Source organism: Chenopodium quinoa, unplaced genomic scaffold, assembly GCF_001683475.1.
Source record: "Chenopodium quinoa cultivar QQ74 unplaced genomic scaffold, ASM168347v1, whole genome shotgun sequence".
Lineage (NCBI taxonomy): Eukaryota > Viridiplantae > Streptophyta > Magnoliopsida > Caryophyllales > Amaranthaceae > Chenopodium > Chenopodium quinoa.
This window is the reverse complement of record NW_018742681.1, coordinates 2,638,847-2,710,935: the sequence shown is the minus strand read 5'-3', so window position 1 is coordinate 2,710,935 and position 72,089 is coordinate 2,638,847. Positions and strand designations below refer to the sequence as shown.

The 72,089-nt window shown below is 33.6% G+C and overlaps 1 protein-coding gene and 1 long non-coding RNA gene across 2 annotated transcripts; one reads left to right on the top strand and one right to left on the bottom strand.

Annotated features, from left to right (window-relative positions):
- The first annotated feature begins 28,579 nt into the window (after window positions 1-28,579).
- On the top strand, window positions 28,580-46,552 carry LOC110722483. Its single transcript, XM_021901751.1, has 5 exons — window positions 28,580-28,771; window positions 30,023-30,073; window positions 37,313-37,443; window positions 37,771-37,887; window positions 46,504-46,552. Exons 1-5 carry the CDS (start codon window positions 28,580-28,582, stop codon window positions 46,550-46,552), a joined length of 540 nt encoding a protein of 179 aa, XP_021757443.1.
- Window positions 46,553-63,589: 17,037 nt separating this feature from the next.
- On the bottom strand, window positions 63,590-64,864 carry LOC110722417. Its single transcript, XR_002511600.1, has 2 exons — window positions 64,242-64,864; window positions 63,590-64,152 (listed from the first exon to the last, which is right to left on the bottom strand). It is a non-coding gene; the product is annotated as an uncharacterized LOC110722417 (long non-coding RNA).
- Between the last annotated feature and the right edge of the window lie 7,225 nt (window positions 64,865-72,089).

The following is a 72,089-nucleotide window of genomic DNA, read 5'->3' as shown; positions in this document are numbered from 1 at the left end:
GATTCCAATTCTTTTCAATTTCCCAACAACGTTTCACCAATTATAAATATTTAGTACAAATGGAGTTTTATGTAGAGTTTATAAATAAAGAATACATGGCATATGATTTGGTTTTTGTACGCAATTGAAATTTGCGTACAAATGTGTCAACTTAGAGTTTAAGAAAAGAAAGGTAGGGTTTCATAATAATGCTGAAACTTATGTTTTGCTATACATTGTAGGAATCTTTTTATATATACATTATACACCAATGGAGATTGAGGAAGAAGTTGAGTTAGCGATTGAAAAATACAAAAGATTCTGTCAAATACATAAACGTATTTTGGAGGTTTTGAAATTAAACGCTATGGAAATGCAGAAAGAAGTTCTACGTAGACAGGATGAAGTTGATAGGATATTGAAGGACGCTGGTGAAGGTTCACAAAATGCAATTAGCGAAGCACCAACCGTGGTAGTCAATTTTATTACATTTCTAAATCAGTTAAAGTCTATTACAGCCGATGGTATAGCACAAATTAATAGGCTCAAAGAGGATAAGCAGAAGGAAAGGGAGAAACTCGAATCGGTGGAGTTGAAATATAATAGACAAATAATTTATAAGCACCCATAAAATATTTTTATTGTAAATTTTATTAAATTGCATTGGATAAAATTGTATAATTATAATAAAATTTAAAATATATATCTAGATCGTTTTCTTTCTGTTTTAATTTATGTTTACGTCGTATTATTGTAATTAAAGATGGTTTTTTTTTTGCTTTTTTATTTATATTTACATCTCCTCATTCCAAAGCACAACTTCTTATACGACCTTATACCATTCGATAATATAACGTTACTTTCGGCCAACACATACGTCTTGAAACCCGCGCTTCAATTAAATCACTTAGTACACCTGAACATCGACGACATCAATTTCGGATATGAAGTTCAATGCTTTGACGTTGGCAAATCTGATTTACTTTCAAATGGAATTAAAAAATCAAACCTCAAAACTTCTTGCAATTATTTTAAAATATATATGACTATATATCTTCCAACAATTAAAATTGACCAATTGGATCGACCAATCGATGATAATAAGAGATTTCGACCTAAGAAAGGAGGAAAAAGGACAAAATTGGCAATTGATTTCGCTGAAGCAATTGTTGTACAGTTCACAATGCTAATGTTCAAAATTGGCACTGTTCAAAATTGAAAATTGCACAATACTCTACTATCCATAATTGGCAATTGGTTCCGGTGCTGTCCATAATTCGCAATTGATTTCGTTGTTGTTCACAAGGAGTGTAGTGATTAACTTCTCTCTTAACTCCTACAAAGAGAGGAGTTCACTGGTAGACTCATTATTGACAGTATTGAACAATGCCAATTTGGAACGTTAGTAATCTGAACAGTACAACATTTGCTTCAGCATTTGTTTTTCGGATTTGTCCTTGTCTCTTACATTCGGCCTTTTGTCGAAACAATCTCTTTCGAGATGGCCAAGAAGAAGAGAGGGAAAGGAAGGATAGAAGAAATAGGAAAAAAAGTTCAACTGGGTGCCGAAGGAAGGAAGATAAGGACAATGAAAAGGGAAAAAGCACAATACTAAGTTGTTCATAATTGGCAATTGAACTCTTCAATACTGTCAATAATGAGTCTACCGTTGAGACAACCGCTGGAATCCTCTCTTTTTAAGAGTTAAGAGAGAAGTTCACCGGTACTCCCATTATGATCAGCATCGAAATCAATTGCCAATTATGAACAGCAGCGAAATCAATAGCCAATTATGAACAGTAGTGTCTTGTGCCATTTCCCTTTACTTTGTCGTTATACTCCTTTCTTCGGCACCCAGCCGAACTCTTCACAACCCATTACTAAGTCTAAGGTTTGGAGTTAACAGAATAATGACCATTTTAAATAAACAAACAACAACCCTAAATATTGTGACCATGCAAGAAAAGGTTGTAAATAGAGGAGAATAACGTGCCACAATAATATTTCATTTATAAAGTCCAAATATAGAATTACATGAATTTATATATCCTCATCTCTTTGAAGAGGTTCAATAGTAGCAAATCTTTCAACCATAGTCGAAGAAAACACCCTGACATAAAATGTTATATTACCAGCATAATAAATAATCATTAATTCACCATCAACCAAGTGATTTTCATTAACAAAATTTTCCCACCCAATATCAAAACACATATTGCTTCTGGTATCTTCAACAACCTTCACTAACTCCAAAGGCCATATACGACTGTTAGGGCCTCGAAGAACTTCCACAGGACTATGGATTCCGGCTAACAAGGCAGTCCAAACCTCCAAAAATACCTACAAGATCCGTACAATTATTTATAAACAGAAAAAACCACATTATAAAAAATATATAAAATATAAAACCAAAAAAAAACTACCAACTTATTTCTATATGCATCTCCGAAAATAACAACATGACTTGGTAAGTTACTATACATCTTTATGATACAGAAAATATATTGAATATATTATGACTAAGAAAAAACTGTATTTATATACAATCAAATTCCACTAAGAAAAACCATATACTATATTGTAAAAGTATTTTAATTATATATACATGTGGCTGACCAATCGTTAGACTAAATATGAATAGAACTAAAGTTTCATAATATTCTTCAACCTATGTTGACTATAACGGTTAAATCCTAAATAAATCCTCGAAAAATTATAAATGAAATAAATTTATTCTATTTGATTAATAACAACAATTAACTAATTTTAATACTCAAATTAAAATACAATTAATACTCGAGTATAATTTTCAACGTCATTTATCTTGACATGAATTTAAATAATAACTTTTAATCTATATTAAAACTGAAAGCAATGCAAGAACTCCGGAAAAAAAAGACAGAAAAAAACCTTATTACCAACACTCTTACTATTTAATATGTTACGGAAACGGTGCACCAGTATATTATTTCGGCTACATATCACACAGAATCAACATGTTAAACGAAACTATTAGCGGTCTACAAATTCAGCTATAACTCAACAACAACCCCATATGCACCGAGATGAAAGATTAGTAAATTTATTTAAAATAATAATTTACTTAGGATATATCGCAGAAAACTTATCTCACTTTGTACAGTCTACACAAACTTAATTGCCATAAAACCAAAAAAACCAGAACAACAACTGTCTAAGCATATTCACCACCATTGGGGTGCGCGCGCGCGCGGAACAACAACTAGTTGAACAACAAATAAAAGAGAAGAAAATCTTTGACTTTGCATCTTCTCTTTCTTAACCGTGAAGGAGAAGGAGAAATAAGGAGCTGGTGTTTGTCCTTAACAAGGGAATTTTGGTCATTTCACTATCTCGGGTAAAAATACAGCTTTTGGTGCAAATATTTAAATATTTGACATGATATAAAAATATTACTTAACCCGAAATACATTTTAAAGTTAATTAATTTCCTTTGTAAAATTAGCTTTCGAAAATAGTACTTGTAGTAAGACTTAAACATTCGTACTTGTTAAAATAGAGATTGAAAATTTAACTAAGCTAATAATAATTATAATTAGAGTATAATAAATCCTAATTACAATATAATAAATCGAGTTTAAAATATCAAGTATTGACGAAACTGGATACCTCATAACTTACGATCACTATAACCAATAATATTATGATCATTAATAGCTCAAAAATTAATTTACTTCTTTGCTGAATAACCCTCTGTACTTAATACCTAAAAATCCAAAATGATACTTAAAACCTCAAATCAATTCATATCCTAAAGATCAGTTTCTATGTCTCAAAGATCATTTTCGATCTCCCAAAGATCATACTCTGGCGGTGCAAGTCTACGACCCGTACTTTCGGCAGAACTCCGCTCTGATACCAAGCTGTAATGCCCCGACTTTTCGTAACCTTAGTTAGCGTTACTGGACCATACTTAACTCATCATTAGCAGCGGAATTAGTTATAGATAATCTCATAACCTGTGGGTTATGGCCCCACAAATAAACATACTCTGTAACGAGAACATTCAATAAATAATAGTACTAGGGGTGAGCAAGAATTGTGGGTACCCGGATCCGGAATTGGAACCGGTTAGGACCTAATGGTTCCAAACCCGAAACCAGTTCAACTTGGTCCGGGTCTAATTCCTAAAATTAGGACTCGTTATGATGCGGTTCTAATTCCAAGTCTTGAATTTTCGGACCCGGTACCCACTGGGTATCCGATTTCATTGGTTCCATACTAGTTTTTATTGAGGAGCTTAAGAACTTTGCAGCCCGTGTTAACTAAGGCCCAATAATCGAATAACCTCTCTTACTCATTAGTCCAAATCTAACAACCTTATGTAAAAAGTAAAAGCCCGAAAAAAAAAACAACCACTCAGCCGCACACTCTCATTTCTTTCCCTTAATCAAACTGCTCTCTTTCCATTACTTTCCTTCTTTCTTTCACTTTCATCTTCATTCTTTTCAATTGTCCCATATTAAAGTTAGCATTTTATTTTTTTGGTCTTATTTTAAATCAAATTCTATATGTGCTGTTACTCTTTAACTTTAATTCAATCTTGTTTAACAGGTTGTTTCGTAGATAAATTTTGTGTTTTTTTTAGCATGATTTTATTTAAAAGAAGTAGATTTGTGGAGTATCACTCTATGAAATTGTATAAATTGTGGGTATTCTATTTAATGTATTCGAATTTACTCCAATTTTTAGCCAAGTTATTATCATTACTTTTGTTAATCAGATGAATCGTATCTAATTTAGTTTTAGAAAATTTTAAAAGTAAAAAAGAAAAAAAAAACAAAAGATTAAAAGTATGAAGAAACCGAGTACCCGAATCTGGAATTGGTTCCCACCAGTTCCAGGACCAATTCCCCAATTTTTGGACCCGGTAAGAACCAATTCCAATACTAGCTCCGATTTCTTGGACCCAGTTCTAATCAGTTACATCCTTTTATACTGAGTACCTGGTTTTGTTTGTTGGGTTTTACGGTGCGCGAGCACTAAAACCCGCCCCGGACCACACGCATAATTAGTACAACTAACTAATAAACAAGCAATTAATAAAGCAATAAACACATAAGAGAGAGAGAGAGAGAGAGAGAGAGAGAGAGAAGGGAAAAGACCATCTTACCCTCGCATCGTGCTTCACCTGAACACGAGCATGACCCTCGGAAAGCCCAAGACACGCACGCGCGAATCCTCGTACTTCACACACCCACGCGCCCGAACAAGGTTCCTATCTTGTAGCTTAGACGAGACCGAACCAAAAGGGAGTTTTACAAACTTAAAGGTTTTCTCACGCTTATGGGAGATGCCTTATTGAATTCTACTCAAAGTGTTTAAATTTCCAACTCCCAAGGTTGGTATTTATAGACAAAGCATTCCCATTTCCCACAATAATCTTTCTATATGGGAGAAATGGTAAAGTGAGAAAAGTAAGCTTTTAATTTAATTCTAAATCAAATTAATTGAGATAAGAAATAGTTAAACAACAAGTGTCAACATGAGGGAGGGAGTAGGAGAGGGCCACAAGGGGAGACCACAACTCCCCTTGCTCCCCAAGCAAGCCCAACTCCCACAAACCGGCCCTATGGGATCACGCCAGCTGGCGCCCAACCATGGGAACCAAGGCGCGCCTTGCTGGCAGCCTGGTGCTCGGCAAGGCAGCAGCCCCCACTGACAGCCTAAAGTCGTATCACCTTATCAAAAGTAAAGCACTAACTAAAATAGATAAGGAAGTAGGGTCAAATCCACAGGGAAACAATGTTCTTTTATTCCTAATTAATTAATTATTATAAATCTAAATTATTAGGGAACGAATATTTTTGTGAGAATTATACTAAGGCAATAATTAAATCTAGGGGAATAATCAATAATAAGAGGCTTAGGGTCATAGGTTCACCAATAAATAATACTCCGAGATGAAGGATAACAATCAATTATCAATGCATATATTAATCAGATTATAAAGGGTTTTCGCTACGGATTACAATCACAGAATTAATCTAGCGGTATTAAATCGCATCTCTCAAATTTTGACTTAACCATTTATATATTAACCTGCTTATTGAAGCTAAGCCTAAACATCAATTCTCATCTATCGAATCTCGAATCAGTATTGTATAACTCATACAATTAAACCTGGCCAAATCTAATTGCATAGCAGTAAAACAATCAATAAGAAATTAATCTATAACATTAACAATCAACAATAAAAAATCATCCCTTCATATTATTTACCGATCCCCAAGAACCCTAGAAATAAACTGCTCACACATAATTAAATCTAAAATAATCAAAACAATTAAAGAAAAAACAATATTACTATTATGAAAACAAAGAAATATTAGTAAAACTAAATAAAACAAAGTAATAATAATAAAACTTGACAAGAAAAAGAAAAGAAAAGAAAATCTATTAACTATTACTAAAATAAAACATTGCTCACATCATCTCTCTTCAAAACTGTATACGTGTCGCTTTCTTATGAATTTTTTTCTCGCCTAAAACCATTGATGATGTCAGTTTTTGTGATACCTTTTTTTTAAAAAAAAAGTTTATTTATTTTTATTTTTTATATATAATTTTTTTTTTTTTGTGTGATACTTTGTAAACAAGCTAAGTAAATTCTTTCAACAACTTTAATCTAGAAAATTGCAGTATAGTAAATTGGATAGCAATAGTATTCCTTTCTTTTGATTTAACGATCTATCATTCCCTCTCCTCAATTCCTTAATACTAATATTTAAACGTCTAAAAATTTTCTGAAATATTAAAACTGTATTCCTTTCAAGAAACCTCCTTCCAATGAATTTATAACAAAATTAAAATGATTCATTGTATATACGAGTTCTGCACTATAATTAATTTTTTTTTTAAATCTAGTAATAATAATAAATAAAAACTTAATATGAAAAGTCTAAAAGAAAACAAAAACTAAGCTAAGAACTACCTAACCTCTACGTACTACTACTACTACTCCCTTCATAAGAAAGTAAAAGGAATTTTATTCCAACTCAACTTCTAACCCCACTAAAAACTATCCCATTAGCTAAAAACAAATCCTTGAAAGCGTGTAAACAAGGCTTAATATCAGCCAATTAACCGCCTCACAAACTAAAGCTATTGGGCTTCTTGTGCAACATGGTCTAACCGAAATAAAGCAGTAGCAACACTCACCCAATCGGACAATGGGCTGCCTGATCGGGGCCGTCATTCTGGAAATAAGCTTTGGCTTTTTCTGGGCCGTCATTTCTCCTTTTCTTGACTTGGGCTCAAATACCTCAGCGCAATTTCTTTCCTTGCTTCACATGGTCCATGGTAATGATTTGGTCCGTGATAATAAATTAAAACCTTTGACCTCTTCATTTAATCGAGCCCTTAATCACCGAACCAAATTCCTTTAACTCGGTCTTGGGCTTAAATATTTGGTCATCACATACGATCTAACTCTAATACTTTGTAGTGGTTCAATAAGATCCCGAATCGTCGTAAATCTGCAAATTCCTACAAAATAATATCAACTCTACAAAAACACTAGAAAACGTATATTAGTAATAAAAATAGCTTTGCAGAGCTTAAATAAGCACAAATATGACCGTGGGACGGGATATATATATATATATATATATATATATATATATATATATATATATATATATATATATATATATATATATATAATAGATTCATCAAACTCCCCCAAGATAAACCTTTGCTTGTCCCTAAGAAAAGGAATAAATAAATAAATCAATACTTCACCCCAAGTACAATGTCAATTAATAAATACGATTCAAGGTAAATTCGACAAATATGTATCAAAGTCGATCAATCAAATTCATCCAACTACCAATCTTCTCTAACAATTTTCAAATAGAGAAAATCACAAGAGCATATAGAATTCAAGACTAGTGTTCACACACTCAACTCTCATTTATGTGGCAAGTAAAAGATGTACTCGATCGCTCTTCAACCACCCCTATATGTGTGAACAATGCCCTCCCAAACTCACAACACTCGTGTGTTTAAAAAGACAAGCACTCAACCTAACAGTCGACTCGGAATATGTCAATTTATTCTTTGCATTGATAAACAACTACTTTCGCATTAATATAACTCTATGCACAAAGGTCGGAAGATTTTCAAAGCTTGTAATGTAAGGCTTAGGTAAAGGGTAGGAAATAATTAGGAAAATGTGAGAGTAAAGTTGTGCTTAAGGGAGCCAAATCCTAATAAAACCAAGGTCAAAAATAAATTATGACCATCAAACTCCAACCGAACTTAACTCTACAAAAATTCACCAAACAATCAATCTAATATTTCACAAATTTTCAAACACTTACAACTTCACTCATACAAATATGATATTATAGAACTTGAGTGAAACAAACAAACTTTGAACTCTTTCTTTTTTTTCTTTTGAACTTGATTTTTTAATTTTGAATTCATTTTTTTTTTCCTTGAGCAACCTTCAATTAGAATACTTGAACATTGAAGCAATTTTTTTTTTTTGCTCTTTTTTTTTTTCCTTTTTTTTTATCTCACATTGTAATTTATTTCAACTTTTGAACATCTTTTCAATTTTCTTTTTTCCAGTTCACATACAAGAACAAATAAATTCCCAAATCCACCCAGATTGTGTAAATTATGTATACACTACAACTCCCTTACCTCACTCACTATTAGCTCCCTCAAGCTACGCTTGGGACTAGTAACCAATGGGGCTTAAATAGGCTTGTAATGTGACTAAATATACAATAAAAGGGCACGAGCAACAACATGGGTAGCAAGAAGGGAACAAATATATCTAATATCGTCTGAGGCCACCTAAAAGAATAAATGCCTTCATCCTCCTCAATGTGCATAATAATGAGTCATACAACATTACTCAAAGTTATAAACCAATACTCAACTTCATTGACATACCAGGAACTAACACACATTCCTCATCAAATCAACTAGTCAAGCACTATATTTACAAGTAGTTGGAAAAAATTGATGCATGTTAAGGTTTCAAGGCAACCAAACATCAAATTATGACCAACTAATCCATAAAATCCATCATCATATACCAAGAATCAAAATAATTTTGAAAAATTTTCATCAAGGGACACAGGGAAGCATGATTTATAAGTCATTGGAACGTATTTTTGGATTTTTTTTTTGTAAGCAATAAATTAAATCTAACCTAAGAAAGCAACAGAAAAAAAAAAAAAAAAACTAGTCTAATCATACCAAAAGAAAAAATAAAAAATAAAATAAAAAGAGAGAGAGAGTGAAAGATATACCATGCATACACAAGAACCTCCCCGGCTCTCCCCAAGCTAAATTAGACAATGTCCTCATTGTCTTAAAGGGAAGCTAGTAGTCAAGGTGACTACTCCTCACCATCACCGCATCAATGTCACCAAAGCCTCGAGGATCGCGATGCATCACTTTGGAACAAATTTGGGCAAGAATGAAACAAAGTGTTAGTGGAAAAAAGATCAAAATCGAGTCGGATGCACTATTTTGATCATAACTTTGATGTATAAATGATGATGCACTGATTCTATCTAGGTTGGAAATTAGACTTGGAGAGCTTTCCAATGATAGGTCACACGCAAAAATCCGATAAGTAACAAGAAAGTTATGGCGTGTCGAAGTTGAGCAGTTTTGCTGATAAGTACGCGCGCCCGATCGGCCCGAGCTCTGCCCGGTCGTACCCGATTGCATTTCAGCTTCATCTCCTTTTAAATCAGCCTTTTAGATCAAAATATGCACAAAAACAAACTCCCACGAGTATAAGATACACTCTCCCACAAGATACATTCCCACAAGTATAAGATACACTCTCCTTACCTCTCTAAGAACCAAAAAACCGAAAACACACCAAAATAAGAAAAGACTAAACTAAAATGCAATAAAGTACGGGTTGCCTCCCACAAGGGCTAGTGTATCAAGGTCACGCTCGACCGTACTCCTTTTTTATTGGAAGAATTCAACGCCTTAAGTAATTTATCAAACGCACCTACAAGCATTTCATTAAGCACTAAATAAGGCTTAAATACAAGCACACTAATCTTTACACTAAAAAATTAGGAGCACATAAAGAAAACTCAAGGTAAAAAGAAAAATCAAAAGAAAGAGAAGAAAATATACCACAACCTTCTACTTCCTCCGCTAAAAATTTAGAATTCATAGACTGAACATGGCGCCAGTCTTGGTCTTTATCATCCAATAATGACTTGAATATTTTAACCTCATGAATAAGCACATCAACAAAGGGATCTTCAACCATTGTTTCTACAACTATTGATTTTTCAATCACCGATTCGTCAACTGTAGACACTTGATTGTGTCTCCCCAAAAACCAAAACCAGTGATGAGTACCTTTTATGAAATCGAGTTAGGTGAAGAGTTGAAGAGTCTTGTTAATTTTCCTTTAGCCTTGACCATTTCTAGCCTTTCCTTAAATGTTTTAAACCAAAATCATTCATTTCGTGCCTTTGAAAATCATTAATTTTGTGTCCTCTTTATAAAACGTCCAAACCAGTCTATTTCGGTCAATTATTCTGGCCCAATTATTTTGTAGTTGGATGGGTCTTGAAAAGATCTTTCCAACGATATATTATAAGCCCAAATCCAACTTATAACGAAGAAGTTATGGCCAAAATACTAAGCCGAGCCCAAACCAAGCCTTACCTGCTACCCAATGATCATGTGGAGGGTCCATTAACTTTAACTTCATTCCCAAACCAATTAGGATTTATTACAAGCTTCTAGAATCTTCAATAAGGTTGTTTTCAATCCTAAATCCATTAGGATTTATTGTGAGCTTCTAGAATCCTCTAGAAGGTTTTAATTTATCCTATTTTCGAAAAGATAAAGATTTAAGAATTTTACATTGCATTAACATCTGTTTTTCAATCATCCTAATCCTAGTCAAAATAGAATACATAAATCGGATTTCGTACGAATTCTATCTTTCCAAAACCATCACTGAGCGACAGCATCATCGCGTCGCAACAAGTCTGTCGCACCGCGATGGACTTGTCCTGCCGCGACAAGCGATGGAACCTGTTTTACTTTGATTTGATTTCTGACTCTTTTCTGATCCTTCGACCCTTTTTTTTCCTTTATAAATAGAGGTCGTTTCACCCCGATTTCGATCATCAACAAGCTTGATCAACACCAACAATCATCATCTAATCCCCTCTCTAATACTTTCTCTCTCTCTCTCTTGATTCTTTTCTTAGCCTAGCCTAAACACTACCTAATACACATCCTTGATACTTTTCCTATTCAAACACCATACCTCCTTCACGAGCTTCGAATACTCCTAGCCAATCTCGAAGTTGCCTTCGACCTCGACGTGAAAGGTTGATAGTTTTAAGGGTTGGTCCCAAATCTATATTTTAATTTTTATTTGATTTATTTGATTTAATATTTCTTGAATTTTTCTAACGTTTTTATTGTTTTGATGGAAAGAGATACGAGGCATCAAAGTAAGTAATTCGATTACTTAATTATTCTTTTGATATAGAAATCATGTTAGGAACTTATGTTAATTCCTAGTATCATGTTATGATGTTGATTTTGATTCCTAGTATCATGTTTAGGGTGTTAACTAATATTTCTAATATCATGTTGATTTCTAGTATCATGTTTGGAATAATGCTTTGATTATGATTTTTAGTGACATGCTAGGATTTGTTATTAATCCTTTTAGTATCATGCCTAGGATCTTGCTATTTATCATGTTTTGATGATGTTTTGATTATGATGATGGTTGTTGTGTCAATTATTATATGATTTTAACTCAAGTGATCACCAATAATAAATTTAATTGTGCATTAATATTCAACTAACGTAGATTAAATATGCTTAGGGCTAACTTGATGTATGTATGTTGATCGAAAAGCGCACATGAATATCTTAAGAATTAAGTAGAGGATTATTCAGTACGGGTTCAATATCTTTTAGGTTGGATTCGTACCATCATCCTCGAATATCTAGTCATGGTTCCAGACCACTATGGAGTTAGCGATCTCCGTGATCGTGAATGGGGTGTAACCTTCACACCTGTGAACGGTTTACAAGTTCCTAAAACTTGTTGGTGACTCTTTTATCTCTAGCTTTCTTCCCTTTGGAAGTCACCGTGCCTAAAAGCTAGAGCACAGTGGAGCTCAAAGTTGAGTTTAAAAAATTCCCTACAGTTTTTTGCGACTCCACTAGGGATGATTTCTAATTTTGATTCCTAATTTTTTTTTTTGGCAATTGATTTAGAATGAGTGGATAAGACTTGAAAGATTCTAGATACTCATGTGCGTATTTTTTATTAACATTGTGGCATAAGCATAAAAAGGTTCGCATTGGAAAGACCATCCGTAATGCGCCAAAAACATAGAATTTTTACACGTAGGAAATGCTGGAAATATCTTCCACAACTAAAATTGAATAAACATTGCGAAAAATCGGAAAAAACGTCAAATTCCAGAATTGCCGCGACGCGCTGGAACTATCGCAAGACAACAGCGCCTATCACTAAACAACAGCTTTATCGCGGCGCATCGACAGCTCTGTTTTCTCGCGCCATGTCCTCGCGACATTGCGCCAGTTTTCTGCTTTTGTGTTTTAACCGATTCTAGTATTGTTTTGACGATTTTACTTCCTGATTGAGTTTTTCCTACTTTTCTGAACCCATATGTATTCTACATATGGTCTAAGCCCCTGGGAATTCACGCTCCATCCACCATAATGAACGCTCTGTGCAACAATGGGTGCACCCGAGTTTGTGAATTCACCAAACCATGGAAGTAAGTTTAACTTGCAGGGTCCCATCCATCGTGCCAACCCTCTAAGGTAAGGCTTCCGCACGATGCATCCGGACTCATAACTGTGGACCCTTTTGGACACCATAATCCTTGACCTTAGAGAACTAGCTTAGAGCCATGGTTAGGTTGCAAACTCATTGCGTCATGTTGTGACTACTTGTGCATTCCTTATACTTGTGCATTCTTACTTGTGATTAAACAAACCTTTTATGTTGAGTTATTTTTGTAAATAAAGTCTTAACAAACTAACCAAGGACTAAAAAGGACTTTTCTTAATTAATTGGTTAATTAATTCAAACCTATAAAGTCAAAAACATACTCGACCTAGTAGTCCATAGGCTTAAACCATCGAAAGCATCACTGAAAACAAACTAGATTGACGTTCCAATATTGGTGTGAAAATTTGGTCTGTGCCGCAGAACACCAGGTCCATCGCGCCACGGTAGTCTTGTTGTGCCGCGATGGAACCACCGTTCCGCGACAGTTCGCCACGCGATGGTTCGGTTTTTTTCTTTTCCGAGTCTTCGTGTCGAGTCTAATTTCCATAATTAACCAATTTAATGTATTAATGAGGTCTTAACTTAGTCTTTGCTTGAGTCTAATCACATACTTAGTCCCATGGTCATCACACGAGTCTTGCACATATCACTTTCACTCATGAGCCATCGCACACACTTTGTACATACTTTTTTCACACCATGACCATGTCTTAGGTTTATGCATGAGTCGTCCTTTCCGTCATTTGAGTTGAGGGTCCATTATATTCCTGGTTTTTTTCCATATCATTCCACAAATAAATCCTTTCCCTTTACATCACATTCCATACATTACATACCTCACACTTTCCACATTCACATACTTTCCTCTTACATGCTTCCCCCATACATATCATTCCCCTCATACACTATGATCTTTCCCCATCTATGCATGTTGAATTGAGTTTGAGTCATGTGATTGACAAGAAGTGTCCATAGACAAGTGATGATAAGCATAAAGCACGAGGCAGACTTCAACGACAAGATTTCATGATTCTTTTTCTTATTCTTGATTTCCCTTTCCCTCAATAATGTCTAGCATAGGAACCCTCCATTATTTCTTAGGTTTACTTCGTGTGTTTGTTTTTTCCTTCTCCATTTTCAATAAAATGAGCATTTTAGTTCTTTGCATATGATCGTTGCATTGCATTTCAAAATAAAAAAAAAAAATGCCGAGTTAAGCATAAGGTATACCAATAATTTAATACACCCTTTGTAGCCACATCATATCACCTTTACCCCTTTCGAATATCGATCCTTTCTTGATAAAAACACTTTGAGCCTCGTCTAACGATTGACCTTTCTTTTTTCAACCCACATCTACCTAACCTTGGGATGCGATGGTGTGCACCTTATGCAATTTTCAAAGCCAAGTACAAAAGCTTGAGTGATTTTACCAAAGAAAATTTCAAAAAGTTTAGAAAGATGAAAGTGTGCAAAAGGGAAAGTGTCCCAATGTCTTTGATATGAGCATGTCTTGGATTGCGTCTCTTATCGAGTCCTCGGTACTGTGCCTGAGAAACATGAATGCCAAGTGAGTGATAGACCACATGATCGGGATCGCCCACACTTATCCAAAGAAAATTAAAATACAAATTTCAAATACAAAAACAAATAAAAGAGAGTTCAAAAGTGAGAAAACCTTAAGCATACAAATACCAAGATACAAATGCAAGGTAGCACACCTTGGGGGATTATTTTAGGTCTTAAGCCTTTATCCCTTCTTCTTCAAACCTTTAGCCTAACCCATTACAACCCTTAAAAGACCTCCTTGAGGTGTACAACACTTGTGCGAGGTTTGGCTAGAGGTACGTTCGGCCTAATTCCTAACAGATACGTAGGCAACCTCCCATTAAGGTGCGACCATAATAAAAATGCATTCACTCATATTCACATTCATGCGTGATCATATCTAGGGATTTCCAATGCTCATCCCTATCCATTTAAAGCTAGACTTGGGGGCTTGATCCCTACTTCATTAGCCTACCCAGCCTAAGGGTCACCATCATTTGACTCTTCTCAAAATATTTTTCCACACCCTTAGCCTTTGCAGCCTGACTTTAGTGTCACTTTCACACACATCACATATACATAGACAAATAATCTTTCCCTTAGGAACCCTTTGTCATGAAATCTTGATACAACCCTAAAGCATGCCTTGTCATCTTAGATCACTCATTATCATAATCATATATCATCGAATCACACAGTATGAAGTACTTAGCCTCGCGCCTAAGTTACCCAAATACTTTCATTATCGAGTCAACAGGGATAGTCTGGGATGCTACAATCCTTGCACCATGAGATACAACATCAACGTATACACTTGATTAAGCTCACTCAACATGCACCATCGCTTGCTTGATTCATCTTGAGGAAGTTCGAAAATTTCACCCCTTTTGATTTTCACTTATCTTCTACCTTATTTCCTTTTCACGTCCTTCTTATTCGGGTGAAAGTCGGTACCCTCCACAAAAATGGCGGATTTTTTTTTTTTTTTTTTTTTTTTTTGCATTTTCAAGTTGCACGACCACAATCACACGAGTCAACACAATACACACACGAGTCATGTCGTGTCATCACATCGAGTAAAGTCTGCACCTTGAGTCATGTCGAGTCACATCACATCGAGTTGAGTCATGCACATTAGGTTGTCATCACGTTGAGTTGAGTTTGCACACATCAAGTCATAACCTATTGAGTCAAGTTGACTATATTGAGTCACACAATGAGTTAAGAACGCCAAGCCTTGAGTCAACCTTGAGCCAATCTACCACAATGAGTTGAGTACACCAAGCCTTGGGTTAACCTTAAGAAATCTATAAATACTGGCAAAGTCCTATAGTCCAAAATATAGATGCAGGTACACAAGTCCCTGACGGACGAGTAACCTTTATAAGAGATTTGAGGCGATTTGATTGAGCAAAAAGGCACAAGCAACAACAACGAAGCCGAACGGGCAGAATGAGTTAAAAAAAAACCTCTAACTTTGATTCCAGCGCAGCATGACAAAAACAACGCGACGCGATACACACTAATGCGGTGCGACAACACTGTCGTCGCGCGACGAAACCTGACATGGCACGTTGGACTTGAATTCCTGCAGATCGATTTGCTGGACAACAATTATCTACTCAAGCCTCGTGATGAGCAATCGATTCTTTCCAAAGTAGATGATTATGCATTTGAGCCACTTGATGAGAATTTGAGCCTTTTAAGCATCATGATGAGCAATAAATGATTTGATTAGTAATCGACCCGATTTCAATTTTAATTTACGATCATCTTATTGATTGATTGAGTGTGCCTAAGCATTAGCTGAATACATTTGAGTATTGATTGAGAATGCCTAAGCATTGGAAAAGCATATTTAAGAACGCCTAAGCATTGGCTAAGCACATTTGAGTAACACCTAAGCATTGGTTGAGCACATTTTCAATACACCTAAGCATTGGTTGAGTCCGCCTAAGCATTGGTAAAGTACATTGATTGAGTAGTGATAGAGCATAATCACAAAGAATTCCTAAGATGGAAGATTTCTACGGAAATCAATTTGAAGCTCGGTAGGACCTTGAGATATGAGGTTTTTACGGTAGATTTTCCAAAGATGGAGGAGATACCACTTCCAAGAGTGAAGGCGAGAAGATTTGAAGATGGCTAAGCATTGCGATCTTCGACAACATTCCCTAAGATGTGGAGGTTGTCCCCCTTTGATCTGAAGATGGCTAAGCATTGCGATCTTCGACAACATTCCTTAAGATGTGGAGGTTGTCCCACTTTGATCTGAAGATGGCTAAGCATTACAATCTTCGACAACATTCCCTAAGATGTGGAGGTTGTCTTTCTTTGACTTGAAGATGGCTAAGCACTGCGATCTTCGACAACATTCCCTACGATGTGGAGGTTGTCACTTTGATTTGAAGATGGTTAAGCACTACAATCTTCGACGACATTCCCCAAGATTGCGTAGGTTATCACCCTACTTTTGAGAAGACGACTCGAGATGAGGTGGTCTTCGGCAGCATTTTCTAAGATTGAGAAGGTTGTCACCTAATTTGAGAAGACTGCTCGAGATGAGGTGGCCTTCGACAGCATTCCCTAAGGCTGAGAAGGTTGTCACCTGATTGTAGAAGATGACACGAGATATGGCAATTTTCGACAGCGCTCCCTAAGATTGAGGAGGTTGTCACTTGATTTGAGAAGATGGCACGAGATCTGGCGATATCGATAATTTTCCCTAAGATTGTGGAGGTTTTTTAACAAAACAAATTTGATCCGACGAGATGTCACCCAGAGGCATGTACCCGACAGTGCAAGATACGCGTTTCATTTTCTTAACTCCTTTATTTGTAAAACTAACGTTTTCTGCAGGTATCGGCGTTAGAAAGAATGATTCAAGATCGCAGAACGTTCGGAATCATTCTCCATCCTTATCAATCTACTTTGACTTTTGTTTACGAAACTTACGTTTCTCCAAACTCGGCCAAAGTGGGGGATTCTGTAGACACCTGATTGTGTCTCCCCAAAAACCAAACATAGTGATGAGTACCTTTCGTGTCTTTGATTATTGAGTTATGTGAAGAGTTGAAGAGTCTCGTGAATTTCCCTTTAGCCTTGACCATTTCTAACCTTTCCTTAAATGTTTTAAACCAAAATCATTCATTTTGCGTCTTTGAAAATCATTAATTTTGTGTCCTCTTTATAAAACGTCCAATACAGTCTATTTTGGTCCATGATTTTGGCCCAATTATTATGTATTTGGATGGGTCTTGAAAAGATCTTTCCAACGATATATTATAACCCCAAATCCTACTTACAACGAAGAAGTTATGGCCAAAATACTAAGTCGAGCCCGAACCAAGCCTTACCTGCGACCCAATGATCATGTGGAGGGTCCATTAACTTTAACTTTAATCTTCAATAAGGTTTTTTTCAATCCTAAATCCATTAGGATTTATTGTGAGCTTCTAGAATCCTCTAGAATGTTCTAATTTATCCTATTTTTGAATAGATAAAGGTTTAAGAATTTTACATCGCATTAAACATCTGTTTTTCAATGATTCTAATCCCGGTCAAAATAGAATACGTACGGAAAATTGGTTAACCCAATCCGAATGGAAATCGGATTCCGTATGAATTCTATCTTTCTTAAACCATCGCTGAGCGACAGCATCATCGTGTCGCGACAAGTCAGTCGCGCCGCGATGGACCTGTCGCGATGTGATGGAACATGTTTTACTTTGATTTGACTTCTGACTTTTTTTTTATCCTTCGACCCTCTTTTTTCCTTTATAAATAGAGGTCATTTCACCCTGTTTTCAATCATAGACAAGCTTGATCAACCAACAATCATCATCTAATCCCCTCTCTAATATTTTCTCTCTCTCTCTTGATTCTTTTCTTAGCCTAGCCTAAACACGTCCCAACACACATCCTTGATACTTTTCCTAATAAAACACCATACCTCCTTCACAAGCTTCAAATTCTCCTAGCCAATCTCGAAGTTGCCTTCGACCTTGACGTGAAAGGTTGATAGTTCTGAGGGTTTGGTCCCAAATCTATATTTCAATTTTTATTTGATTTAATCTTTCTTTAAGTTTACTAACATGTGTATTGTTTTGATAGAAAGAGATACGAGGCATCAAAGTAAGTAATTCGATTACTTGATTATTCTTTTGATATAGAAATGATGTTAGGATCTTATGTTAATTCCTAGTATCATGTTAGGATGTTGATTTTGATTCCTAGTATCATGTTTAGGCTGTTAACTAATATTTCTAATGTCATGTTGATTTCTAGTATCATGTTTGAAATAATGCTTTGATTATGATTTTTAGTGACATGATAGGATTTGTTATTAATCCGTTTAGTATCATGCCTAGGATCTTCCTATTTATCATGTTTCCACTAGTACATAATTGAGTTTATGTAACACCATTTTTGGTAACACTTTTTGAAATGAAAAATTATAGATTTATAAGTAACACTTTGGTAACACTTTTATATAAAGTAACACTTTTAACGTAGGTAACATTACAAAGTAACACTTTTAAAATAAGTAACATTTAATGGTGACGCTAATTTATTTACTACCTCCATTAACAGTTATTTGCAACAAAGGGGGTCTGCGTGGACTCCTAGGCAAATGTTTTAAAGCATGATTATTGAAAATTAAGGGCATGTGGTTAAGTATTAATCCTACAAAAAACAAAACATTAAAAAAAACCCATACCACCGAAACCCAGAACCACCAAACCCACCGAAACCCAGAACTCAAAACCACCACCAAAACCACCGAAACCCAACCACGAACCCAACAAAACCACCGACTAATCACCTTAACCTTCAACAAACCACCAAAACCCGATTAGAAGAACCAAAACCACCCCCACGAACCACCAAAATCACCGACGAACCACCTAAACCCTTCTACTAACACTAAAACCACCCCCACGAACCACCACAGCACCGACGAACCTCCAAATCCCACACACCACCAATACCCCCGAACCACTTGATGAACAAACCCACCCACGAACCACCCCCACAAACCTGCAAATCCACCCACAAGCCACCAAATCCAACCAAGAATCAAGTAAACTACCCACGAATAACTAGATCTAAAACCCACTAGTAAGATGGATTGGAATTTGAAGAGAGATGAGAGATGAAGAAGATGAAATGAGAGATGAAGGAGGAGAGAAAAAGCTAAAATGAGAGATGAAGGAGGTGACTTTGGTGGTTCGTGTGTTGGTACCTCAAGTGAGAGAAAGATAATTAATTTATATTAAGGTTATAATGTTGTGTAATTATGTGTAATATTATATGCTAATAATTTTTAAATGAGGGTATTTTAGTCATTTTGATAGAAAAAAGTTACTAAAATAGGAAAGAAATAAGTTTGTTGCAAATAATAGTTAGCACCTTTTATTGGTAAATGTTGCAAATAACTGTTAACGGAGGTAGTATTTATTTATTTACTCAATTTCTCCACGGTTTTCTTGGAATTAACCCGGTTTTCATTCACTCTTAAAAAAAACAAAAAAGACTACAACCTCTTTTTTCATTCACTCTTCTTCTTCTTTCTCCTCTGTCAAGCTGATGGTTCAAACTTTGAAGGTAGATAATCAAGGGAATCTACAACTTAACAATGGTGGTCGAACTACCTTTCCTCTCCTTTTTTTCTCTCTTTTATCGAACTCTTCAATTTCTAGGGTTCTTCATTTTGAATGCTAATTCTATCCCCAGTTTTTCTCTTTGACAGTTTAGGGTTCCTCGCAGTTTGGAAAGTCTACTCCGATCTACCGACGCAACGCTGCACCACTGAATCGCCGCAACTATGAACGTTGTGCCTCTAAATGTCGCGCCACCACTGCACTGTCCAGGTAGGCTTTCGAATTTTTCTTCTCCTGCAATAATTTGGATCGAATTAATCTATTTAATAGCTGCTTTTGTTAATCAATTTATTTAATTAAATTGTACTCATTAGTAATAATTCAATCGTATTTTTCGAATTGCAGTAATTTGATTCGAATTTTAGGTGGATTAAAAAAAACTTCAAAGTTCTAATTGTAGGGAAATGATTCAATCAAATTTTTTTTGAATGCAAATAGTATAGTTCATCAAATTACAGTATGTAATTTCAATCAAGTTACACTAAGCTGTGAGTTTTCTTTGATTTTGATTTCCCATTGTCAATATTTTCAATCTAGGGTTTATTTTTGGTGCTGATTCAAGCCATTGGGTAACATTTTAGGGTTTCTAAAAATTAAATAATTTTGATTCTATCAATAGTGCAACCGTGGTGAGGTTTAGAGAATTAGGCAGAGCCAAGAAATCGTTGTTGGCCAGACTACTTATACAGGTCGTTAATTCTTGCAGGTATTTCCCCCAATTTCTACTTTTTTATTTCTTCCATTTCATAAATTAGTGTTTTTTTCACCACAATGCTCGATTTGATGATCGCTGCACAATTAATTATGTATTCAGTAAATTTTGTTTGGGAAGTGCAAAATTGATTTAGAATAATGGCGGCTTTGAAATTGCGCTGCATCGGTTAGTGACTTATGGTTGAGGAAAGAGGTACCAATAGCCATAATGTGTAATATACTTATGATGATTATTAAATCTCTTAAATTATTCTCATAGGTCGATCCGGTACATATAGTTCTAAACTTATTATAGGACTTTAGGTACTCTAAGCGGTTTCATGAATCATATTCATACGCACCTAAAACAGGATCACATGCATGACACACAAGAATCACATAATTACACCTTTGAAGCGTGATCTCCACGTAGCAAAATGATTGACAAATCAGGGAGAGAATAGAGCCCTAAGTGTGACTCCTCTACTTAGTCCACGGGATTCGATCAAGCATCCACCAATGCTTGATTGGTCGAGTGAAAGGGAAAACCGTGATCACTACCTTTAATGGACAACCGGCACCACCACGATCACCACCAACACCATGCACACCACCGGCGCCGAGGAGGGGAGAGAGTCATGAGAGATAGGGGGAAGTTTGGGAGGTTCGGTCTCGTGTTTGCTAATTAGGGTCTCAACTTAACAGTAAAAATTTTCTTAATGAAAACCCTAGGCACCTAGTCTAATTATAATCCTATTAAAATTAGACTAGGAACAAAGCCCAAAACCCTCCTTACTCCTTATCATGGCCGGCCACCTCGGAGAGAAGGCCTATCATGGGCCTTTTCCTCTTATTCTTGATCTAGGCCCTTTGTGTGACTTTATAGGATCCGTCCAATTGGGATTTGGGCAATTTTACTAGCCTAAAATCGTTAGTTTCTCTAGCTATGATATAACGACGACCCAAATGGATGAACTTAATTATCTCCATAATTTGATCCATTATATATCTAGTAATTGCACTTGACGAAGGCATAAATCCTTCAATCTCCCACTTGTCTGAGGCAAGTGTGCAATATTCAAATTCCTTAAGTCAATATGTGTCGATTTGATAATATGATTGCATCTCATGTCGAGATCATATTAATCTACAAATCATTTCTTGAAATTTGAGTTAGTTATACAAAACCAAATGATTACTGAGTAATACATTTGAACGTGACCACTTATTTTCTGAATTCTCCCTCTTCAAGCGGTCATGACACATTTCCTAATTAAATAGGTAGACTCAATCCAATCTTGTGGCAACCAAAGCTCCCACTCAATTTTTTAACCAAGAAACATCTTTTATAGTCCCCTTTTACGGAATGACGTTTGAATGTACTACAATTAAATCAATCATTGAATGAAATCAGTGTTCCACTCATGTCAAAGGAATCCACTAATATACCGGAAGTTCTATTTTGAACTTCAAAGTAGGTCAATAGTTAGATCATGCATCATTCATGCATATCCATGTGATTGACCGAGCATCTCTATGCCCTATAGCCCATGAAACTGCGCTATCCAATCAATCTTACATGTCAGTCCATTTATTGAAATCATTTATGTCCAATTTAATGATTTCAAACTAGAAACTTAAATAATATATGAATTTAATTCACCTGTGGGGTTCCATTCACCAAATCACGTATTTGATGATCCTATCAAGTCATAATTATTTTGAACATTTTATTTAATATCAAAAACCATAATTAAATAAGAGAAATGAAAATTTCTAATTAAACAGAATTCTACAAATTAATGAAATACTTATGTGAAATGTGTTCTCAAAGCATATACAACTGAAATTACATAACTTGCTTCAATCCAAGAGCTTTAGTATGATTCTCATGCTTTGGCTATGGAAGGGGTTTAGAATATAGATAAGTGATATTCTCACTCAAATGAAACTTTGCAGATCTTGACATCCCGTTAGCCAATGATCTCTTAAATGAGGTGATACTTTATCTTAACATGTTCGGATGTGTAATGTGACCCTGAATCCTTTGATTGGGAAAAGGCGTCATTTTATCACAAAACAAATTGATCCAAACTTCCTTCTTAACTGCTTCTACTGCAGCTAAATACTTCATATTCTGACATTGAGTCAGCGACAGTGCTCTGCTTTGAACTCTTCAAGCTCATTGCTCCTCCATTCAGACAGAAAATGTATCCAGATCAAAATCTAAAGTCATCTTTGTCTGTTTGGAAACTTGCATCCGTATAACCCTTGACAACCAGTTCACCTTTGCCACCTTAAACTAGAAACATTCCTTTAGTCCTTCTCAAGTTCTTAGGGTTTTGTTCTTAGCAGCTTTCTAATGCACTTCTTTTGAATTTTCTTGAAACCTACTACACATGCTCAAGGCATATGTAACACCTAGCATTGTACATATCATGGAAAACTTTATGGACCCTATAAGGTACATTAGCCATACGACTCAACTCTTCTAGCTTTTGAGGGCACTTAGTTTTACTGATCGTAATACCATGAAACATGGGAATAAATCCTCTCTTAGAGTCTTCCATTTCAAACCTGTCAATAATCTTATCAACATAAGTCTCTTGACTTAGTCCAATCATCCTTCGAGACCTTTCTTGATGAATCTTAATTCCCAATATGTACTTGGCATCTCCCAAGTAACAACCCTTTAACCATTACTTGACTGGCTCAAGCATTGGTTTGTCGTTTCCTATGAGTAGTATGTCATCTACATACAAGACTAAGAAAAAAAGATTGCTCCCACTAAACTTCTTGTACACATAAGATTCTTTTTTGCTCTTAAGGAAATCAAATTGTTTGATTGCCTCGTTGAAACGAGTGTTCCAACTCTATGATGCTTACTTCAATCCATAAATGGATTTCTGAAGCTTGCAAAGCTTTCTAGGATTTTCTGGATCTACAAAACCCTTAGGTTGTGTAATATACACATCTTCCATCAAGAACATATTCAAGAAGGCGGTTTTGTCATCCAACTGCCAAATTTCGTAAAATTTTAGCAATCGCTAGAAGAATCCGAATAAACTTAAACAACCAATGGGTTTGACCCCATTTGCAACTCTATCAGGACTAACACATCATTTTTCTAACATGGAGTCCATTCTGGATTTTATGTCCCTAAGCCATTTCCTGAGTTGGTGCTCACCAAAGCTTGCTTGTAAGCAGTGGGTTCCATGCATTCCATTAGGAAATTTTGGAATCCTCAGTTTATCAAAATTTTAACAAACTATTTTTTTTTTTCTGAACTACCTACTTACTGGTATGAGCAACATTAGAAATATACCCTTCAACTCTTTGAAGTTTTTCATTCTAGTGGGACGATAGGAGTCTCGCTAGTCAAATTAGCTTGCTCCGACACATGATTCGTCAATTTAGCTGACTCATGCGCCCTCGCCTCTGATGGTGTTATCCACATCCATTTGTTGCTTGTCTCGAATCTCTCCGAGAGCCACTTTACTCCCACTTGGCTTTGTAGAAAGAGATTCCTTTCTATATAGACACCATCGCGAGCAACAAACATTTTGTTATCTGCGCGATTGTAGAAGTAATATCCTTTTGTTTCTATGGATGACCCATGAAGAAACATTTATCCGATTTTAGGGTCTATTTCGTCACCTTTTGTAAACGTTTTACATAGTTTTCACAAACCAAAATCTTGAGAAAAGACAACTTTGGAATATTTACAGTCCATAACTCATATGGCGTCTTCTCAACTGCTTTGGACGGGTTTCTATTTAGTATATTCGCAGCTGTTTTCTAATATATATCCTCGGAACGATATGTGAAGATCAGTAAAGCTCATCATGGATCGAACTAAGTCAAGCAAAGTTTAATTCCTGCTTTCTAACACATTTGATTGTGGTGTTCCTTTGATTGTGAAGTAATTCGACAATCTTTTAGATGATCATAAAATTCTTGAGTCAAATATTCACCACAACGATCAGATCGAAGTGCTTTAATTGTTTTCTCAAGCTGATTTTATACTTCATTCTGGAATTCCTTGAACTTTTCAATGATTCCAACTTTCGCTTCATTAATTAAATATAGCCATATTTACTTAAATCGTTAGTAAAAGTAATGGAGTATTTTGAATCCTTTGCTAGTTTTTGAACTTATTGGTTCACACACATCCATATGTATGAGTTCTAAAAAGGTCATTAGCTCCTTCACCCTTTCAACTAAGAGGTGACTTGGTCATCTTACCTAACAAACATGACTTGCAATTCTCAAGTGATTCATAATCAAATGAGGATAAGAGCCCATCCAATTGTAATCTTTGGATGCGCAATTGGTTTATGTGACCTAACCTTACTATGTTATAAGTAGGTTGGTTTGAATCATCTGTTTTGCTTTTGTGATCTACTTATATTAATGTTATAAAACAAAATTAACTCATAGCTATCAAATGAAAACAATTTATTACCTTGTCATGGATCAGCACTTGTCCATGCCAAGTAAACCAATCTGTATTTCAAACAAAAACTGAAAAATTGTCTCATCAAAAAACCGAAAACAGTCCAAAATCATCATAATGTAATCAGAATTTAAAACTATGAAGCTTTCTCTGGCCACTTGAACACTTCTCGTGCACCTTTAAGCTCCATTTCCAATGTTAGCCTCACTTCTTAGCAGTTTCTGCACAACATGAATAATGTTAGCACTGCAACTTGGTATCACATACCTAAGTGAAAGTTAAAATGTTTATAACATATAACCTGAGGTCGATGCTCTATTCTTCTTGAGGTAGTTAAGGTATTTCTAGCAATTGCGCTTCCAATGCCCCTTTTTCTTACATTAAAAATATTAACTTTCACCTGCAGGCTTGGGCTTTGGAGTTTCCTTGGGCTTTTTAGGAGTCTTGGCAACTTTCTTGCCCTTACCCTTAACATTTTCCCCTTGCCCCTTCTTCTTGAACCCTTTTCCCTTTATGGACCATAAGAACCTCTTTTTTAACATCCTTGGGGATTTGCTTCTCTGCACTAACCAGCATAACATGTAACTCATTCATAGTCTCCTCAGCATCAGACATGTTAAATTTCATGATAAACATATTGAAGGATTCTGGAATTGAGTGGAGAATGATGTCAGTAGCCATCTCATTGTTGTATGGGTGCCCTAGTTTCTCCATATTTTGAATTAGGCCGATCATTTTGAAAACATGATCATAAACTGTTGCACCCTTCTCCATCTTACAATTCAAAATCTCTCGATGGAGCTCGTACCTCTCAACTCGTGCCTGTTTCTTAAACAAGGCTTTGAGTTCTTACATGATGGTGTATGTATCCTGGTCTTCAAAACGCTTTTGAAGGCCATGCTCCATAGTAGCAATCATCAAGCAGGTGATTGTCACCCAACTCTAAAGGTGCAGGCAATGGGGTGTCAATGACATCCTCTCTACCTTCAGATTTCAGAACAAGTCTTAGCATTCTTTCCCAATTGGAAAAGTTGTCTCCTGTCAACCTATCCTTCTCAAGGAATGGTCGAAGGTTGTAAATATTGTTGTCATTGTTACGGCTACCCATCTGTGAAATAATAAGGCAAAGTTCAATAATTATGTTTAATAAAATTAAAGTATCATAAACGAATTAAATAGATTACTTTAAAGCAATTTATTCAATGTAAAATAGTCCTAATTTAATTAAGTGATTCCAAGATCCTTTATTTGTGTAATAGTTGACCGGACTGAGGCCCTACCATCAAGCATTACATTTTCAAGGTGAGTAAACTCTTTACTAATTACAACTCTTGTAACACTTGGTTATAATTAACAATCACATGTTTAATTATTACCCTTTGCTTTAACGTTCTAAACGCTTTAGGTAACCTTGTTGAGCACAACCTTAAATGTGTAAAACGTGATCTACTCCAAATTACCTAAGATAACAAGTGGCACCCTGGAGGCAGATCCATCACTTACGATCAAAGGGTTGTTGGGTATCTAATTAGAAAAGCAATCTCAATATTACCGGGACCTATATTTATTATGTTGTGATTATTTAGTGAACTCTAGCGCATCATCACAAACATCAATGAAATCTAACATGCATGATCTACTAATGCATAAATAAAACATGACATAGTATGACCCCTTAGTCCTAAGAAACTAGACTTGAAATGCTCCCACTTGAACCTTCATTGATCTTCATCCACCTTGCTCCTTTGATTTAAAACTCTTAATTGATTTGCATATGTTTCAATAATACTTAGTAAAATATTTCTAGCGTGGTGTTCTTTAGATGATTTTTTGGTGAGTTTAGGTCATACGGAGTAGTATATGTGAAATGTTGCAGCTAAAACCTTAATAATGTAAGTTCTTTAATGTTGTACGACCATCTAATATCTATATATCTAATATTAAAGAAATAACCACTTAGTTATATTTTTCCTCTTAAATTCCTTCATTTTCTCTCCCATAATTATTAATACCAGTTTTTTTTTTTTAATTTATATATATATATATATATATATATATATATATATATATATATATATATCATTGATTTCCCTTCATTTTAGGATTTTGAAGTTCTTTATTTCTTGATAACATCTGCTCAAATATCACTATTTAATATGAATCGCATTCACAATTCCATAACGTTGTTTATGTGCCATCAAACAATGTAAATTTCAAAAGCTAATAAACCATAACAATATAGTTGCAATTAAAGGACGACAAGATTGTAAATAAGAAGAGCAACCACGAAGGAGTAAAAATAAACAACCTCTTGGTAATAAACAGTCTCTTCGTACACACAGTTTTCTTTTCTTTTTAAATAATAATAATAATAACATATGAAGTATAAGCATTAGAAGTTTTTTTTATTCAAAAAAAAAAAAAAAAAAGCATTACAAGTTTTTGTTAAAAAAAACTTTGAATTAATTGATGATATGTTTAGTGAAAAATAAACATTAAATATATTAATGATGGTAAACATATTAATGAGGGTAAAAATGTAAATACATATTTTTTTTTTACATATTTTTGTACACATTTTTTAGGGTATAGTTGGTAGCACACTATTCCTAAGAGTTATCATTATACTTTTTATAAGGTAGGGATTACCTTATTACTAACTTTTTTTTTAAAATATATGAATCATATTTCTGATTCTTAATATTAATAATAATTGTAAATGTAACAACAATTTCAACCACAATTTCTCATACAACGTGGCAATGTGCGTATTATTTGCTAAGAAAAAGCTGTAAATGCAATTGATTGCATTTAATTTAAAATACATAATAAAATGTCCAGCATTCTCTATGGCTATGGTTACTTTAAATAATTTCTTCATCTGATATTATATATGTAGCTCATCCATTCGTTTCAAAGTTATCAAAGGTAATTAATAATCGCATTGCTTTTGTCATCATTATGATAATTGGGTTGAATGTGAAACATTTTCTTATTGTTATGACTATTACCTAATCACTTATAACTCTTTATTCTCATTGAAGCATTTGTATATATGCTCCCTATCTAAAGATATAAATCATAAATGTTATTATATGTTTATGGATAAATCATTACAATGTAAGTATGTTTCAGTTTGAATTCCACCTTTCTTATTACAAATTATTGGTTAAACATAGATATTGTTATCATATATAAATATGTTATTCGGTAAAACTTACATTAAAAGTGCCAATTAGCTGTTTATTCCATCAATTTTTTTTAATCTTACAATAGTTAAGGTATGCATATAACCATATATATAAATAATTATCCTGTGTTCTATCACTAAAATAATATTATTCTACAAAAACTTAAGACATTGTAAATCAATATATAATTAATTATCTTCATATATTATTGTAAATGACGACAGAGAAAATGACAACTAGCTTCAAATATTGGGATGATTGTGTTCACCCTTTAGACATTGAAGCCTTATGGTTAGATCCTCAAGTTAGAACTGAATGGCTTGATTCTGGAGAAATTAGAGGCCAAAAGGTTCACCTCTCAAGAGATCCAGATGGACAACCTTTCCTTACACAAACAGAGATGAAGGTAACATACTAATTTATTAATTTCTATTTTTTTTTTCAAACTTTTTTTTAAAATTTAACTGGATTGTGTGTTATTTGTTCAATTTTAGTATTTAATGAAGCTAAATGAGTGTAACTAAGTTTCATATTATTGATTAAATTTTATATTAAGTTATCCATAAACTAGTTAAATTATATTTATCTATTATCCAATCTCATTAATATTTTTAAAAAAGATTTTCTAGATATTCTATTCTACTTTTTTATTAGTTGAACCACGTGATTTCTAACGTACCATTTGACCATCAACATTTTTAGTTACTCAATACCATTTTTTAAGATTTATTTCCAAAAGAGACTTGTAAGTACTTTTAAATTACTTATCACTGTTGATTATTTAACTTTTTTAATAGCTACCTTAAAGTGCATTTCATGACACAACATTATAAGTTAAAAAAGGAGGAAGTACAAGAAAAAAATCACAATAATAGTTTTGATATTTTTTTTTCAAGTTAAAGAATGAAAGGAAACTAATTAAAAAGAACAAACAAAATTTTATTAAATCAACTTAAATCTTTCTAAGGATACAAAAGCTTGGTCAATACAAACTATTATGATGTTAGACAAATGAATTTGATCTAATAGCATTATCACCTTTTAGATTAATTAAAGAAAGATTTCCCCTCGAAACTTTACTAAATATAATTACTTTATTATGATAATTAGATATTATTTCATTTGTTTCCTAAATACTTCGAGATAATATATACAACATTCACAAAAGCTTTTCACTATTATTATATTATTTTTGTATTTTTACACCATAACATTTAATTACTTATAAATAAAGACTATAAAAAATAATTAACTTCACTTTATCTCACAACATTTTAATTTTTTAAATATAAATTATGAAAATAAATGTAGTCAACATAGTTTATAATTAGTGAATAAGTCAAGTGTTGCAAGTGAGAATTATCTAATCTTTTACTTTAACGAAATCACCTATAATAAAAAAATAAAAATAAAAAAAAATAAAAAATAAAAAATAAAATTGATAAAAAATAAAATTGATAAAAAATAAAATTGTGTTTATAAGTTTATTCAAGAATATTATTATATACAACATTTCACATTTATATTAGAAAAAATAGTAATTTTTTTTTCTTAGAGTATGTTACATCAAAAATAGAAAATGAAAATATTTATACGAAGTAATTATTCAATCTAGTAATCCATTTTTACTTATCATTACACAAAACTTTTATTTCAGGCCATTGCAGAGATTGTTAATCGTAGACATTTTCATTCTCAAATGGATGTGGTATGTACTATCTAACTTGATTTTGATTCATAAAAATACCAAATCATAAGTAACAAATTTTTATACACCTTCTTGTTTTATTAGTATCAATACATTGTTAAATCTGTATAAAAAAAATACTTGTAAATCATAAATATAAGAGTTTTTTTTTTTTTTTTTCTTACATATCATAAATATAAGTATATAAGAACCTTTCAAAAAAAAAAGTAAGTACATAAGAATGTTATGAAATAATTAAGGAATAAGAAAGAATATTGGAGAAAGATATAGAAAGTAATGTGTTGTTGTTCTATCATTTCATTAGATTATGTCATATATATACATGATGAGAATATTATAACAATATAACCTTTGTGGACAATTAAGACTCCATTTATGTAGGGGCTACAATGTGAAGTAATGACATATGGGTAGGGGTGGGACTTTTCAAACCGAACCGTGAAACCGCCCGTTACCGAATCGAACCATTACGGACCGATCCGTTTATAAACCGATAAATATAAACCGAAAATCGAACTGAACTGTTTAATATCAAACCGAAACCGAATTGAACTGCTCAATGTCAACCCGTTACGGACCGTAAACCGATAACAAACCAAACTGCGCAAATCCGAACCGAAACGAAACCGAACCGAATGGTTTATAAACCCGTTAATGACCCGAACCGTTTATAAGCCGAAACCGTTTAAACCGAAAAAAAAATCGTTTAAACCGAATCATTTGTAACCCGCTAACCGTTTAAACCGACCCGTTTATGAACCGAAACCGTTTAAACCGACCCGTTAATGACTTAATGAGTTAATGCACATCAATATCTGACATCTCTATAGTTTATATGTATATTATATATATATGTGAGTCTGTGACTGTATATCAGTATATATAATAAACTAATAATAACTTAATAAGTAATAATACTAATAACTAATAAAGTAATGAAAATCTAACCATTGTTTTTCATGGGCATTCAATCTAACCGTTGTATATTTGACTATTCGTACATTAGTATTGCATAATGATTTCATCACCACTTTAATTAGTGATTTCGTGATTTCGTCCATTTAACTTATTAAGTTGTTTGAGTTAGTAATCTAAATAAAGTAACAAACTAAATAACGAATCCATTTAATCTCGTGTAAGTTATAATTTATAAGAAATGCAATGTTTGGAAATGAACATTGATTCAATACGATATTGTTAATGTATATGTAATTATAGATTAATTATTATGTATATCATATCGTACGAATGTACGGTTGGTATCATTATCATACTATCATAAGTATCATTGCCTCGTTGAATTATTGGTATGTACTACAATCGATAAACATATTTACATATCTGATTATTAAAACTTAAAAGTTTAAAACACTTGTTGATCAATCTAATTGAATACTTGTACATTCTTAATTATCGATTTATCGTATTATAAGTATCAACTCATTAAATGGTCATGACGCGATCTTTAAAACAATCATGAATTCATGACCCAAACCGCTTATAAACCGAACCGACATGATCCAAACCGTTCATAAACCGAACCAATTGAACTGTGTAAACCCTCTACTAAACCGGCCCATTTCAAACTGAACTGACATGATTCGCACCGTTTATAAAACGAACCGATATTGACCCGGGTAAATCCGCCCCTAAAACGACCCATTTCAAACCAAACCGGCTTGATCCAAACCGTTTGTAAACCGAACTGACATTGATCCGGGTAAACCCGCCCCTTAAACCGACCCGTATCAAACCGAACCGACATAATCCGAATCGTTTATAAACCGACCCGCTTATGACCCAAACCGATTTTAAACCGCAAAGAAATAAACCGAAACCAAACCGAGCCGTGACTAACCCAAACCGAACCAAACCGACCCGCCAGCTAAACTAAACCGTTTTAATTCGAACCGCTCCAAACCGAAACCGACTCAAACCGAGGTCAAACCGAACCGCCAGACCGAAGTCCCACCCCTACATATGGGGGTTACAAGGAAGTTATAAATAGAGACATGATATTAAGGGAGTTACAGGTCATAATGGACATCCATAATAATTGTATATTTTTGTAACAAAGAATATGTAATAAACTTGATCAAAGTATCCCTTTTATAAGGCCCGTAAAGTGCCGAATTTGTGCGGCTTTTTTGGCTTGAATTTCGGACCCAGTTTGTCTCCACCCGATTTTTAATTTTTATGGGTATTAGGCAACCCATATTATCTTATTTGATTTTGACACCGACCGAATTTGGCACGAAATGCCCACTATTTTTAGTCGATATAGCATGATCCCGTGAGTGGGCCAACTTGAAGCCTTAGCCTGAAATGGGGGATCCACTTAAATCAGTTTGTGAGTTATTTAGAAATTTATATTTGTTGATGTATTTATTAACATTCAAGTAAACGAGAGTCAACAATGTGTTAAGTAGAGAGGAATTTAGAGTAAGTAAGAGTCTCCATTTTCTAAAACCAAAGTTGTAGGGCTAAAATCAACATTACAAGTTTAAAAACATGTGCAAAAAGGAGTAGTTAGTGTTTTTTAGTGACATTGAAAATAACTAATCATCATTAATGTGAATTATCATCTTTTAAACACTACATTGTTGTTATTTTTTTTTATTTTGTAGTGACGTTGATATTCGAATGTACAACAACAACACGTAGTGAAGGTCCATGAATAAAAGAGGATCACCATTTTGTTAAAGCTATATATTACTCCTCAATTTTTAGGAGACACATCAAGGAATGTTAAGGTTTTATGCAAATTATATTACCCAAATATATATCAAATAAGCATATGAATCGAATAAAAAGAGAAGATAAAAGATGATTTTGTGATTTGACTGGAATTCACAACTCTACCCTACAACATCTTCGACCACAATCCCGTATGTACTTAAAGCAATAGAATTAATACTATGAGCAAATTTGAAGAAAAGATAGAAGTTAGACAGAGAGTATAGAGAATGCGACCGAGAGATGAATTCTAAGTCGATAATAAGATTAAAAAATATACGATGTACTTCGTAGTAAATACACGTTCAATGATAACAATTATCATTTATTTTTGTCTCCATAAATATTGATTTTACCGTTGGTTATCCGGTTGGGGACGACAAGTGGGTGTAGGTAAATCTGTAAAATTTTCGACCCGATCTGTACCCGACTCATTTTTGTAGGTAAATATGTGAAATTTTCAACCCGACCTGTACCAGAACAATTTTTTTTTTACTTGAAACCCGATTTAAACCGAACCTGTTTAATCCGAAGCTATTTAACCCATAGATTTGTAGGTCAAACCCGACCCGTCGACCCGTTGTTATGGGTTTTTTTGTTTAACGAAAATCTAGTTCTTTATTGAAGTTGATCATTTGTCCAAGATCCTACGTTTCATTCTATCTCTCATCAATCTATCTCATATATCTTTCTCTCGTATTCACACCAATTACCTTCTACACCAACCATCAACCCACACCAATTGCGCATCTGTATAACCCACATCGCCATCATGCCACTGACTGTATAGCCTACACCAACTGCTATAAGATGGTTTTTAGTTTGGTGAAAATTTAAATTATGTATTCCTCCATCCCTAATTGTTTTCCCTATTTGACTTTTTACGGTATCCAAGATACGTAAAAATTATAAAAACTGACTATATTTTCTCTTATATATATATTAACCGGAATTTATAGTCAAAGCTAGCAAACTTTGACCCAACAATTGACAATGAGACAAAATATTAGGGACAAAGGAAGTAATAGACATGTAATGCCTAAAAATAATATTGGCGAAATTGTTCGATTACTAAAATTGAAAAGTAAATAGCAAAGAAAGCTTGATAAATCAAATATTTATAAACATTAGGCAAAATAAAGTAAATAAAAATATTGTTCTTAACCCATTGGCTTGGGTTGGCCCACACCCGAAACTTTGGGTTAGAAATGCATTTCTCGATCCGTAACCCAAAGTGACCCGACCCGATATGACTGTGACATAGAGTGACTTGAACCAACCGACCCGATTTACAAGTCTAGGTTTAGGTGAAGGTATACATTTTTTTGACATATTAGAGAAAATAGGATGAAATTAGGGATAAGTTAGAAATAATAAATATAATGGTGGTAGATTAAAGGAAAAGAACTTGTGTGGATCTGAGGTCCGCAAATGCCAACCAACGTTATATTGAACATAGTGTTCCTAATTTTAATATCATAACCTTTATTAAAACGTTTATTTCGTAAATCCTTTACTAAAACTGTTTGGACTAGGATCCTGATAGGTTGTCGTACACCTGTCAAAAGATAAATTTCTAACAAAACCAACTAACAATATAGTAGGGTAAGTAGGGTCGAATCCACGGAGAGATGGCTATTCAATCTAACTTCTAAAAAATTGGAGAAACTAAACTATGTCACGAAATTGGGATAAAAATTCTAAAATAATAAAAGTACGAATAAAAATCAATAAAAAAAAAAAGGAAGGCCTAGGGTTATAGTCCACAATGCCTATAACTTTAAATCTATTAAAATACCATTAACAATTCAATCAATCAAGTATCTAGAGTAATTGCTCAGCCTAAGGTCGGGTCTTAACACTCTCAATTCAAATATGTAGTTCGGTCACTAACATAATCAGAATTACTAATTGTAAGTAAGTCTCTAAAAGTATGATCTTTCGATTCCAACTCTTATTAACAATAATTAATCAAACAATTGACCTGGTTGTAAGATTAATAGTAGAACGCTATCAATTAGATATACTAAAGAATAATCAAACCATAAATAACATCAATCAACAATTGTAGTACAAAAATGGATTCCCAAACCCTAGAAACTAAACTATTAAATCATGAAATACATAATAAAAACTAATCTAATAAAGAAAGCATATTAAAGTAAGAAATAAAATTAACTCAATAAATTAAAGTAACAAACTCAATAACAAATCCATGGAGGAATCCATGGAGTAGTCCATGAAAAATTAGGGCTAGAGAGAAAACTAAAACGAACGTATAAAATAAAAGGCATATATCAACGACCGAAGTGAAAAATAATTTCCTTGAGTATTTATATTATTCCTAATCCAAAATAAAACTGGAAAATAAAAATAAGACGCTTAATGATTGGTTGAAATATAGAGTTGTAGTCCACATAGGATTCCTCATCGTATGCGCACACACCCACCCATTGGACGATGGTCGGATAAGCTGCATAGGAAGGAGTTCAATCAAAGGGCATTGGTTTTCCATCGCTCCAATCAGTAGCTACGTCTCTCACGCATAGCACGACCATCACCCGATGGTTGGGCGATGGGTTGGCAGCTTCGCAGATCCAACTTCGGAGGGCCGTAACTCAAGATCTAGGAATCATGTAGGGGCATGTAGTGTATCGTTGGAAAGCTCTTTAAGTCTAGTTTCCAACGCAACTTGAATCACTCCAATCCGATCTATAAATCTCAAGTTATGATATAAAAGAGTAACAAATATATGTTTTGACACTTTGTAAACCATCGTTTTTCTCCGTTTCTAACTCAAATTCATCTCCTAAAGGTGCAGAGCGACTTTTTTGGATTATATTTTCATTTCTCATGCATATAAATCTAGACCTTAGCTTTAAAAAACACATATCTTTCATTGATCAATTCAACCTCAATTCATCGACATTGTGTCCAAATATCATCCGAATTAACTATAAACATTTCGAAAGCGTCTAAATGACTATGAAATCACCTGAAACATTATGAAAACACAAACGGAGTGTAACAGAGAGATATATGATGATTTATGCAAACATGACCCTAAAACGACAAAAAAAAAAAAAAAAAAAAAAAAAACCTAAAACGTAACTATAAAAGTAGCATAAGCGTGCCTATAAATCCTATATAAATATGACACATCATATCACTATAATATTATAGTAAACTTGAGATCCATATGTGTAGTCGACGTTATATTGAACATCGTGACCCTAACTTTAACATAATGACCATTATTATTCACATTGATTAATACATTGAAACTCATTATGTAATATATAAATCTCTTGTGACCTTTATTAGCACATGAATTTCTTTTACATAATAACCTTTATTTTAACATAGTGACATTCTTATTAATATGGCGACCATTATTTTAAAATAGCACCTTCTTCCTTGGGATTTTCATTGACGCTTTTGACATTCGTTCAATCCTAAGGGTAGCACATAAATGCTACGCGTGACACCGAGAGTTGTGCTAAGATACTAAGTTGTTTTGTCAGAAACTGCCTAATAAAACCTAGAATTTGTGACAAACTATCTAATAAAATGAATGTTATAAGAAACTACCTATTAAAAGGTAAAATGTTATAAGAGACTACCTTTGGTCGGATCTCCACCGTTAACCTAATTTTCTAGCGTTAACCCACCACAAAACACCCCCAAACCCAAAAGTAACATAACCCGCTTAAAATTGCCTCTGCCAAGCCGAAATCACCTTCCAAATCCAAAATGCACGATTTCAAGGAAATTTTGCAGTGGGCCAACGTCAGAAAAATTGTTCAATGGTGGAAATTCGATTAGAGGTAGTCTTTATAACATTTTACCTTATATCAGGTAGTTTCTTACAATAACATTTATTATATTAGGTATTTTGTTAGAAATTCTGAGGTTTATCAGGTAGTTTCTGGCAAAAAATATATTCGGTATTTTAACATATTTTGTTTTGTTATTATCTAGGCACAGAGTGCGTTTTGGCGCCACTTTGGCCCAATTAATAAGTAGATTGGATTCATTAAGGGACATACTTTATTTAGGCTGGAAAACGTTTTATGTCACCCTTTTTCTCATATTTTGAATTCCATAGAAGCTCTAGTTGGGAAGTCCAGTTCTTGTCTCATCATGCATTGCACTTATTTGTTCGGATTAGGGAGCGAAGAGTATTTGTCTGCAACTCTACACTACACATTTTAGATTAAATTTATTCATTTTCATATTCTTTTTTGTCCAAGGCATTTTTATTACAGTGATGATTTGTTAAGGTAAAAATGAACTTGAGAAAGTATTTATTTTGATAATCGTTTGGTTTACCGTTTAGGTTTGTACTATAGTAGGAAGAAATGAAGAAAACATAATATATTATTAAAAAATACATACATATATATATATAAAAATACATGTGTGTGTGTAATATATGTTATATATACATTTTGTTAAGAGATACACATATTTTTTACCTCTAAAACTGTTATTGTACCACAGGAAATGATTTGTGCTATTGCAGAATTAGAAAGTGATAGACAAGTCCTTGCAACACGATACATAAAAAAAACGAAAGAGAGGACTTTCGGTATCATGCAAATTTCTCCCCAAATTTCTAATTGGTTGTTCAGGTGCACATTATAATAGATAATCTTATATGTAATATTATACTGCATCCGTCCTAAAATAATTGACACACTTGACTTTTTTTCATAAACCTTTACCATATTTTTTTTATCCTATTATATAAAATAAAAATTAATTATTAAGTTGCTTAATTTATCATAATGTATATTATTGGAATATCGAGTTTTTATTAAAATTACTTTATATAATAGCGATAAAAGATAGATAGCCAAAGTTAATAAAAAAAAAAAAAGTCTTGTGTCTCAATTATTTTAGGACGGAAGAAGTACAAATATATTAATCTAATAAGTTTTAAATTTTCTTTGTCATAGAGAACATGGATATCGAGCATGTGCATTGGAAGAAGAAAGTTCTATTTTGTATAGACCTTTTGTAAATGTATATTTTGGTGTTGCTTATTTGAAGTGGTTATCTAACTTTGACCATCGGTAAGTTTAATTAAATGTCATATAAAGTAATCACCCTCTCTATCCCTTCTATTTAATGTAATTACCTAACCTTGGAAATAAAACTTGGAAAGTGGATTTTGTTTTTGACTTTTTTGGTAGGAAAGATAAAGGAGTCAAGAGAAATCATAAATTCTTACATGTGCCACATGGTGTGGTCATTTCACATATAAGGCAATTAAATAAATAATAGGGGGTTACGGTGATGAGCAAATGGGGTTATCTTGACGTATGTGAGTTATTTAAATGAAAAAAAGGGTTACATAAGTGGAATCATTCTTTCAATTTTTAAAACAAAAAAATAAGGGTTACTCGAATGAACAAATGAGGTTACTTATTTCTAATAAATTAGTTGATATTACTCATATAATGAATTGGAGTTACTTTAATGGACAAAATGAGATTACTCTTATAAATAAATAGGGTTACTCATATATATAAATAAAGATTATTCTTATAAATCAATGTGGCCACACCGTGTGGTTAGCCACATACAAGACTTATTCAAGAGACATTAGTCTCTTTATTATCTATATAGTAGACCACGTAGTAACGGTATGAAGGGATAAAAAGCAGGAATTATTTATTTCCAAAAAAAAAAGGATAATAAAAACAAAAGTAGGAAGTTAAAAAAAGATTATATCAAAACAAATAGTTGTAAGATTAAAAATAACAGCCCATCAAAGGAAAAAATTAAATAAATAAATAAAATAAAAAAAAAAAAAAAATTAAAAATAACAGGAGTACAGCAATTAATGGTACATTATTATTCCTTCATAAAAAAAAAAATTAATGGTACATTATTATATACAGTACGAAGTAGTATTATATCTATCACTCTTTTGGTTATGCTTATCTATGAATTCAATTATGATGTATATGTTACAATTCACTAATTATGAATAGGGCAAGAGACGAAGAGTTCATTGTTAGAGCCTTTAATGGTGGTACGAAGAAGTCAACTCATAAATCCACTTTGCATTATTGGAAACAATACGTTTCCATCAAAGAAAGTCTGCCGTCAAGGTAACTAAATTTACTATGCATTCAAATTTTAATTCTTTCACACGACGAGGTGTTGATTAAAATTCAGTATCATTTTCAAGAAAATCAGCTAAAATATTTTAAGTACACCCTGACCCCTTTTTCAAACCTCTTCCTATATTATTTATCTAGATACATTTTCTAATGCACAATTCAAATCGTTCTTATCACTAATTCAATGTTTAAAAAATAATTTACAAAAATTTGATACTTATAAAGTACTCACCGAGAAGAATTGAACATGACCCCATAAGGTTGTACTTTTTGTCATTTCTAAGAAAATTGGATGATTATTGTGTCAAGCAATTTCAAATTGGAAGCACTTTTAGAAAAGAAGTGAGTACATGTGTAAATCAAGATGACACGAGATATTTTCTCAAATCTACACAAAATATAAAGATATTTATAGAAAAGTATTGTGCTCACTGATTGGTTTAATTTCTTGAACCTATCAAAAAATCATGAAGATACTTTTTAATAGTGTAGTAAAGATAAGTAGGGTCGAATCCACAAAAAGATGGTTAGTTAATTTAGCTTTAAAAGGTTCTTTAAAAAATATTAACTTTTAATGTATGGACAAAATAAAGGAAAATTTGTCAGAAAGGCCCTTTTAGGTAGGCCTTTTTGTTGTAAAGGTCCTTTTACAAAAAAGATGGCATAAAAGGTCCTTTTATCGCACTTAGGTTGTGGCGAGGGTCTTTTGACCGGATTTTGGCCATTGACTTCTTTTTTCCGACAAAAAAAAGGCACATGTCTTGCACGTGGCCACTTAAAATCCTTTTCCCCCCCCTTTTCCCTTAATTAAACCCTAATTTCTTCATCATCAACTACCTCAATGCGAATTCTTTTTTGAGAAAAAAATCATCAAACTCCAATTTTAGTCCCTCACATTATAATTGAAGGTAATTGAAGACAAATCGGACCAAGTCAGAGAGTAAAAGAGGGAAAAAGGACTTTAAGTGGTGCACATGACTTTTTTTTGGTCGGACAAGAAATATTAATGGCCGAAATTCGGTCAAAAAACCCTCCCAACATCCGTTAAGTGCGATAAAAGGACCTATTGTGCCACCTTTTTTTATTAAAAGGACCTTTACAACAAAAAAGCCTACTTAAAAGGACCTTTCTGACAAATTTTCCCAAAATAAATAATGTTATGATATTAATAATTCGATTAATCAATTATCTAGAGCATTTTCTAAGCTTGCAGTCTGATTTTAACTGTTTGAATTCAATATATGCAATACGATTGCTAACATAATAAAAACATGCAAATTGTGGGTAAGCCTATAACACAATACGATGATTTGATTACACTCCTACTAAAAAGATTTAATCAAACAATTTATAAGGTTAAAAATTTACAATAAAACACCATTAATTAAAAATATCTAAGATTAATCAAAATATAAATATCAATCAATCATGATTCATAGTATAAATAGAAATTCTCAACCATAATAAATAAATTACTCAAACATGAAGTGAAGAATAAAATCTAAAACTCATGAATAAATCATAATTGTAAACAAATAAATAAATAGCAAAAAAGGAAGTAAAACTACCTCAATGAAATTACTAGAACTATGGAGAAATTTATGGAGTTGCCCTAGAGAAATTAGGGTTAGAGAAAACTTAACAAACATATGAAAATAATGTAAATAATCTCGAAAAATAATAATCCATGTGAGTACTTATAAGATTCTTATAATTAAAATAAAATAAAATAAAAAATATAATAAAACTATAGACTAGAGAATCAGTGGACAACAACTGATGATGTGGCACGATGACGATCCAAGGATATTCCTCGACGTTGCTGCCTTGCTGTAATGATGCTCGTGTGCTGTCTGCTTTATTGTGGAGCTAACTTCGTGTATTGCTAGCTACTCATCCTTGCTGGTTGCCTTTCTAAATCCTGCTGGTGCAAGAATAAATATACCAAAGATTGTGGGCAAGTAAAAAGGGTTTAGAATATTTGCTTACTTGGTGTCGGCTTCTACTTAAGCATGTTGTGAACATGTTTGGCAATTATAGGAAGTGGGATTTGACATTATATGATTAGGGACAAAAAAGTAGGGAGTCGCCAACAAGTTTGTAAGGAACTTGTAAACCGTTTATTATGGATCATTAATGTCTAACACGGAAAGGGACAAACCGAAAGGAAACAATGCTTTGATCCATGATGGTTACACCTCATTCATAATCCATGAGATTTCTAACTCCATATGGTTATGAACCATGGATGAAGGATGACGGTACGAAATTGAGTCATGGAAGTTAACTTCGCCCGTATTGGCCTATACTCGATTCTTATTGTGAAAAGTACTTCATGTGATTCGAAAGACATACAAAAGTTTAATTTGCTCCAAACTAAATTAGGCTAAATTGGTTTAATATTAATGCACACATAATTCTAATTATTTTGTGATCACTTATTAAAGTCCACAACATAAAAAGGGAACCTAATCAGATTGTCGAACTTATCATATTAGGCATGATTTTCTATTACATATTCAATTTCTAATTAAACATGCAAAAGGGTGATCAATAATAAGAAAAATTAGTACGGTATAAATATTGGAAGAAATGTCATAACATTGTTAGTCAAAGCATCCAAATCATAATAATAAACCTAAACATGATATTAGCAAAATAAATAAGTTAAGCAATTAATTGAATTAATTACTTACATTGCGTGCGCTCCTTTAAATTGCTACATCATGAATAAATTGTCAATAGCTTCAATAAAAATGTAAATTAAATCGAATTAATTAAATTAGAATAAAATTAAGTTTAGGTTTGTCCAAACTCTTAAAAATTTCAACCTTTTACACCTAGGTTGATGAGTAGAACTCTAAGTATTGCAAAGGGACTTCAAATTACCTGAAAACAATGATTAGAATAGGTATAACTATGATCAAAGGCTTAAATTGCTTGTATGATACTATCTCCTCTTTTCACCAAAAAAAAGAAGAAAAACTGTCTTCTCACCGATAACCTAGTTCTAACGATTTTAAAACTTCCATAACTTTTGATCCGTAACTCGAAATAAGGCATATAATAATATATCGTTGAAAATATCTTGAAATCTACATTCCAAACCAATTGAAATTAGGTCAAATATTTCCTATATTTAAAAATATGACCGTTCGATTACAAGAGTGTCGGTTTTGGGATGAGTTTTAGTGTTTTGCTCATATCTTCTTCATTTTAAATAGGAAATAAGTTTATGATATATCATTGGAAAGATTATTTCAAGACCTATTCAACCAATTCATATTTGAATCAAAGTTATGGCCCACAAAAATTAATATTCCTCGGTTTTGGGTTGGGGTCACGAAAAAAGAAATTAGGTTATGGTTTGTGGATTTTGGATTTTGGACTAGGAAAAGGGTTTGAATGGATATTTGGGCTAGGATTGAATTAAATTAGGTGGATTAAAATAAAATTGGGCTAAGAGTTCAATTAATTCTTAATTCTAATGCCTAACCTGACCATTGGCGGTAAAAGGTCATTCATCACCGAGTTTGGAGTTGGGGAGACGCAATTAGGTGTCTACAGGCATAAGACAAAGGTAAGGGGATAACAATGGGTGACACGCTGCTATCGCAAGTTTGCTAGGTCAGATAGAGATGGTCATATTTTTTGACCTAGGAAACTTTTAAGGGTGTGTTACATTTTGTTAGAAAACTTTTTAAGTCTATCTTCTAACAAAACTTGAATCTTGAACACAAGTTATAATTAAAAAAAATGTTGGACAACGATCGATTTTTCCACTTTGGAAACTATCATTTGCTTCGTTTCCAACTCAAGTTCATTTTCAAAAGATAGCTAGTTACCCTTGTGGATGCTACGTTCCATTCTGTGGTTATGAAACTTAGATAAACTTCTGGAAGCATATATGTTTCATTCATCGATCTCAATTCATAGTGTTGATACATCTGATCATTGTCCAATTCATCCTTAACAATCCCAAAAGCATAAAAATAGCTATAGGAAACACAAACAGAGTTTAATAGAGCACAAAATGGACAACTAACGCAAAAATAATCCTAACAAAATAAACTACTAATGCAACATATAAGTTCCTAGAATACTTTACATAAGTAGGACTCGTCTTTCACCATTTTATTATACTAAGAAACTTTAATACTCCTTCCATTTCAAAATATATGCCCCAGTTTGATTAGCACATTTGCCAATGCGGAACTTTAACCTATGTTATCGGGTAGAAATATCTCTCTATTAAAGAGAAAATGGAGGTTTATTATGTACATAAAACAAAAAGGTTGTGAATAAATATAAAGTTTGTTAATGGTAGTCCCTAAAAAAAAAAGATAAAGAGTTTAAGGGAAGAAGAGAGAAAAGAGACATAAAAGAAATGAGGAGGCCGCTAAATGAAATTTGATTTTCTAGATCTGATGAATTTCATACAACAAGAGATTAAATTTAACAAACCAACTCACCTTTCTTTAAAAATTTTTTTGCTTAAAACTCTAAAGAGTATTTGTTCAACAAACTTAGTTATAATGTAATCTCAATAAAATTTATCTTGCAATATCATGATTTTTTAATTAAACAAAAATTATACTCTCTTTAAATTTTGCTCCTAATTTAGCAATAATTGTATCTCAAAATTCAAATTAGTAATAAAATATAATTAATCCTATATTTTTTAATTTAAAAATTTATAACTAAACAATAAAAAGGAAGTACATTATCTTGTTTGAAGAAATTAAAGCAATTATAAAAAGTCACATTACATTAAATTCAAGGGTAGCTGGTACATAATAAGTAAGGTTAAAATTGAGTACAATAAATGTGTCCTTATATAAGTTTATGATTCAAGGGAACTGATAAAATCTTTTTTCGCAAAGTAAATGTAGTTAATTAAAAAAAAAAAAACATGAATATACCGAGGTTTCACCCAGCTCAGAGTCTTTGTCCTCACTACCCTAATAACTCTTAATTTTTAATTTGTTTCATTCAAATCACAAGAACAATTATAATAATAATTACTAATCTAACTCGAGACAAAATTATTGCCCACATCTAACGCTATATGTGCACTTGACCTCCCAAGCAATTGCACTTGATGTCACAAATGTTATATGATCACTAACTCTTTAGTTTTCCTTTACAATCACACATTTTCTCTCAAAAATGCTTTCACATAAAGCTATGGTAAGAGACAATAAAGTCTTAACAGTGGTATATACTAATGTGAATAAAACTGATGAAATGTTCTCAAGAGTGAAACTAATGGGATGTTTTCAAAAGTTTATAAAATAGACGAGATGTTGTCAATAAATAATGTTTTATGTATAAAAAAAGTAAGCTCAAAACAAATTATTTCATGACTTAAACGTTCATATCTTGATGCAAAGGTACTTTCTAAAACATATAATCGCGCAACCAAAGGTACATAATATTTTATTTTGTCTCCATAAATAGATACAAAATAATGTCTCAAGAATTTATATGAATTATCTCATAAATAGTATAATTGTAATCTCTTAGTTAGTGAATATATTCTAAGCTAAATATACTTTAAGGAGATAATTCATAGATTTGGAAACTTGGATGATCGCGCATTTTTACTAAACAGAATTTTTGTTCAGTCTTCTAAATTGGTAGTGTTTTGAATACCAATTGAATTGATTCTAGTATTCAAAATATTTATCTCCTTTTATAGAAACAATTTACCAATTCACACACATACAATACTTAAAGACTGGCAATGAAAAACTCTAATCTAGTTATTATATTCATGTACTTCAAGTCTTGAAGCGTTCCTTAGGTAGAAACACTTCAATTCAGTTCTTTATTAATCTTTATCAAATTGGATAAATAATTTAAAACAAAGAATGACAACCTTTTGTTGCACATCTAAACAATTTGTATAAAAACAACTAGTTCAGGCGTTTGTCATCACTACAAAACTGTAGGACCCAACATTAACTACTCCTTCCTTTTCCCTAAATTCTACTTACTTGCATTTTATGTGGTGTCCGATGGATACGTAAAAGTTTTTTATGGAGTACGTTGAATTTACATATCGAAATAAATCTAAGTTTCTAGATGATAATATATATTCATCAAAATACATGTTTAAAGTTTAAAAATTTTGAAAAATACCACCTACTATTATACTTGCTCGTTTTAGTAATAACTACCAACAAATTATTATTTTTTACTTTACCTCCAACAAATCTTAAAAATATCAAAAATCGCCACATGTTTGCCCAAACCCTCTACAGTGACGTCACCCTTTTTCGTTTTCCTCAATTTCTCCCTCTCTTCTCTCGATTCTCAGTCTTCACTTCTTCTTCTCTTCTTAACCCTTCATTACTATGCTCACCCACCAAAATTATTCCCCCCAACGGATAGATTCTTCATTGTTTTTTTTTCTCTCTCTCTCTCTCCTCTTTCCTTCTCAAAATTGAGTCTTCATCATTGTTGTCCAAAAGTTAGCTCGGGGGGGGGGGGGGGGGGGCGACCAACAGCGAAGCACAAACACAACATTGGAGGGGGATTAGGCTTTGAATATAGTTCTAAAATTCAACACGAAACAATCAAATTTTCAAGTACATGGTGAAAAAAAAACACAAATTTCAACCTTAATTTTGTTCTTACTTAGTAGTATTTCACAAAATAAGAATTAATTTTGCAACAAACTATCACCAAAATCAAATCCCAAATTGATTTCATATATAAACCCTAATTTCAATTCAAAAACTCCCAAATTGATTTCATAAACCTTAATTTTAATTCAAAAACCCACAAAATTGATTTCATAAACCCTACTTTTACTTCAAAAACCCCCAAATTGATTTCATAAACCCTAATTAAACATACCTTTTTTATAAGATGATTATGCACTCGGTGTTGCATTGTTATTTGGCTGGAGTGGTGAATTAAAACTCTAATTACCTCATTGATTGCAATTTTTTGCGAATTTAGAAGAAAGATGAAGAAGAAGGAAGAACTGAGGTGAGAATCGAGAGAAGAGAGAAGGAGATAGGGGAGGGAGGTAGTTAATGGGGCCCACATGACGTCACTATAGAGGGTTTTGGAAAACAGGCAGTGATTTTTGATGTTTTTAAGAATTGTTGGTGGTAAGATAAAAAAAATGTTGGTAGTTATTAATAAAACGAGTATAATAGTAGGTGATATATTTCAAATTTTCCTTAAAGTTTTGTTACTACAAGAATATAAAGTAGGCCAAAATTAAAAAAACAGAGATAGTGTTAGATGATCATAAGACATTGAAAGTAAAAGTATTTTGTTTAACGAAAGCAATATTGTAATACATGATTCTAAAATGGGTGTGCCTAATTGTTCCGGGTGTAGTTCCGGAGCCTAGCGGGTGGTTAGATCTGGGTGCTGGCTGGGATCACCTGCACAATGAACGGTGGTTATGCCCTCAGGGGTGGTTTCGAGGAAACCCCCTCCGATGCTTAAGTTAGTAAAGTATTAAGTGGATAATAATGGATAAGTGATGAAATGTATGTGTCTAACCCCTTTTCCGTTGTACTATTCTTGGTGCTGCAGCCTGAGGCCTGCTGAGGTTAGTCATGAGGCTGAGCTCTTAGGAGATTGATCTTGACTACAAGGTGGAGCCTGTTGGGGTCAGTCGCGAAGCTGAGCCCCTGGGAGGTTTTCACTGGCCTTAGACCAAACTGGCGTGAGTGTGCACCTTTCAAGTGGTGCTTGGAGCGTCGGTCAGCTTAGCGGGAGCTACCCTATATAATAATAGACTTTGTAGATTTTGCAAAGATGAGAACCTTTGAAGTCGAGCTGATCCCAAGGGGTCAGAACGCACAAGCCGACGCACTCTCCAAACTTGCAAGTTCAACTCTAATAGAGCTGAACCGATCCGTATATGTGGAAGTGCGCCGAGAAAGAAGTGTGGACCAAGAACCTGAAGTTTGTTGCGTCACACACGAACGGAGCTGGATGGACCCCATCCTAGCTTACAAACATCGGGGAGAAATTCCCGAAGACAGGAACTTAGCCTCTAAGATGAAGAGAATCAGCTCAAGGTTCATCGTCTTCAGAGGGGAGCTCCAGAAAAAGTCCTTTTCAGCCCCACTATTGAAATGTGTGGGTCCAACAGATGCTGATTACATCCTTCGAGAAATTCACCTCGGCATCTGCGGAAACCACATAGGGGAAAGAGCTTTAGCCCATAAAGCACTAAGGGTAGGTACTACTGGCCCACCATGATTATAGATGCAAATGAGCTGGTCAGAAAATGCGAAAAATGTCAAAAGTTCGCACTAGTCATCCATCGGCCATCGCGAGATATTCGGCCAATCCTTAATCCCCTCCTATTTGCTCAATGGGGATTGGATATTTTGGGACCATTTCCTGATACTCCATATAAAAAAAGATGGCTAATAGTCTGGATAGACTATTTCAGCAAATGGATCGAAGCCGAAGCAGCTTTGAACATTACAGAGCAAATAGTCAGGTAATTCATCTAGCAAAACATTATCACTCGCTCTGGGATTTCAAAGGTTTTGTCTTCGATCATGGGACGCAATTTGATAACTTGCCACTAAAGCGGTACACTGACCAGTTTGGCATTAAATTGGCATATTCTACAGTTTGTCATCCTCAGAGTAATGGTCAAGCCGAAGCTACAAATAAGCAAATTCTCAATGCTCTCAAGAAGAGAGTTGAAGATCAAAAATCCAAGTGGGTAGAGGAACTTTCAGGAACTCTCTGGTCACTTCAGACAACAGAAAAAGAGGCAACGGGGCATTCACCTTTTGAGCTGGTGTATGGATCTGAAGCCGTCCTTCCAGTGGAAGTTGGCTCAGAAAGTTTACGAGTAAATCTCTTCTCAGCCGATGAAAATGAAAAACTCATGAAAGAGTCCCTTGACTTCTTGGATGAGATCAGAGATTCAGCTCGAGATAAAATGGCTGCATATAACAGAGAATCAGCAAATTTTACAACCGAAGAGTCCATGCAAGACTTCTCAAAATTGGGGACCTTGTTCTTCGGAATGTTGTTGCTGTGCAAAAAGGCCGCATTCATGGGAAACTATCAGCCACTTGGGAGGGACCCTATGAAATATATGATGATCTTTAGCCAGGAAATACCGACTTCGGCAGTTGGATGGTACTGAGTTGAAAAATCATTAGAATGCCGATGTACTTAAGAAATACCATGTGTAAAACCCTTCGGGGAAGAGTAATTTATGTAAGTACATCCTTCATATTAATGAAAGGCCTTTGAGCCACCGTTTATTCAAATTCAGCAAGTTTCTATTTTTTCTGTCTTCAATGGTTTTTGAAAAGTTCAAGGTTTTCGTTCGGCGCTACCCGAAGTATTGCCTAATGAGGCCTTGTACTTCTGCAAGCCGTAAAACCTGCCAAGACGAGGATAAATGATAAAACCTCGAATTATTGCCTAGTGAGGCCTTGTACTTTGGATGAATCAGTTCCCCCGGGCAAAGAGAAAAAGGACTAGGCTAAATTTCGAACAAAATGTCTTAAGAGAAAGCAAGCTTAATGAAAAGGAAGCTAAAACACTTAGGCAAAAAGTTTAAGTAAAGCTACCTTCATTAGCAGTTTGTGGTTCTCAGCAAAAGGGTCTGGCACCCTCACTAAAGGCTCAGAAACTCTAGCAGCTGCCCGATGACACCAGACCTTAGCCCTTTCCAGTTCTGAAAGGCCAGACAAGTCACCAAAAAACTCAACAGCTGAGTTTCGGTGAGACAACATGATGTTCCTAACAGCTTCTGGAATAATAGACAATGGGGTGGACTCAAACCCCATATCTGCAGATTGGAAGGTCCGGAAATAGTTCCTAGCAGAGGTTGATGGAATGTCAGAAATCTTGGGATCATCAACTCTTTCCTCGCCTCCTTAAAATTTCCAGGCCTCCCATCTAGAATTTGTACATCGTCATCCTCGGCAGGCTGCACGATGAATGCGTCAGCTTCTTTCGGAACCTCAGCAGCAAAAGGTTCAGATACGTGCCGAGGAGATGGAGAAGATCTCGGGATGGGAGGAGTCCTTTGCTGAACTTCTTCCTCCCTATTTTAAGGAGGAGGAGGAGTTTTCTCTTTGGCCACCTCGGCCTGGTCCTCATCCAGTCGAGGTCTTTTAGTTGGGGGCTCAGCAACCGAGAAGTGTCCTTGATTTACTACAGCCCTTCTTCTTCTCTAGCCAGCCATTTCGTCAGCCGAAGATTCCTCCGAAGAAGATGATGATTCTTTGTTAGGTTATCTCTTGTTTCTTCTTCTTCGTCAGACTGCAGCAGAAGAGACAGGGGGACAAAGAGCAACATTAGTAAAAAAAAATGGAAAAGAAAAGAAAAAGAAAAAAAAACAATAAGCCGAAGCTTAGTACTTAGAAAATTTTCATAATTTGAAAGATCTAAGTAGAAGGAGCAAAGCACAGAGTAAACGAAAATAGAAAAGGCAGTAAGGCTCACCAAGGTCTTCAGCAGTAGCTCGTCTTTAGCACTGAGCACGTTGGGTTCGGCAACAGAAGCTTGCAGCTCAGCACTTTGCTCGGGGTCTCTAGCAAAGACTCCAGCCCGTACGCTAGCAGTAACAGCAACAGCTTGTTCTTCTGGACCCAATAAGAAAAATGGTTCCCTTTTTAAGAACCAAGGTTTTTGAAGTGAATACTCAGTTGGCTTGACTATCTCAAGCATTGATGGTCGAAGTGCAAGAGCCCTAGCCGATGGATCAATTATAGTTGGGGCGTTCCTCGTCACTTGCCGAGCATCGTTATTCCCAAGTCTGTTATATTTAAGGCCGCAATTCCCTTCGTGCAGATCTGAAAAACCGAAAGAAACAGGTTATTCTGCATGAAAAAGAAGCAAATAAAAGCAGAAAGAAATATAAAAAAGAAAACCAAAGGCCTTCGGCCCCAGCCGAGCTTCTTACCATTCTGGTACTTTCGGCTGAGGCCGACAGCAGCTAATATCTTCTCCTTGAAGATATAATGATAACAGGGTAGCCAACTCTCTGGCACAAAGGTCATTCGGCTAGTGCCCCTTGGGTTCCTCTTTTTCCCGAAGAGAGTCAACAACTTCTTCTCTTCAACTGCGAAATCATCTGGGCCGATGACTTTCATCTTCGGATCTGGCATTCTCAGATGCCTCGGCCCTCCATACTAATTTGGGTGATCCTCCTCTACAGGAACCCGAATCCATATCCATTGGCCTCGCTAATCTTTATCGAACGTGTCATTCGGCCAAGTGGTTAAGTACCCCCTTTGGGTCTCAATTCTCCACCATCCGGGGCCATGGTGCTCATCCAATTGCTGATTTGGCATCAGCTTATGCAGTTTGAGGAAAACATGAATGCTCGGTTCAAATCCGTAGAAGAGACAGACATAGAGAAATGTCATGACTTTTCGGATGCTGAATGGGGTTAATTGGCACAGCGAAATGTTGTACCCATTCAACACCTGTACAATGAACGGATGCAGAGGAAATCTTACTCCAAATTGTAGTTGCCTGGTGTACACGCCGGTGTAGCCAGGTGGGGGCCTGTGAATATTGTCCTCGGCTACGGGCATTTGACACCAATACCCGTCTTCCTCCATTATACCGTAGAATACTTCGATTTGCTCGGCGAAGTGATGGAGGGCATCCCCATTGACCCACCAGTCATAGGGAGCAGCGTTCATCAACCCATAATTCTCGGGAGGGTTGTTCCATTCCTCGGCCCCAGAGGGAAGGCGACGAGGCCCATGCGCTGAGCCACTGCTGGATATGCTTGCCTCTTCTCAACCTCGGTAAGGCACCGAATCCAGTGGTATCGCAGCAATGACGGGGTTCCCCAGAAGAAACCCTATCGCCTGTCCTAGGATGAGAGGTTTGGTTGTTAAGAGGGGGCATCTGGCCAAGTGGCTGGTTGCGCCGAGCACCCAATGGCAGAAACTCCTCCTCCCCCTCATCAACCAAAGGCCTTTTTCCTCGGTCTTGAGCCATATTTCTACGAAAATCAAGAAAATCGAGAAAAAGGGGAAAGCTTGAAAAAACAAGAAAATCCGAACAAGTTTCGGAGAAAATTACCTTTATCAAATTAGGAATTTGCCGATCAATAAGCTCGGAACAATAAATTTCAGTTTAAAGCTCGGAATTGCAGAGAATAAGGAAGGAGTAAAACCAGGCTCTCAAGGGTGTTTGCGAATTTCAGGGTATTTGTGTTTGCGAAAAGTGACGGAAAAAGAGTGAAGAGGGCGGTTTAAATAAACTTGCTGGAATCAAGAATTCCAAGAGTCCGAACCGCCAAAAACCCCACTACTTCCACTTAATCACAACCGTTAACACTTTTCCCAAGTTAACCACCAACTAAACCTTCTGCCTTCCCTAATTATTCTCCTTAATGATAGCTACAACGTCATTAACTATCTAAATTCCAGATTTGAATTACAATCATTTGTTTCCCTCCATTTTGCAAGTCAAAACCCGACCCGTCATCCTTCCGAATCGGGTCTGGGGGGCAAGTTGTTTGGGTCCAATTTAGTGATTACTAATTGGGCCGGTCCAAATGATTTAATTACAAAAGCCCAAAAGCAAGGTTCAACCCTCCAAAAGCATGCTAAGTCAGCCAAGCCCAGTCCACATGGCAAGCCGATCTGATCTCAAGGGTCCAGTTCTCCTCTATTGAGCAAGGGTATAAAAACCATCAATTGTCTCCTCTTACATTCATTCAGGATAAGCCTCAAGAAACTAATTCTCTTGCATAGCTTATTCTTCTCACACTGACCTGACTTTAGCATCAGAGGGGCCTTCCTCGGCAATCACCCCCAAGGCTAGTTTACGTGTGTTTGCTGTGCAAGAAATCCTCAGTCCAGTCTCAACTTGGATCGAGATCAGTCTTCTCCCACCGAAAAGGGCCTGCCGAAGATCCTATTGTTTTTATACCGAAACAATAATAATAACAATAATAATAATAATAGTAATAGTAATAGTAATAGTAATAGTAATAGTAATAGTAATAGTAATAGTAATAGTAATAGTAATAGTAATAGTAATAGTAATAGTAATAGTAATAATAGTAATAGTAATAATAGTAATAGTAGTAATAATAATAAGAATAACAACAACAACAACAACAACAACAACAACAATAATAATAATAATAGTAGAGTATTATTCAACTAATTTTTATTAAATAAGACAAGATATTATCTTCTTATTTACATAATATATCCTTTAAATTTATGCATAATCATATTGAAGTTTTTTTTGTTTCATTACAGAAAACTCATTTGTCAACGCCCTATAACAGATCAAAATTCTGATGACATTCCTACCGCTACAACAAAAAATGGTAACCTTATTGTAATCCAACTTATTTTGTTCAATTAGTTAACTTAATTAAAATACATGTATAAAATTTTGTAATGTGTTTGGTTATATAACTAAGGGGATAAAGTAAGATAGATGGAGTAAATAAGTACTCGGGGTGTGTGTGCATGTGTGTGTGTGTGAAAGAGATAGAGAGATTAGGGTTGGGTGTAGGGGGGGGGGGGAAGTAAAAATGTTTCTATGTTGTGATATAAAGGAGTTGGATGGTAAAGTTGATTGCTAAAATTATTAGAATAAAAAAGAGTGTAGGACATATGGTGAAAATTTCTCATACGTACGTAGTAACCATCTTAACGATTGATTTAGTTTAACCTTGAGCAATCATTACTGATATCAATCACATTGCATCTTTACTAATTACTCTATCCTATTCAATATCCTCTACAAAGTCATTGAAAAATAACTTTGATTTTATCCTAATGTCACTAATTTATAATCTTTGACTTTCTCTCCTTGAAGAGGTTTATCAATTAACTTAATTCGTTTATACATGTTAAAGAGAAACATAGGGTCATAAAAAAACCTAATGCTCGTTTCTGTAAAGGAAACGACGGTCTTTACTAAACTTAATCCATGATAATTTATATTATATGGATGATTTTATTTCTCCCTTGATGTCATTGATGATCTTTAACTTTCTTTCTTGTTTGAGTTTCGTCCATGAACTTAATACTTATTTATCCGAATAAACAAAGGAAAAAAATGATTTACTAGTGAATTTGTTACTTATTTATTAGAAATGCGGAGAAAAAAGTTCATTAATGAACCTAATACTTGTTTACATTTGATTACTACATGGATTGATGAGATTAATTAGTGAATCAATCTAATCCTTATTCATTTGTACTATATCCTAATGCAAATTTATTTATTTTATAGACTAAATATGCTCATCACTAATAAATGTTTGTGTAGGTTTTTTCATATCATTACATAGAAAATAAATAGATTAGTTAATGGCTTTTTTTTTTATTTATTTTTTATTTTTTTTTTACCACAATAGGAAAATAAAAATTTAGATTCGGATGCCGTCCATAAACATGTTAGGTGATGGAAAAATCCAAATTCTAATTTTATTATGGTAATAAAATAAAACTTTTATTTATTAAGGTACTATAACAAAAACTGAGATATTTTAAAGGCGGTAATAATAAAAAAAATTCTGAAAAATAAGAACTGGTAGTTAATGTAAGGTTCAACATTTATTAAAAGAGTTTTCACAATAAGTGGAGTTTCACCCTTGATAAAATTCTCATGAATATAATTATTAATATAATTATATAGATTTACACTTTACTAATTTAATATTTTATGTGCTCCTTTATGTTACTAATTTTACTAATTGTAACTTATTTTTATTGAACTTATTTAATTTTGCTGAAATTTACTTATTTTTTATTAAACTTAATTTATCTTTGAAAAGTTTAAGTTATTTTTCCTGAAATAAAATTATATTTCTTGAGATTATTATATTTTAAATGATTATTATTTTTGTAAGGTGTAGGACTAACTATAATTGTTGAATAACTTACAATACTTAATTTTGTCTAGTTTGGTTGTCTATCCTCTAAATTTGTTACGTCATCTAACAATACTATAGATGTTAAACATGTATTTTGGGATGCGAGAACTTCTCCCGAAGATATGGAAGAAATGTGGAATCATCGTGAGGTTCAAAAGCAATGGATCAAATCTCGAGAGACTCAAGGACAAGTACGCTTTCTTATGGATGATAATAAAGGGTTATATATATCAAGAGTTGAATTAAAGGTATCAACTTCACACCACACAATAATAATAATGCACTCCTTTCAATGTTATTTTTACTATATTATAGCTATTGAATAGTGTAGTATTTCGTATTATTAATATGACCTCTATTTTGGAAAATTCGAATCACTTACTATTCATGTGGTTAATATAAAATAAATTAGGTTTGACCACATATTACCATGTGGTATCTTATAGATTCATCTTAGTGTATATTTTCTAAATATCAACTTTTTATAACTTTTACTTATATATATATAGGGGAAGGATCCGGTGAGAATAAGTACATATGTGAGAATTCATACTTATATGAGAACTGATCTAAATTAAAATTTAGACCATGTGAGTAAAAATTTAGAACTTACGAGTAAAAATTTAGAACATGTGACTGAAATTAAAATTTAGAACATATGAGTAATAATTTAGAACATCTGTGTGATAATTAATTTAGAACATCTGATTTAAGAATTAGAACATGTGAGTTAAAATTTAGAAAATTTGCTTTATGAAATTTAGAATATCTGATTTAAAATTTAGAACATGTGAATAAAAATTTATAACACCTGGTATAAAATATAGAAAATGTGAGTAAAAATTAAGAACATACGAGTAAAATTTGGAATATATATGCTTTCAAATCTAGAACATATAGCTAAAAATCTTGGAACATACGTTTTGAAATTTAGAACATATAAGTTAACTAATTTATGGTTTAGAACAAGTGAGTACTAATTTAGAGCATCTGATTTAATCACATGAGGAAAAGTTTAGAATATTAAATTTAAAATTTAGAACATACAAGTAAAAATTTAGAACGCCTTATATATATATATAGGTGATCAAAGTTAGCCCGGCTCATTGGCCCGACCCGATTTTGGGCGGGTTTTGGCCCGAAAATCGGGTCGGGCTCGGCTCAACCCGAAATTTTTATTTTTAGCGTGTTTGGGAATGCGTTTTTATGCATATTTAGTTGATTTTTTAGGCCCGGCCCAAAAAGCCCGCACAACCCGACCATTTTGGACGAGTTTGGGCACAAAAATTCCGACCTGAAGCTTGACCCGACCCAGCCTGGCCCGGCCCGCCTAATGATCACCTCTAATTCAAAGAAGTGCGTAAAGAAAAATGCACTCTTTGAACCCCATAGTAACCATAGTATCTTACAACATTAGCAGTAAAGTTGTTCATAAACGTAACCAAGCAGAAGATTAAACATCAGAGTTAAAAGGACTAGGGAGCTGGTGGAGCTTGTAAAGCATTGAGATCCTCCTCATATGCAGTAACAACATAGTGAGGAGTATGGCCCATACTCATACTCAGCATATTTCGCCAAGTAATGAGCCAAAGCATTAAGCTTTCTTGGGATGGTGTTAAAAGTTATTACCATTTTCTTGTTACTAAGAGCCCTCGCCACATCAATAATGACTGCAACTATCTCATGGTGCATATAATCTCCTTCTCTGTTGAGCAACCCCCTTATAGCTTGAGCATCTGTCTCCACTTCAAGATATTTCAAAGGCATCGCTTGAGCAAAGTTAAGTCCTTCCTTTAAAGCATACAACACTGCACCAAGGCATTTGGAGCATTGCACTTGCTAGAAAAGCCAAAGTACCATTCTCCCTTTTCATTTCTAAAAACTCCTCTTCCACCACCTTCTTTTGGAGAAATCCAAGCTGCATCTGTATTTAGCTTAATCCATCCATCCCTTGGTGGGCACCAGCAAGGAGGCCTGACAATTGAAGGGCCTACACCATCTGAATGCTTTCCTTTGCATCCTCCCTGTAAAATAAAGGAGTTGATTTGATAATCTATAATGAATCTGTTGAAATCAGAGTTACAATTATAGACCTCATCATTAAAAATAAATCCATTCCTCAGTTTCCAAAGATGCCATAATCCAATGATAAATATAGACTTCCATTTTGGAGTTTGAGAGAAGTTATACATCAACCAATCATTCCATTCTGAATTCACAAAATGGAGTAATTGAAAGTGGTTGGTGGCTTAATCTTGTGGAAAATCATCTTCCAAAGGATCCCAGAAGAATGACAATCTCTAAAAAGATGAATAAAAGTTTCTGCAGTTGTCAAACACCTTGAACAGCTGGAATCAAACCCTGGGAATTTGGAAGCAAGGAGAGAAGCAGATGGTATAATTGAGTGAACATAGTTCCACATAAACATTTTGTACTTTTAAGGTACCTTTAACTTCCAGAATGACTTCCAGTTAAAAGTAAAGGGGAGAGAGAAAGGATTTGGATTTTTAGAGAGGAAGTAGGAAGTTTTTATGGTGAAAACTCCAGACACATGATGTTGCCATCTAATTTGATCTGGAAAAGAACTGGGATCAAAAATGGAGATATCTCCTCCTTTATCTTAATCACAATCATTATTATCTCAAAAACATTATCCTTCTTTTTTGTTTCCACTTACTTTTCATCTGGATTGCTACACTATTTTTCCTTTTCTCAAATTGTAGCTCACTTAGCCTTGCTTTTCTGTTTCCATTTGAGTGTTTTTATGGGATTAATTTGGGCATATAGTTAACAATGATTTATTTAATTTTTTCATTCCCATCTTTTTCCTTTTCCCTTTTATCTCTCTCTCTCTCACATCTAATGGCATAGAAAGCAGTGACCTGCGATTGATGTGAAAAGTTAGCATCCTAATGAATTTGGAACAATCGAGTACAATAAGGTGAAACAAGGAGTTTGAAACTCAATTTATTCGAGAGAGTGATTAATTGTAAAAAATTTTAACATTGAATAATTGAGCTAATTGTTCAATTATATAGGATAAATAATAAAGCTTGGTTTTGTTGAGTTGATGTGAATTTGTTTTTGTGTTTATCTGTTCTTGGGATGATAAGGGTGCTATAATTGTTATAGAAAGGTGATGTAGGTGGGAGGAAAGCTGAAAAAGGGTGACATGGAGATCTGATGAAATGAGTGACTCTGAAGGGGTTACCCAAGTACATAGTTCTAGTTTTGGAAAATTAAAAAACCAAAAAAGGAAAATATTAGGGTTCGTTTGGAATCGCTGTAATTTTCTGTTTTTTGGTGTTTTGTTTTTCAAAATCATATGACATGTATCATATAATGAATTAAAAATTAGTCAAACTTATTAAAATAATGATAATTTTGAAAACTGACGACAAAAAAGTGAAAACACCTTTTTCTTATTTCCTGTTTTTGGTTTTTTGTTTTAAAAAAAAAACTAAAAACTGAAAACAAAAAACGATGCCAAACAAGACCTTAGTTTTTAGTTGAAAAAAGCGTACAATACCAAATGATGCCTAAGGTATTAATTTGTTACCCAAAAAGTTATACTCTGTGTCCCAATTTTGTTTCATTTTTTTTGGTAAGAACCTATTTTATGTTTAATATTCACTCTTTCTGCTACTTAAAGTTATGGTCTCATACATTCTTTCATTCTATAAAATATAATGCCATACTATATAAATTATATTATAAACAAACACTAATCTACCACTTATAACTATATACTCTGATAAGTGAACACAATATATTGTGATGGAGAAAGTACATGATAAGATGAGGTTGTAGGAGTTTGTTTTTATTTATTGAAAATAGTGTATAACTCTAATTATTAGTTTTAGAAAGAGTTATTTACAATTAAATATGTAAAAGAAATTCCAAAAGTACAAATGTAAATAATATTATACTGCCAATGAAAATGCAATTCGATAAATGAACAAAATTAGTGTGCATGTGTTAGGGTTTATATATGTTCGGGCCATGAGGGGTCTCTCCTTATGTTTTAGGACGGGTTTTGATTTTTTAAGAGCCAGCACCGTGATTTTAATAACCATGAAAACTTCAAAATAACCCCCACTTGAATAAAGCATGGTATGTCTTTGACTACATGAGATTAGGTTTGGAAATGGGCTACTTATTCCAATCGTTAGGTGTATTTTTCAAAGTGTTTGTTTGCAAACAATGTTTTGACCATAGAATTAAGGTGGGTTTTCGATTTAGCAAATAATTCTCTATGAGATTGTGCCCACTTTAAATGAGTCAAATTACATGCATAAGGGTGGTTTAGCATCCAAATAGAGGTTGAGAGAAAGAGATGTCTAATTACTATTACAAGATTTTGCATATACACATTACATCTATTACATAATACAGAGCATGAGCAAGGTGGTAGAGGGTGCATAATTTTAAATAGAAGTTACATGACAATAGTTATAGGAGCAATGGAAAAGAAGATAAAGCAATAATAATAGAGCAATAACAAAAGAGCAATTATAAGAAAACAATAAGGCAATTTATAAACAAAAGATCATATATATAATCGAAACTGGATTCTTATACCATCAATTTAGGAAGCATTCTTTCATGTTGTTCCTTCGATGATTTGAATATGAAAATTGAAATATATCCTAAATATATAGATCTTGGCATAAAATGAAACATGGGAGTGTTGGGGCTCATTTGAAAGGAAAAATCAAGTATATATGATGTCCATTTAGAGCTTAATCTGCATGAAGACTTAGAAATTATGATACCTTTCGTGCTCAATATTTTACTTACAAAATTGTGAGTGTTCTCTACAAAAGATTTGGAAAAAGTCTAACTGAGTTGGTGAGCAATTGTGATGTTTGTTGAGTATCATATAATGATTGATTTTCTTAGTGGGATTGGCTAAGGAGGTGGCACGTGAAAATTTTGATTAAAAGTTAAATCATCAAATTATCCATAAGGAAAACCAACATACTAAGTTTAAAGGTCTAATTTACAAATGCTATCAAAAGATCCAATTTCAATTCGACCAAATTTAGATTGGATTTTTATAGATTTAGTAATCATTTCTAATTATACTTTAATAATGATATGTGAAATTACTATATTGATTCTGAGATTTAAGAATTGAATTATGAAGCACTAATAAAATTTCGTAGTACATTAACATTGCTTATAGTTATTATTACTTCCTTCATAATTTAATTGTTCTAATTGTTCTACTATAATGAGCTTTGACAATTCTCATGTTAATGATCTCCTTTAATAGTCTTTCATATTAAATACACATAGTAATGCAAAATTTATATAAATATTTAAAAAATTTACTTATAAATGTATAGAGATATTTTTTCTTATGTCTCTACCTTATCTAATTTTATTATGTTTGTAGTGATCCTCAACACTTTATAATCCTTTATATTTTATTTTACTAGACAATTGCGGAAATACTTCTTTCCAAGCATTTTAGCACACATGTGATTAAACCTGTAAGTAGTAAATTTGTGCTATATAAGTCATAGTCATATTTTATTTTACTAAATTTCGTTATTACAAGATCATATGCATCTCATAATTCCATGATTTTATATTTTTATAGGTCTTTTTATGTGCTATAGTTGAGATGGTTAGTGGACGCTTTCTAAATGGAGTGGGTTCAAGAATTGGACTAATGGGGATTGACTATTCAACTGCCGAATGGCTTCACAAGTATGATTTTTTTTTTTTTTTTTTTTTTTTTTTGTTTTTATTTTTTGAAATGTGGATGAAATTAAATCTTTGTCCATAGTTGCACTATACCAGCATATTGATTAAAGAAAAGTTAGTAAAACAAAAGGGCCACACATAAAAAATTAATGTGAAACTCATTTCTTCCCAAACTCACGCTTGCATCCACCATATGAAATGGTAAATAAAAATGTTCAATGTGTATTGTAAATTTTAAGCTATTAACTATTTTTCTGTGCAAAGATAGCTGCATAAGGTATATTATAGAAATCCAATTAAAATTATCAATAATAGGACGAAATATAACAACCTAGAAACTTCCACTCTGTAAAGTATTGAGTATATGATTTGTCCCAAAATAAAATATGCATTACCTGCTATTTATTCAAAATACACTTTATACTTCTATTTTGATTCAACTAATACATGAATATCAACTTCTCCCTACTACTTGAGTTTAGGGTCTCGCTTTATATTTCATGTAATAAAAAGAAAACTTATTAAACTCTTATCACATACCTTTTTTAATTGAATAAAATTGATAAACAATTAACAAATTTACTCCTCAAACTGTAGATCATTATAATTGTACATTGTATTTTTTATACAAAGCTATTGCATAGATCACGATAGGTGTGAAAATGAATTTTTATATGAATAGTATTACCAAATTTATGATAAGGCTTACAATTCAAAGAACTGGTGACAAGTAATAAGTGAGTTTAATTTTTACCTGCAAAATATTGAACCAAATTAGTGCTATTTAGAATGCCCACTCCATTTCTTATTACTTTTATTGACAAGAAGTGATCCTATTACATCATAGCTACTTATTATAACTAGCAATGAAACAAGTGAGGCTAAACCCACATCCATTCACGAGTCTTCTATGCACCACCACCAATCTCTTTCATCTTTTATTACAAATAACATTAACTTCTGATCCATCTATCATCCATGAATAAATAAAAGAGGGTTGGTTGAGAATCGAGTTGACTACACATATTTATGAGGAAACCTCAGTTTATTTACTTGATAAATAAAATTCGTTTATCAAATGACAAAACTGTAAATAAATCAACAATTTTGCCTAGTTATCATGGCAAATTTGTAAATAAATAAATTATGTGGGGTCCATTTTTTAGTCATAATGGCATGTTTGTAAATAAATCAACTAGTGTAGGGTCTATTTTTAATAAAATATTGTTGACTTATTTACAGTTTTGCCATTTAATAAACATATTTATTTATCAAGGAGAAAAACTTGAATTTTCTTCATATTTATTTAGAAAAAATTAAATCAGTATACAATGACAAAGATTTGAAAAAGTTGAAGCGAATACTAAGAAAAAATTTTGCAAAGATATTTGGAGAAGAACACAAATACATATATTAAGGTATACAATAATGAATAATAATGTTTGGTGACTCATATTGCAATTGGAGATCATTATTAAATAATTCTACACTTAATCTAAATTATACTCCCTCCTTTCTTTTTTTGTTTTATTAACATCTTATTTTAGTCGGTTCATTTTTGTTCTACTCACTTGTTTCATTGCAAGTTAATTGTCTATGTAATAGGAGAGAGAATTATGGACTAAAAGGGAAAGTGTTTGTATTACCCCAAGTTAACATGAACTCACTAGTAGATATTGTCTTTTCTAGGCCCAACTTGCAAGGATTTGCTTTGGTGTAGGACATAAGTCCTACCCAAAAGGCCTCTACTAGGTTGAGGTATCAACCACCATATAAAGATGGCTTTGTTCTCCTCAACTTCTGATGCGGGAGCGCCTCTTTTTATGGTAGTTGATACTTCAACCTAGTAGAGGTCTTTTGGGTAGGACTTTTGTCCTTCACCAAAGCAAATCCTTACGGGTTAGGGCTTAGAGAGGACAATACTTACTAGTGGGCTCATGTTGATCTCGGGTGCATGTTACAGTGTTGTATCTAAATTAAAACTTCTCTTTAAAAAAATGGATGTATTTAAAAAACCTGAGGAAGTATTTACTTATTTTCCCTCATAACTGTTAATTACCTATTTTTTAAAACTCTTAAAAATAGTGTGCGGACATTTATACCCTTAATTATTTTTTTGTTTACATATCTTCTCTCATTTATGTTGTCAACAATTAAAGTTAAAACATAAGACCAAACCAAAAGAGCTCCTCCAACATGGCTAGATATGACTCGTGTAACATGTGCGTTAGACGTCCTAGTATAATATAAAATATAATTCTAGATACTACACCTTAACATAAAACAAGCTGCCAAAAAAAAAACATAAAACAACAAACTATAAAGTGTAACTAATATACATAATAATCCAATGTATATGGCATGCCGTTCAAAAAGCACACAATCATCCCTTACAAAAGCACATGGTTGAGTAATTAAAAATAGATATTTAAAAAAAAAAAATTACACATTTGGACTTTCACGCTTACTAATGCACATCTTTGATCACTTATATCTTTCAAAACTTTACACCTAATAAAAATCAATTGAATTAGGATACGATTAAATAAGAAAATCTTTAAAATGAGAATAATAAAAATGATTTTATGTGCTTATGTTTTTACTACATTAAATGTGTATATCTTTCGAACTAAATGTGAAAATATTTTTAATTTGACTTGAATCCGATATCATAATTTTCTAAATATGATGTACATAATTGAAAATTTTCTAAAGTTCATAAATCACAGTTGAACATCTAATAGAAAAACATGCATATTCAATTAGATCCTTCTCATCCTTCTCTAAGGCCAAATAAACCTCATAGTTAAGGGCATAGAAAGCAAAATATATGAGTATTATCAAGGCCTACAAAAACCTTATCTACTTACAACTAATTAAGTTTCACTTAACCTCTAATTCTATTGTTATGGCTTAACCTAACGTTTAAATTACATCAATTCTAATTTTTTAGGGTTGTGACTTGCATATATATGTCTTGGCAAAATTGAGAATTGTGTATGTATTTTTTAAGAAAATAGTGCAACCATCATTAAAAATAACATACAAAAATAAAATAATATTAATTGTATTTGCCAGTTATCTAATTGTGGTCATTACACCGATGACGGCTAGTTGATATTATATTAAATTTTGTGCAAAATTACTTACGAAGTAATTATTGTTATTGTATTACGATGATCTAATCATTACGTTTGTTTCTAGTACATTCATAGTATTCAAAGTAACTTTTCTTGTTGAAGTAAACATATTAGCCTTGACATGATGACTGCAGTAGTAATATACTTTATCTCATTTCTTTTTAATTACAACACTTTGATATAGTCAAGTGCGATCTTGTAAGATCTTTCTCAAGTTATACTTTTACAATTTTTTTTTTTAATTTTTACTTTATTATTACAAATTTATTTATTTTTCTTTCTTTTGTAAATAATCACCCCTAAAAGCACCATTTGTTAACTAATCACCCGTTTTTTACAAAATTAAAAAATACCACCCCTTAAAGTCAAAACCAGTAAATACGCCACCCTTTTCCAATTTTGGCTAGTTTTTCGACTTAGTCCGGCCAATTTGCTGACTTAGAGGCCCACAAAATGTAAAATCAAAATTAAATTATAAAAAAAATCCAAACCCACCCATGCCACCTCTGCACTACAAAAATTTGGCCTTTTAGCAACAGGTGAAATCCGTTGCTAATATCAAGAATTCCGTCGTTGGACATAGCTAGCTACGGATATATCGACATAATCACTCCATTGGTAAAAACCTCGTCCCTAAATGGATTTAGAGATGGAAAAAAAAAACAAAAAAAAAAAAAAACAAATCTGTCGCTAGATTTAGCAGTGGAAAAAAAATTCCGTCTATAAATTTAGCAACGAAAAAAAAAATAAATTGATTTGGCTCTAAAAGTAGCTACTATTCGGTTCGACCTCACTTGTAATCCCCAATCTCAAGAATTGGGATTGGCAAGAGTCGAATCCGTGACCTCAAAGTCACATAGTGAAACTCTTACCAACTATACCAAATATTATTTGTTTACTTCTACGCACATAATTGATAATAAGTGAAAGAAATATTAAAGACGAAATTTAAAATCCATCTCTAGTTAGAAACAGATTTCCAAATCCGTTTCTATTTTAGAGACGGATAAGTTTACATAATTCCTCTCTAAAGTAATATTTTACATAATTTGCTTCGAAAATAATTTAGTGATGAAATTAAAAATCCATTGCTCATATCAGCAACGGAAAAAAAAAATCTGTCTCTAATTTAGCAACGGAAAAAAAAATTCATTTCTAATTTAGCAACGGAGAAAAACATCCGTTTTTAATTTAGAGCGGATTTTCAATTTCGTTTCTAATTTAGAGACGGATTTTTTAATTCCGTCGCTAGAATTCCTTTTCTATATGGACATCTATTTGTAGTGCCGGTAGTGGCAACTTTGCCACCTCCAACACCCTCTCCCCTTCCCCGTTTCCGTTTCCAGCAATCCCCTCCTTCCCCATCTCTGTTTCTGGCCCAGCCTTTTAGAAGCAGAATGAATTGGGGGTAGCCTTCTTCAACCTTGTCATTAATCACCTTCCCTGAGAATCAACTTCAACTAGAATTTCAACCACCTAAATATAACCGAAAAATTGTTTGATTAAACCAGCAAATTAAACCCTAAAAAATAGAAAAATAAGTTAAAGAATTTGAAAATTGTAACCTTGGAATTAGCAGAGGAAGCGGCGACGTGGAGGAACGAGCAACGTGAATTCTGTGTCAATTGAAGCATCGGTCTCCACAGCCATCGGGGATGGGGTGATTTCGAGGTCAGCTAGGGATGGGGTTTTGCGGCAGGGGAGGGGGCGGTGGGGTTTCGTGGGCATGAGTGGGGGTTTGGTGGGGTTTTGCGAGCAAGGGATAGGGTTTGATGGGGTTCGCCGGCAGGAGAAGTGGCTGGTTGGGGTGGGGGTGGTCTAGCAGGTGGCTGATTTGGGTGGGGTGGTAGGAGATGGGGGAGTGCCGGGTTTTTTTTAATTTAATTTTTTTTTTTTAAATTTTTTTAGTTTTGACCAAACTCGTGGCGCATGTATACCCTTAGTCGGAACACTGGTTGAAATTGGGGAAGGGTGGTGATATCTTCTGGTTTTGACTTTAAGGGTGGTATATTTTAATTTCGAAAAAAAAACGGGTGGTTAGTTCAACAAAGGGTGCTTTTAAGGGTGGTTATTTACAAATAATCCTTATAAAATATTTTGATTGAAATATTTCATTATCCGTGTGAAATGTGATGTAGTGCAAGTAAAAAAAAAATAAAAAATAAAAACAAGCAAATAAATTAATAGTTAGACTTGTTCTTTTGAATTTAAGGTTTACATCATCATATTTCTTAAGTTGATTGTGTTTAGTTATATAATCCACATTATTTAAGCAGTGTCTTTTATAATCGAAGACATTTTGTTCAAATTTTCTTATTTTTTGTCAAAATTTTTTTACTAGATTTTATTGATTTTATCAATGATAATATATGTACAATTTCAATCAAACAATGTTTCTTACAATAAACATAATTTTAATCAATTATCTAGTGGTTTAATTCTATATTCATTTATTAATTCAGATTGATAGGTTCACATAATACATTTGATTAACTTATATTAAACTAGATTATCGCTTATTTAAACATGGTGCGTGATTGGTTATTTTTTAATTTTTTTTTGAGATGTGTGTAATTGGTTATCTAAATTAAAAAGTAAGATTATATACTATAATATGTTTTTGAGATGTGTGTAATTGGTTATCTTTTAATTTTTTTTTTCTTCTTACAACTTTGTTGAAAAGCAGTGAGCTTGGCTACAAGGCATATAAAGCAGAATCGGTAGAGGATTTAAAAAAGCCTTTTGTGTCAATGTATTTTGGTGCAGCATATGTGACATGGTTATCAGAATATGAAGGAAGGTAAACTCATGTGTTTTTATTAACATAAAACTACAAAGGTAATGCTTTTTCAAGGATAATAGTTACTAACAATGTTACTCACTTGATAGGGAACGATCTCCACAATTTATTGTAAAATCTTTTATTTTTGGACCTAAAGATGTAACTCTTGAGGACACATGTCCAATGTGGCTGAAATTTCAAGAGAAAATAAGTTGCTATGAAGATGTTAAAAGGTAAAAGGAATATTATTTCTAAATACTTTATGCCTCTAATATATTCAACACATATTTTTGTAATCTACTAATTAGTCATTTTCAAAAATTCATGTACAGGGATTCCGAAAGTTGTAGCATAATGTAATTTGAAGAACAATTTTCCTTATATCTGGTAGAGGGGGCACTAAAATGTAAACAAAATTTCATTGTTATCTGCATTATAATTCATTTACTATATAGATTTCTATTATTAAGTAATTATGTTAATTTCATTCATTGTTATGTTATATATAAAATATATGACTGTTAACGTAAGAAAACCAAGTATAATTTAGATGTATACTTCGTATTAGTGTAGGTTTGGTGTCATACACTGTTATTCCTAAAAGTCAATTCATTACTCACATTCATTTAGTAAATTGTATGTGAGTAGTATTAAATAATACAATTATGCGAGTAGTAGTACTTTGGATATATTAAAAAATAAATGCTCTATGTAATAACAAATACAACAGGTTTTAACAATTTGTAAGGGATATTTTGTTAATTCTAAAAATTATCTTACTTATATATATATATTTAAAAACGAAGGTCAATAATAGCATGTTCTATTAACATTTTTCCCATCCTGGATATATATTCAATTGTTTATTAGTGCTCTCCAATAGCCTAATAGTAGAATTATGGTGCTCAAGCTACCCAATGGTTCCATAATCAATTCTAATTATTCTTTTTTTTTTTTGTAGATGTAAGTTTTTTATTTCACTGCTTTCAAGATTGCTAATTATAAACTCTATTTACTTATTGCACCCTGACCAAAAAAAAAAAAAAAAAAAGGGCTAATTTTCCTCCATTTCTCATTTTATTTTCTTTCCCCTTTCAATTTTTCTCCTATATCATTGTCAATTAATTACAATTCAATCAACATCAAACTTTAGATTATTCACCCAAAGAAACCATAAAAAAACATGCTGGAAAAAAGTTTTGCTGAATATTTGTAAAATATATTTATTTGATAATAATACGATTTATAAAATTGGATTTTGTTCAAAATAATGCATCCTATTTTGTTCAATTTTAATGAAACAATGCATACCATTTTGTTCAATTTTTGTGAAATACAATTACCTATTTGCTAGGAAAAAAATACCAACAAGCATTTGACACCCTATCACTGGGGTTCTAGTGTTATGTGGGGTATATACCAGGAGTTACCATTGTTTATTGGAAAAAACTTACTAATGTACGAGTAATCTACTAATTATCATAATCAAATATGGCCATATTCTCTTAACCTTTTTTATAAAGGTATGTAAAATAGGTCGTTACTATCACAGTATCCCTTTTTTAAATCAAACAAAATTTATAATTCCTAAATTAACCTTTAAACAAGTCCAGCGGCTAGTTTGGAATCGAACCAAAAGGACTAAAGGACACTAATTTTAGTCAATTAAAGAAGTAAGTTAAGTCGAAAAGTATGAATATTAAAAGAATGTATAATCAAACAATAATATTCGATTAACAATAAGAATAAAAGCACTATAAAAAAAAAAGTAATCAAGGAAATTAAGAGACAATTAAACATACAATAACCAAATCAATCAAAATGGTACCAAGAGGCAATTAGTCTACCTAGGTCACTCCTGCACACGCTTTGGTAAATCTCTCAACCCGCTTAGCTCACTCCTGCACAACTGGACGATGATAACTTTTAGGTGAATTAATATCATGAAGTCAATTGGGCAAAATAACCTCAAGTAATATATACATCACCAAATAACCAAATCAATAAAATTTTTACCAAGGGGCTCCAATGGGTTGTTCTGTTATTATTATTATTGCACATTGGTGAAGGCCTGATAAAAGGAGGGGTGATGGTGGAGGAGGTGTGTAGCCGTTGTTTGTGTGGGGTTTGATGAGGATTTTGTGGCTGTTGAATTAGTAGTGCGAATTTGGTGGTGGTCTTTGGTGGAGTTGTTTGGAGGCAATGTTAGTGGATTTGCGTGAGATGGGAAGATGGTATGAGGAGAAAGAGTTGTTATTGGCGCTTGGCAGTTGTGGGGTGGTGTAAGTTTAGGTAATGTTGTGGCGATGGATAAGGTTTGGGCTTGTGTAGGTTAGGGTGATAACAAATGAACTTTGATTGATAATAATTTTTTAATGCCCCGACCTTCGATCTTTTTTATTATTTATTTTTTATTTTTATTTTGGTGTCCACTCGATTCACCCTTTGGGTTAATCCGGATTCGGAGCTTAGTTTTGAGTGATTAGATTCCAATCCCTGTGGCGGGGGGAACGAACACGCAGTCCTCCCAACCAAGTGCAGCCTCAATCACCACTACACCAACAACCAATTGGTTCCCCGACCTTCGATCTTTGAACCGGGAAAATGCACCTGTACACGAAAGTACATACAAGGGATAGATCAAGACAAAAAATAAAATAAAGAAATAAAATGAAACAATACTTCTTGCATTTCATAATAATGTTCCCACGTTTTATTTTAAGTGTTTCATTCAAAATGATCTACCCACTTTGTATTTTAGTTTATTCCCTCACCTACCCTCTTAATTTTCCCATATTACCCTCATTTTATTGAACCTAATCCAATACTTTAATGGTCCCAATGAAAAAAAACAAAATGGTCCCAATATATTTTATTTCCCAAAAAAATGATGATCTCAATGTACGTTATTCCAAAAATCTACTATTTCCTTAATTTACACAAAAGATTCCAAATGGGAACATTAATATGAAATGGATGGACTAGAATAAAACAAAAACAAATATCAAAATTAACTAAAAAGAAAAGAAAGTAAAATAGAAAATTGAGAAAATCGTGAAATTTTTTTAATTAAAAATAAGAGCTCAAATAATAATTCTAAGACATAAAGGAAGAGAATAAGAAAACAAGTGAAATAAAGGTAAATAGAATTTTGTGAGGAAAAAAAACTAGAACCATTTGTAAAATAATACCAAAAAAATAACATAATGTCAATTATCACTTATTCAAATAATTCCCATTAATAAAAATAATTTCATTGTAGCACCACTACTAGAAACGCATCATTTGCAACACACTATTTGCAGCAAACCTATGTGTAGAACACTGCAAATCAACCTTAATTAATGAGGGTCAATAATTTAAGGAAAAATTGTGACAAAGGTCCTTTTAAAGTGACTCTCTTGTCACAAAGGTCCTTATAAAAAAAAGGTGGCACTAAAGGTCCTTATAAGTGAGTTTAGTTGTGCAGAGGGGCCTTTGACCCAATTCCGGCCAAATTCCGGCATTGGCTTTTTTTTTCAGGCCAAAAAGTATCACGTGCCTTGCACGTGACTTCTTTTTAAATTTTTTATTTTTTTTCTTTTTTCTCCTTTCCCTCTTCTACTACGAATTTTCCGCTGTTCTTCTACTACTTCCCAAATTTTCACCTGTGTTCCATTCCTGTTCATTCACCACAGTTAATTGCTGACAGGAAGCAAGCAACCATTAATGGCGAAGTGCAATTGAGGTGGAGATTAAACAATTCTGCTGTTGTCTGTGGTAAGTCTCTTTCAAATTAAAGGTTTTTGATCTTGCAAATTTTATTATGAAAAAAGCTAATTTTTTCTGTAAAAATGGTGAAGAAGAACAACCCAGGAAGAAAAAGCAAGTCAAAAGGGAAAAGCAGGGCCAACATCTTTTCATTCAAGCGCATAACTAGGCTCAGGTTTGTTTTTTTCGAATTTTATAATTGGCTTTTGTTTATTGCAAATTGCGTATTAAAATACTCAATTGTTGGGAAAAAGACAAACAATTTCAGTTAATTAACTAATTAATATGCGTATTAGTGGTTGGATGTGTATATTGTGTTGAAATTGTTTTCATGCATTGTGTGTTTTCATAAAATGTGCAACCTTAGATATGCTTTGCTTGTTGTGTTTAAGCTGGTACTTAGATTCTAGTTTATGTGATTGGTTGTTCAGGTTTAATTGCCCAATTGAAGTGTTGAAAATGTCGAAGCCAATTAACATAAGACTATATTATGGTGGTAATTTTGTGACTAGAAAGGGGAAAACTACTTATGAGTATGGTGATAGTGATTTTTATGGTTTAGCTTTGCACCCTAATGTTGAGGAAGTGTGTTACTTTGAATTTGTTGACTGGGTTAAGAAGGAATTAGGGTACACTGAAATGGGTGAGTTATGGTTTAGGAAGTATGGGTATAGCTTATTCACAGGGAGGGAGAGATTGAAAGATGATAAGGACATACCAGAGTTCTTGTGTGCACCTGAGAAAGATGGGTGGTATCATCTGTATTTGGTACATGTGCCTAAATTTGTAGACAACAGGAGTGCTATATATGGTCCAGGTGTGGGATTTTATACAGATACAGAATCTGAGGGGGGGTCCACATCATTAGGTAGTTATATATCTGGTGACTCACTTGCCACATCATTGGATAAGGAAGGGGGTTTTGTTGGGGGTGGGTCACAGTCAGCTGAAACTGATGACATGGGACATAAAAAGAGTGGATTACAGGAGGGAGCACATGCTATTGAATGCAGGAACCCTAGATCTGAAAATATAAGCCCCCTTGTTCCCAGTTCTTCCCACAGCCTTGTCTTCAACAGGACTGAAACTGCTTCCTCTCAATTGATAAACACACCCAGCCCTTCTTCAACCCAGAACCCCAAAAAAAAGAGGAAGTTGGTCCTCAAATACAGTCAACAACCACCTGCTTCTCTTGAAACCATTGCAGAAGTAGCTGAAGAAAACCCTGCTGTTCACAGTGAGGAGGATGAGGATTATGATGCTGTTTTGAGTGATCTTGATTTTGAAGATGACAGTGATGATGACCTGTTTTCTGCCAATGTTGATGAGGATATAACTGAAGATGTGAATAAAAGTTTGGTGGGTATACACACTAGGCAGCAGAATAGTCATAGAGGCGAGGGTGAGGGTGAGGGTGAAGTGCAAGTTGAAGATGATGATGACTTGAATGATAGTGAGGATGAGTTGGATAGTGTAGCTGGTTCAGATGATGATGAGATTAGGTTCCCTGTTTTTAACCCTGATGTTGACTTCAAGAGGAAGATTAACCTCACTGTTGGGTTAAAGTTTGCTTCAAATGTGTTGTTTAGAAAGGCATTAAGACACCATGCAATAGAGAATGGACACAGTTGCACAACAAGAAGAAGAGGATAACTGTATTCTGTGCTAAAAGGTGTGCATGTAATTTTATTTCTGGAAAAATTTATGCATGTGACTGTCCAATTAGAAGGAAGTGTCTGTTTAGAGTACATGCTAGGAAATTGAAAGATGAGGAGACTTTTCAAATTAAGAGTCTTATGCTTGAACATAAGTGTGGGCACCAGCATATAAATACAAATGTTACCAGTGCATATCTGGCTGAGAGATATCTGGAGGACTGGAGGGATGACCCCACATACAAAATGAGTGCTTTTATGAAGAGCGTAAGAAGAGAATTAAGTGTAGAAGTTGGGTATTATAAGTGTTATTATGCAAAAAAATTGGCTTTGCAAATGATTCATGGGAATGCAGCAGAGGAGTACAACAGAGTGTGGGATTATGTTGAAGTAATAAGGAGGTGGATTCCAGGTAGCACTGCAGTTGTGAAGGTACAGGGGATAGACAACCCTCCACCAATTTTTCAAAGGATGTACATTTGCTTGCAACCATGTAAAGAGGGCTTCATGGCTGGTTGCAGGCCCATTTTAGGCGTGGATGGATGTCATCTTAAGGGACCTTGGCCTGGGATTTTGCTTACTGCTGTTGCTAAAGATGGGAACAACAATATTTTCCCAGTTGCTTGGGCAGTTGTAGAAACAGAGAACTCAGAAACTTGGACTTGGTTTCTTGAGTTGTTGGTGGGTGACATAGGCTCTGCTGCTGCATCAGTGACTTGGGTGCATGAGCATGAAGATCCAGTAACCTTCATGAGTGACAGACAGAAGGTACATTCTATGCTGTACTACATTTGCTTTCTTCATTTACTACAAGTCAATGACATTGTTCTTTGATTGTAATTTCAGGGCCTGTTTGATGCATTCAACACTGTTATCCCAAATGCTGAAACAAGATTTTGTTGCAGACACATTTGGGAAAATTTTAAGCTGAAATTCCCAGGGCAGATATACAAAGATAGCTTTTGGAAGGCTGCAAGGAGTTCTACTAAGGTATGACTGATTTACGACATCATCCACCATTGAGAGATACAAACATAGCTTCTGTAAACATTTACTCATGTGATACATTTTTGCATGAAGTATCAATTTGATAAACATATGCAAGAGATTAGGGAGTTAAGTGAGGATGCTTTTCAATATCTGTCTGAGATACCAGTTTGTCACTAGTCTAGACATGGCTTTAGTCATAGGGCAAAGTCAGGGATGCTGCTCAACAACTGCTGTGA

Bases quoted from the DNA above. Each gene is read 5' to 3' on its own strand.
- LOC110722483 (XM_021901751.1), top strand. From the start codon at position 28,580: ATGACGACAGAGAAAATGACAACTAGCTTCAAATATTGGGATGATTGT. The intron at 30,074-37,312 runs GTATGTACTATC...ATTGTACCACAG, and splicing joins TTCATTCTCAAATGGATGTG to GAAATGATTTGTGCTATTGC. The intron at 37,888-46,503 runs GTAAGTTTAATT...TTGGTGCTGCAG, and splicing joins TTATCTAACTTTGACCATCG to CCTGAGGCCTGCTGAGGTTA.